We start from the raw sequence: 72,089 nt of genomic DNA, 5'->3' as shown, positions 1-72,089 counted from the left end.
AACATACATCGTCACTTCACCCTCAACTAGTCTATGTTTATTCTGTAACTCCTGTTTCGAGTTACTAGTTTTTAGCAACCGAACAAGTATCAAATACCCAGGGGCTACTATAAACACTAGTAAGGTACACATCAATAACCTGTATATCAAATATACCCTTGTTCACTTTGCCATCCTTCTTATCCACCAAATATTCAGGGCATTTTCGCTTCCAGTGACCATTTCCTTTGCAGTAGAAGCACTCAGTTTCAGGCTTTAGTCTAGCTTTGGGTTTCTTCACGAAAGTGACAACTTGCTTGCCATTATACATGAAGTTCCCTTTCTTTCCCTTTGCCCTTTTCTTTAAACTAGTGGTCTTGTTAATCGTCAACACTCGATGCTCTTTCTTGAGTTTTACCTTCATCGATTTCATCATCATGAAAAGCTCGGGAATCGTTTTCGTCATCCCTTGCATACTATAGTTCATCACGAAGTTCTACTAACTTGGTGATGCTAACTAGAGAATTCTGTCAATCACTATTTTATCTGGAAGATTAACTCCCACTTGATTCAAGTGATTGTAGTACCCAGACATTCTGAGCACATGCTCACTGCTTGAGCTATTCTCCTCCATCTTTTTAGCTATAGAACTTGTTGGAGACTTCATATCTCTCAACTCGGGTATTTGCTTGAAATATTAACTTCAACTCCTGGAACATCTCATATGGTCCATGATGTTCAAAACGCCTTTGAAGTCCCGATTCTAAGTCGTTATGCATGATGCACTAAACTATTAAGTAGTCATCATATTGAGCTAGCCAAACGTTCATAACGTCTACATCTGCTCCTGCAATAGGTTTGTCACCTAGCGGTGCATCAAGGACATAATTCTTCTATGCAGCAATGAGGATAAATCTCAAATTACGGACCTAGTCCGTATCATTGCTACTATCATCTTTCAACTTAGTTTTCTCTAGGAACATATATAAAACATAGGGAAGCAACAACGCGAGCTATTGATCTACAACATTATTTGCAAAATACTATCAGGACTAGGTTCATGATAAATTGAAGTTCAATTAATCATATTACTTAAGAACTCCCACTTAGTTAGACATCCCTCTGATCATCTAAGTGATCACGTGATCCAAATCAACTAAACCATGTCCGATCATCACGTGAGATGGAGTAATTTTCAATGGTGAACATCACTATGTTGATCATATCACTTATATGATTCACGCTCGACCTTTCGGTCTCAGTGTTCCGAGGCCATATATGCATATGCTAGGCTCGTCAAGTTTAACCTGAGTATTCTGCGTGTGCAAAACTGGCTTGCACCCGTTGTAGATGAACGTAGAGCTTATCACACCCGATCATCATGTGGTGTCTCGGCACGACGAACTTTGGCAACGGTGCATACTCAGGGAGAACACTTTTACCTTGAAATTTAGTGAGAGATCATCTTATAATGCTACCGTCAAATAAAGCAGAATAAGATGCATAAAGGATAAACATCACATGCAATCAATATAAGTAATATGATATGGCCATCATCATCTTGTGCTTGTGATCTCCATCTCCGAAGCACCGTCATGATCACCATTGTCACGGGCGCGACACCTTGATATCCATCGTAGCATCGTTGTCATCTCGCTAACTATTGCTTCTACGACTATCGCTACCGCTTAGTGATAAAGTAAAGCAATTACAGGGCGATTGCATTGCATACAATAAAGCGGCAACCATATGGCTCCTGCCAGTTGCCGATAACTCGGTTACAAAACATGATCATCTCATACAACAAAATATAGCATCATGTCTTGACCATATCACATCACAACATGCCCTGCAAAAACAAGTTAGACATCCTCTACTTTGTTGTTGCAAGTTTTACTTGGCTGCTACGGGCTGAGCAAGAACCGTTCTTACCTACGCATCAAAACCACAACGATAGTTCGTCAAGTTAGTGTTGTTTTAACCTTCGCAAGGACCGGGCGTAGCCACACTTGGTTCAACTAAAGTTGGAAAAACTGACACCCGCCAGCCACCTGTGTGCAAAGCACGTCGGTAGAACCAGTCTCGCGTAAGCGTACGCGTAATGTCGGTCCGGGCCGCTTCATCCAACAATACCGCTGAACCAAAGTATGACATGCTGGTAAGCAGTATGACTTCTATCGCCCACAGCTCACTTGTGTTCTACTCATGCATATAACATCTACGCATAAAACCAGGCTCAGATGCCACTATTGGGGAACGTAGTAATTTCAAAAATTTCCTACGCACACGCAAGATCATGGTGATGCATAGCAACGAGAGGGGGGAGTATGTCTACGTACCCTCGTAGACCGAAAGCGGAAGTGTTTATCAACGCGGTTGATGTAGTCGTACACCTTCATGATCCGTCCCGATCAAGTACCGAACGTACGGCACCTCCGCGTTCAGCACACGTTCAGCTCGATGACGTCCTCGCCTTCTTGATCCAGCAAGAGGGGCGAAGTAGTAGATGAGTTCCAGCAGCACGACGACGTGGTGACGGTGTTGGTGAAGAACAATCTTCGTAGGGCTTCGCCTAAGCACTACGAAAATTATGACGGAGGATAAACTAGAGGGGACGGGGTTGCCGGCACACCGCTTGGTGTTTCTTGATCTGTCTTGGGTGCTAGCCCTACCCCTCTATTTATATGTTGAGCCTTGGGGTCGAAACTTGGAGTAAAAGCCTCCACAAAGTTGCTTTCACCCGAAAGGCAAGAGTCCTTCTCGGACTCCAGGGCCAGATGCCAGGGTTCCCGGTGTCTGGACCCAGACGCCAGGGACCCTGGCGCCTGGCCCCTAGACTCCGCAAAACTTCCTTTTGTGTTTTCCAAAAACCTTGTGGGCTTCCCCTTTGGCCCAAATAAAGTGATCTCGTACCCAAACATTTTGGGAAACATCCGGAACCCTTCCGGAGACCAAACACTATTATCCCATATATCAAACTTTATCTCCGGACCATTCCAGAGTTCCTCGTCATGTCCGTGATCTTATCCGAAACTCCGAACAACATTCGGTTACCAACATACATAACTCATAAATTCTATATCGTCAACGAATGTTAAGCGTGCAGACCCTACGGGTTCGAGAACTATGTAGACATGACCGAGACACTTCTCTGGTAAATAACCAATAGCGGAACCTGGATGCCCATATTGGCTCCTACATATTCTACGAAGATCTTTATCGGTCGAACCGCATAACAACATACATTGTTCCCTTTGCCATTGGCATGTTACTTGGTCGAGATTCGATCGTTGGTATCTCAATACCTAGTTCAATCTCGTTACCGGCAAGTCTCTTTACTCGTTCCGTAATACATCATCCCGCAACTAACTCATTAGTTACAATGCTTGCAAGGCTTATAGTGATGTGCATTACCGAGTGGGCCCAGAGATACCTCTCCGACGATCGGAGTGACAAATCCTAATCTCGAAATACGCCAACTCAACAAGTACCTTCGTAGTCACCTGCAGAGCACCTTTATAATCACCCAGTTACGTTGTGACATTTGGTAGCACACAAAGTGTTCCTCCGGTAAACGGGAGTTGCATAATCTCATAGTCATAGGAACATGTATAAGTCATGAAGAAAGCAATAGCAACATACTAAACGATCAAGTGCTAAGCTAACGGAATGGGTCAAGTCAATTACATCATTCTCCTAATGATGTGATCCTGTTAATCAAATGACAAGTCATGTCTATGGTTAGGAAACTTAACCATCTTTTATTAATGAGCTAGTCAAGTATAGGCATACTAGTGACACTATGTTTGTCTATGTATTCACACATGTATTATGTTTCCGGTTAATACAATTCTAACATGAATAATAAACATTTATCATGAAATAAGGAAATAAATAATAACTTTACTATTGCCTCTAGCGCATATTTCCTTCATTTTTATGATATAGATTGAAAGTAAAGATTGCAAAATAAAATAGATTGGAAACTTGTATGATGGAAAATAGACCCGGGGGCCATAGGTTTCACTAGTGGCTTCTCTCAAGATAGCATAAGTATTACGGTGGGTGAACAAATTAATGTCAAGCAATTGATAAAAAAGCGAATAATTATGATAATATCTAGGCATGATCATATATATAGGCATCACGTCCGCGACAAGTAGACCGAAACAATTCTGCATCTACTACTATTACTCCACACATCGACCGCTATCCAGCATGCATCTAGAGTATTAAGTTCATAAGAACAGAGTAACGCCTTAAGCAAGATGACATGATGTAGAGGGATAAACTCATGCAATATGATATAAACCCCATCTTATTATCCTCGATGGCAACAATACAATACGTGTCGTTTCCCCTACTGTCACTGGCATCGAGCACCGCAAGATTGAACCCAAAACTAAGCACTTCTCCCATTGCAAGAAAGATCAATCTAGTAGGCCAAACCAAACTGATAATTTGAAGAGACTTGCAAAGATAAACCAATCATACATAAAAGAATTCAGAGAAGAATCAAATATTGTTCATAGATAATCTGGATCATAAACCCACAATTCATCGAATCTCGACAAACACACCACAAAAGAAGATTACATTGAATAGATCTCCAAGAGAATCGAGGAGAACTTTGTATTGAGATCCAAAGAGAGAGAAGAAGCCATCTAGCTACTAGCTATGGACCCGAAGGTCCGAAGTAAACTACTCACACATCACCGGAGAGGCCATGGAGTTGATGTAGAGGCCCTCCGTGATCAATGCCCCCTCCGGCGGAGCTCCGGAAAAGGCCCCAAGATGGGATCTCTCGGGTACATAAGGTTGCGGCGGTGGAATTAGGTTTTCGTGGTTCTCCTGGATGTTTGCGGGGTACGTGGACTTATATAGGAGGAAGAAGTAGGTCGGTGGAGCAATGAGGGGCCCACGAGGGTGGAGGGCGTGCCCCCCTGCCTCGTGGCCTCCTTGATTGTTTCTTGACGCCCACTCCAAGTCTCCTGGATTATGTTTGTTGAGAAAATAACGTTCCCGAAGGTTTCATTCCGTTTGGACTTCGTTTGATATTCCTTTTCTGCGAAATACTGAAATAGGCAAAAAAACAGCAATTTGGGCTGGGCCTCCGGTTAATAGGTTAGTCCCAAAAATGATATAAAAGTGTAAAATAAAGCCCATTAACATCCAAAACAGATAATATAATAGCATGGAGCAATGAAAACTTATAGATACGTTGGAGACGTATCAGGCCCGAACCTGGGTAAATCTCTGTGTTCATCTCTTTCCCCGCTCGCATGAACTCGACTAGGCCAAGCCATGAGGCAATGAGCTTGGGGTCGCGGCTAGGTTAGATCTTCGCACACGCCCTAGAGTTTTTGGGTCCGCAGAGCCCCGATTCTGACAGCCTCTCCACTCCGGTATGAGGAAACTGCAGCGTCACCCCAGAACGCACACCTGATATGCCCCATATCCGTGCCCACTATAACAGTTGATGACCCAATTTTCTGCAATATAGAGTCGGGCCTGCTATCTCCTACAACCTAGTCACCACCTCCAAGGCCAACAACAAGGCGCGAGACCTTGGCAAACAGAGATGGCATCTCGCCCAAGCGTGCCAGCATCAGACTCAACTCCAATCCAAAGGGAACGCCAATTGTCGTGTTGGCTGAGAAACTGCTCTATCGTCGCATGGGCATTGTGCAGTAGAGTGAGATGGTCATCGAGGCAGCGATCACTAAATTTGTGGATCTCTTTCAGGGGTAGCTGCCCACTATCACAACAAACACCTTACGTGCCCTCTTCTGGCCTAACTGCAACCTTGCAACAGCTATTGAGGACGCCCTTGTCAGCCACGGTGGAGGCGCTGCCATTGATCACTCCCAGGCGGGTTCATGCCAGGAGTAGTAGCTCGTGTGCACTTTCATGAAGATCGAAGCTCTTTTAGTTATCAATGTTAGAACAAATAAATTTGAAGCATTTCGTAGACTTTGTAAGGCCAACTGTACCCACTGGTATTGCAACGTACTCCAATTCATGCGTTCGCAAGATTCGGCTAGCTCATGTTACTTGTGTCTTTGGTGCATACAACACTACCTTTGCTCCTGTGTTTGTGATTGTGACTTCGCGATCTCCCGTCGCAATTTGATGTCTACTATGCAACCTTCTTCTTGTAGATTCGTGTTGGGCCTCCAAGCGCAGAGTTTTGTAGGACAGTAGCAATTTTCTCTCAAGTGGATGACCTATGGTTTATCAATCCATGGGAGGCGTAGGATGAAGATGGTCTCTCTCAAACAACCCTGCAACCAAATAACAAAGAGTTTCTTGTGTCCCCAACACACCCAATACAATGGTAAATTGTATAGGTGCACTAGTTCGGCGAAGAGATGGTGATACAAGTGTAATATGGATAGTAGATGTAGGTTTTCGTAATCTAAAAATATAAAAACAGCAAGGTAACTAGTAACAAAAGTGAGCGAAAACGGTATTGCAATGCTTAAAAACAAGGCCTAGGGTTCATACTTTCACTAGTGAAAGTTCTCTCAAGAAGGATAACATAATTAAATCATATGGCAATCCCTCAACGTGTGACAAAAGTCACTCCAAAGTTCCTATCACGGAGAACATAAGATGAAATTGCTTGTAGGGTACGAAACCGCCTCAAAGTTATTCTTTCCGATCAATCCATTGAGCTATTCCTATAAGTGTCACAAACAGCCCTAGTGTTCGTAGTAAAATAACACCATATGGTACACATCAATCAGCCCTAATGTCACCTAGATACTCCAATGCCACCACAAGTATATGTGGCTCAATTATACGATATGCATCAAACAACTTCAGATTCATAATATTCAATCCAACACAAAAAAACCTCAAAGAGTGCCCCAAGATTCCTATCAGAGAAACAAGGACGAAAACGTGCATCAACCCCTATGCATAGATTACCCCAATGTCACCTCGGGAATCTGCGAGTTGAGTACCGAAACATACAACAAGTGAATCAATAGAACACCCCATTGTCACCACGGGTATCCCATGCAAGACATACATCAAGTGTTCTCAAATCCATAATAGTATTCAATCCGATAATAATGAAACCTCAAAGGTAAAACTCAATTCATCACAAGAAGGTAGAGGGGGGGGGACACCATATGATCCAACTATAGTAACAAAGCTCGCGGTACATCAAAATCGTGCCAAATCAAGAACACGAGAGAGAGAGAGAGATCAAACACATAGCTACTGGTACATACCCTCAGCCCCAAGGGTGAACTACTCCCTCCTCGTCATGGAGACCGTTGGGCTGATGAAGATGGCAACCGGTGATGGTTTCCCCCTCCGATAGGGTGCCGGAACGGGCTCCCGGTTAGTTTTTCGTGGCTACAGAGGCTTGCGACGGTGGAACTTCCGATCTACTCCCTCTGTTCCTAAATATTTGTCTTTTTAGAGATTTCAACAAGTGACTACATACAGAGCAAAATGAGTGAATCTACACTTTAAAATATGTCTATATACATCCGTATGTGGTAACCATTTGAGATATCTAAAAAGACAAATATTTAGGAACGGAGGGAGTAGGTTTCTTTCTGGAGGTTTCTCTATTTATAGAAATTTTTGGCGTCGTTTCACATCAGGGGGGTTCCCGAGGGACCCACAAGCCAGGGGCGCCCCCTACCCTTGTGGTCGCCTCGGGACTCTTCTAGCCCAATCCGATGCATTGTAGGTCTCTTCTGGTCCATAAAAAATCACCGTAAATTTTCAGCTCGTTTGGAATCTGTTTGATATTCCTTTTGTGTATAACTCAAAAACAGGAAAAACAGAAACTAACACTGGGCTCTGGGTTAATAAGTTAGTCCCAAAAATAATATAAAATATCATATTAATTCATATAAAACATCCAAAATAGATAATATAATAGCATGAAACAATCAAAAGTTATAGATACGTTGGAGACGTATCACAATTATCAAGGATGCCTCCAGTAATACAACTGTTATTGTGCTTATGTTTGTACCCTTGCTGATTAGCTGCTTCAATGGGCAATGTCTGGTTTCAAAATGAATGCACACTCAAACACACTATGCTGGAACGTCCGAGGTTTAAATTCGCTTAACAGAATAACAACTCTCAATGCCACCGTCGCTGCAACATCCTGTGACATGGTCTGTCTTTAGGAATCCAAATTAGAGAACATTAATGATCTTTCTGTGGCTTACCTAGGAGGCCATAAGCTTTGCCCAGAGTCTGGCAAAATAGGATGTGTGGGGGCATTCTGATGTTGTGGAATGAGGAGGTTGTACAAGTTTCTCACATAACTTTTGTTGACTTCTTCCTATCGGCAATGGTCAATGTCCTAGAAGATGATAGTTCCTTCAAGATAACACCTGTTTATGGCCCGACCGGCTATGCCCGGAAGGACAATTTTTTCAATGAGCTCAAGGTCCAGAAACCACATCAGGGAGTGAAGTGGCTTGTAATCGGAGATTTTAACCAAATATATAGAGCCCGAGACAAGAACAGAGGCAACATCAATAGAAGTGGACTGATTCGTTTCAAAGAGGCCTTAAACGATTGTGAGCTTAAAGAGATCCACTTGCAAAACAGGCGGTTCACTTGGTCGAACGAGCGCCTAAACCCAACTTTGAGCAAGCTGGATGGCTTTTGGTGCAATGAAGACTAGGATATCCACTTGAGCAGCCAAATCCTTCATGCAGTATTATCCTCGCCCTCGGATCACTGTCCACTTCTGCTTGCCTCGGACCGAGGACCAAAGAGGGCGCCTTCTTACATGTTTGAAATTTTTTTGGTCAAGATGTCGGGATTCAAGGAAATAGTGCAAAAGTCCTGGAATGAGGAAATCACCCACTCCAAACCTTGTCAGATTTTATTCCTCAAGTTGCAAAGATTTGGATGCCACCTCAACTCTTGGGTAAAAGCATGTTCTCGACTGCTAACTTCCATCTTCACATGGCCCTTGAGGTGATCCTAAGCTTTGATTTGGCCATGGAGCATAGCACCCTGTCTCATGCTAAGGCTGACATTGATACAGACTAAAATAGAGGGTTGTTAGTCTGGCGGTGCTTGAGCGGACTAGGAAGAAACAATGCTCTAGACTTAACAACCTCATAAAAGGGTGGTGCTAATATTAAGTTCTTCCACCTACGGTTCAACGGAAGGCATCGGAAAAATCACATACATCACCTTAAGCACAACATTGGGAGGTTAACTAGGCATGATGAAAAGGAGGAAATCACACGCAACCACTTCGCCAACATGATGGGGAGACCGCTGCGCCAAAAAAATGACTTTAATTGGCCAGACCTTGACCTACCCAACTGTGACCTCACAGGTATAGATGCACCAATTACAAAGGAAGAGGTAAAGGCAACGGTCATGAGCATGCACAGTGGGAAGGCACCCGGCCCGGATGGCTTCACTGGGTTGTTTTCCAAAACTTGTTGGGACATTGTTGCTCTAGACATCTTGGCTATTGTGTGCGTGTTCTCGGATAGGCAAACATCCAATTTCCAGTGGCTCAATTCGGAGAACGGTGCTAAGGATATTGTTGACTATAGGCCCATTAGCCTCATCCACGCCGTTGCAAAAATCATTTCCAAAATCCTGGCTGCCCAACTAGCTCCCTTCATGAGCACCTTGGTCTCCATTGCACAAAGTGCGTTCATCAAGAAAAGAAGTATTCATGACAACTTCATGTTTGTGAGGAACTGCGCCACCAGGTAGCATAACTGCAAGAAGGCTACCCTACTAATGAAGGTGGATATCAAAAAGGTGTTTGCCACTATTTGATGGGACTACTTGCTTGATCTTTTGCAACATAGAGGGTTCCTCATGAAATTCAAAGATTGGATCACTGTGCTGCTTTCCATTGCCTCCACTAGGGTGGTGCTCAATGGAGTACCCGGAAGTGCCATATCTCATGGGACGGGGCTCCGACAGGGAGATCTGTTATCTCCGTTGCTATTCATCATTGCCATCGATCCCAGCTAGTGCATCCTTGATCTGGCCACCACTCAAGGCAGATTGCACTAGTTGCACGGTCGTGGGGTGCAATTCCGAATCTCGCTTTACGTGGATGATGCAGCGATATTTGTGGCGCCTATTAAAGAGGACATCACCGCCCTGTCTACCATTTTGAGGGGTTCTGGCCAAGTGACCGGTCTGGTTACCAACTTCCATAAGAGTCAAGTGGTGCCAATTAGATGTTGTGGCATCAACCTTCAGGACATCCTTAGTGACTTCCCTGCAATAGTTACTAGTTTTCCAGTGAAGTACCTAGGCTTTCCATTGTTCATCAAAAAGTTGAACCGGATCCACTATCAATACCTTGAGGACAAAGACATCGCAAAGTTAAACCCTTAGCAGGGCCGCCACTTCACGATGGTCAGGAGACGTGCCCTTGTGCAGTATGTGCTCACCTCGCAAGCAATTTATCACCTCACTTCCCTTGAGCTGGCCCCGGGCACAAAGATTGCCTTCGACAGGCTACGAAGGGCCTTCCTTTCGGCGGCTGCTAACAAAGTATCTGGTGGCAAGTGCAAGGTAAACTAGGAGTTGGTTTGCCGACCAACCAAGCTTGGTGGCCTTGGCATCTTACAAATCGACAATTTTGCGCTCTCTCTAAGGCTCCAATGCCCTTGCTTGGAATGGGTTGCTCCTGAAAAAACTTGGGTGGGCTTGGGAAACCCATGCACCACCGACGATATGGACCTATTTCATGCCATAACAAAGGCCGGAGTGGGCAATGGGAAGGCGGCTTCCTTTTGGGACTCCCCTTGGCTCGATGGAGAAAGATCAAAACAAATTGCCCCCAACATTTTTGAGCTCTCCAAAATGAATAAATGGAATGTGCAACAAGCTTTCGATCGTGATGCTTGGGTGGAAAAAATTGACTTATCTGATGGATTGTCCACGATACACATTGGGGGATTCATTGGTCTCTGGACACGGACAAGGGAGATCCAACTTAACAGCGAAGACGACACCATCATTTGGAAGCTCACATCTGATGCTTGATACTCCACCCCTTCGGCATATGACGCCCAATTTCTTGGATTGACATCATCTATTACCAAGCCATGCATTTGAAAAGCTTGGGCACCTCCAAAGTGCATTTTTTTGCTTGGCTCATAACTCAAAACCGGTTTGGACAAATGACAAATTGGAAAAAAAGAGGGTGGCCAAATGATGGCGTATGTCAACTTTGCAAATGCCACCCGGAGAAGGCAGCTCACCTCCTTTTCCAATGCGGATACACAAAAAGGATTTGGTCCGTGATCAAGGATTGGCTTGGCAGAAGACCTTGACCCCTCAAACTGACAACATTTCAACGATGTCCACACTTGGTGGACCGAAACAGTTAGCCCCAACACGCAACCAAACAAGGCCTTCGATTCACTTCTCATGCTCGTGTCTTTGGTGATATGGAATGAGAGAAATGCTAGAGTATTTCGTAAATTTGCTTCTTTGCCATTGTTTGTATTTGACAACATCAAGAGAGAGGCTAGGTTGTGGTGTATCGCTGGGGCAAAACATTTAGGAGCGAATATCCTGGGGGAGTAATCCGTTTGTGCTTTGGGCTTCGGCCTTGTATATACTTTTCTCCTTGCTTAATTAATGAAAAGGCAAAACTTTTGCCTTGTTTAGAAAAAAGAATGATAACATTTTCTTTTCATCAAGGAAATTGTAGGGTTTTCTTTGTCCTGCCAGATTTTTGTCACAAAAAAGTGGTTTTAGCCGTTATAACATGTCCAAACCATGTGATCGTCAATATTCGCCGCAAACGAAGAATAATCTACATATTTCTCCAACAAAGAAGAATAGACATGTACGAGGCTCATGCCACACGAGTGTAGCAGCAAATAGAGTGGTTGATCAAATGATTGAAGGAAAAGAATATGTGATATTTATGGTCTAAAACTACACATGAAGGACGAATGGTAAAGCATTGACTCACAATTTTTTTTATTGTTACACTGATGCACAAAATAAAGCGCTACACATCTACTTAAACCATTTTGAGGTTGACTCGTTACACAGAAATATGTACTTGCCATGGTTGACAAGCGATGTTTATATCCAAACTCAACTACTAGTTGTACTACTCCATGAATAATGGAACTCCTTACAAAATGGTTGATACCGAATCGGCGAAGAAGAACACACACTGTTGATGCATTTTCCAAATGAACAAATCCCAACCGCTGCTTAATGATCACCAGCGGGCAGCAGCATGGCTCGGCATCACCGTGCAGGAGCATTTACGTACAATGCCACACCTTGTAACTCCTCCATGTGCACCGGCAATTACTACTATTACGATTGGTGTCACTGGATGTTTAGCTCTTAGCTTTTCACCACGGACCACAGGCGTTCTAGTTTAGTGGCTGGGACCAGTTGGTGCTACCGACGCAGCCACACACGAGGAAGCACGATGAGCACGTGCGGCGGCTGGGAGTGGAGGTCACGTCGGACGGCCATAGATGGATCGACCTTCTTTGGCTACGTGTACGGCCCTGATCTGTGTCGGCCATTCCAGGGCCAGTATATTCCCTCGCATCGCATCGACAGGTGGGCACCAGCGGCTGAGCTGTTCTCTTCCATTTCTTCCGATCTTTGGACGGAACGAGCAAGCATCGAGAGAAATTCGGCACGGGTTGGATCCAGTTTGAAACTAAATACAAATATATGAGCCCCCTTATTCGTGGTGGCCATTTGTGTCCTGAAGTAGTAGTGGTACCAGGATCATAATTCGCACACACTGAGTACGTACTAGTGCCTGATCGCAGCCTAGCCTGGTGTGTCTTTCAGCAGAGGCCGAAGGGAAGTGGAAATTTCGTTGACAAACATCCAAACAGCCTGTGTGTGCGGTTGCAGGAAAAAGGCCGTGCTACTGCTGTCAATGAGTCCAGGAGACGACGACTCTACTCCACTAGTAAGATATAGATAAAGCCAACGAAACAGTAAACGTAATTAATTTGTCATTGCTCGTGAGCAGCTGTCCATGTCTGTTCATGAGCAGGACGATTAAAGACTAGTAACTGCCCCGCAAAAAAAAAGACTAGTAACTGAACTGAAAAGGAAACGTGTGCATGATGGGGTAAAAAGCGGGAGGGGGTAAAAGAAGAAAAAAAATCTGCGGCGATTGCAAAGAAAGAAAGAAAGCGCTTCTGTTCTGTTCTGGCGGTGTGAAAACGGCAGCGCGTCCTTTTGCGCGAGGTGAGCGTGCGTGCGTGAGAAGCTACACTACACAGCTTGGGGATGTGGGGCACCACGCGTGGGCCCCGCCCATAAGGCAGCACGTGGTCGTGCTTCAAGCTCCGCTCCGCCTACGCTGCGGCGGCGGCTACGGATTTCAAGGCCGTCAAAGTTAACCAGATTTGATGATGATGAGAAAATGGCTCCATGCCCATTTTGCCCCGCGGGGCACAAAGCAGCCTGGTACCGCTGGAGCTGATCCTATGCATACTATTTCGCTATAGCCATCTTTATCCAAGGGCCACATGCATACGCTCAAAGGCGCAAGGTCACACAAATTAAGATTTTTTCCCCAAGGACCAGATAATTGTCCGTGCCTTACAACGGGTGTAAATAGTTTACAGTATTATGTTAGCCTCATGATTACCTTCTATATTAGTGTGATTGTCAAAATTATAATTTATCAAATAATGCCGGTGATTTACCTACCTAAATAAAATTTAGGATTTTATTTGGTGAATAATTATTGTCTTGTCAATGAAAAAACATAATTTTATTTGGTAAGTCAACAAAAGACGAGAGGGAAGGGGGACACGATGAATGACAAAACTTTACGTTATTTTTAAGTAGGAGGGATGATATCCGTGATTTATGTTAGCCCATGATTACCTTCCATATTGTGTGATTGTCTAAACAATTGTTTATTAAATAATGCATGTGATTTACCTCCTAAATAAATTTTAGGATTTTATTTGGTAAAAACTTATTGTCTTGCCAAAGAAAACATAATTTTATTTGGTAAGTCAACACAAGACGAGACATAATGGGGTTTGTTCAACCAAGGACGAGATGACCTACAAATTTTTACGTTTTTTAAGTAGGAAAGATAATGTTTATGATTTATGTTAGCCCATGATTACCTTCCATATTTAGTGTGATTGTCTAAACAATTGATTATTAAATAATGCATGTGATTTACCTATCTAAATAAATTTTAGGATTTTATTTGGTAAAAACTTATTGTCTTGCCAAAGAAATCATAATTTTATTTGGTAAGTCAACACAAGGCGAGACATAATGGGGAATGTTCAACCAAGGACGAGATGAACTACAAAATTTTACGTTTTTTAAGTAGGAAAGATAATGTCTATGATTTATGTTAGCCCATGATTACCTTCCATATTTAGTGTGATTGTCTAAACAATTGTTTATTAAATAATGCATGTGATTTACCTATCTAAATAAATTTTAGTATTTTATTTGGTAAAACATACTGTCTTGCCAAAGAAAACATAATTTTATATGATAAGTCAACACAAGACGAGAGGGAAGGAGGAATGTTTGACCAAGGACGAGATGAATGACAAAACTTTACATTTTTTAAGTAGGAGAGATAATGTCCATGTTTATGTTGGCCCATGATAACCTTCCATATTAGTGTGATTGTCTAAACAATTGTTTATTAAATAATGCATGTGATTTACTACTAAATAAATTTTATGATTTTATTTGGTAAAAACTTACTGTCTTGCCAAAGTAAACATAATTTTATTTGGTAAGTCAACACAAGACGAGACAGAAGGGGGAATGTTCAACCAAGGACGAGATGAACTACAAAACTTTATGTTTTTTAAGTAGGAAAGATAAATTCTATGATTTATGTTAGCTCATGATTACCTTCCATATTTAGTGTGATTGTCTAAACAATTGTTTATTAAATAATGCATGTGATTTACCTATCTAAATAATTTTTAGAATTTTATTTGGTAAAAACTTATTGTCTTCCAAAGAAAACATAATTTTATTTGGTAAGTCAACACAAGAGGAGAGGGAGGGAGGAATGTTCGACTAAGGACGAGATGAATGACAAAACTTTACGTTTTTTTAGTAGGAGAGATAATGTCCATGATTTATGTTGGCCCGTGATTACCTTCCATATTGGTGTGATTGTCTAAACAATTGTTTATTCAATAATGCATGTGATTTACGTCCTAAATAAATTTTAGGATTTTATTTGGTAAAACCTTACTGTCTTGCCAAAGAATACATACATTTATTTGGTAAGTCAACACAAGGCGAGACAGAAGGGGGAATGTTCAACCAACGACGAGATGAACTACAAAACTTTACGTTTTTTAAGTAGGAAAGATAATGTCTATGATTTATGTTAGCCCATGATTACCTTCCATATTAGTGTAATTGTCTAAACAATTGTTTATTAAATAATGCATGTGATTTACCTATCTAAATAAAATTTAGGATTTTATTTGGTAAAAACTTACTGTTTTGCCAAAGAAAACATAATTTTATTTGGTAAGTCAACACAAGACGAGAGGGAAGGTGGAATGTTCGACAAAGGACGAGATGAATGACAAAACTGTACGTATTTTAAGTAGGAGAGATAATGTCCATGGTTTATGTTGGCCCATGATTACCTTCCATATTAGTGTGATTGTCTAAACAATTATTTATTAAATAATGCATGTGATTTACCTACCTCAATAAATTTTATGATTTTATTTGGCAAAAACTTATTGTCTTTCCTAATAAAACATTATTTTATTTCATAAGTGAACACAAGACAAGAGGGAAGGGGAGTGTTCGACCAAGGACGAGATGAATGACGAAACTTTACGTTTTTTTAGTAGGAGAGATAATGTCCGTGATATATGTTAGCCCATAATTACATTTCATATTAGTGTCGTTACCTAAATAATTTTTCGAAATATATATGTGGCAACTGTGTGGCAGATTGCAAAAACTACCACACGCATCCAGCATCGTCAGATCCGATCGCGCGCACCTGCCCCGCCATTTCGATTTCCTTCCTTCTGTAGCTTTCCCGCACGTCCTCCCGATTTTATCGCGCATCCGCACCCGCATGTACCTCCCTAATTTTCGCGCCTCCCGATTTTTAGGAGATCCGATCGCGCGCGCCCGCCTCGCCCTTCCGATTTCCTTCCTTCTTTAGTTTTTGATTTTTAGGCAAAAATAGTGTTTGCAATGGGATTTGATCTCTGGTCTGCAGGTAATCAATGAGGGGAGCTGACCATCTCACCTACAACTCATTGTTGAACAAGCTAAGAAAAATACGGTTTTGACATGTTTTGCCTTTAATATGTTAGCACAGAAAATCTTTTCGTTTCACCTATCAAACCCGACACATAAACTTTTCCCATGGTAAATTCTCCATTACATTATGTGTAACTAACGCACCACCAACATGATAACTTTTGTATACCACACATTACATTATGTGTAAGAGCATGGTCATATAAGCACCGGAGGCGTGATAACTTTGGTGAAAGCATCGTGGTAACTTTGATCATTGGGGAAGAAATTTGTTGAACACCCCCCCCCCCCCAACCCTTCGGTAATTTCAGTAAATAGCATGATAACTTTCACGCCATAGACCTGATAATTTAGATACAAACATCATCGTACCTTTAAACATTGGGGAAGAAAAACGTGAAAATATACCCGATAATTTCTGTGTAAATAGATGATAATATACGTAGCGCACATCTGATAACTGAGATAGAAACACCATGGTAACTTCGACCATAGGAAAGAAAATTATTGAAAAGATACTCCGATAACTTATATGTAAATAGCACGGTAGTATACCTCCCTCCCCTGGTATTTTTCTATGTAATAGCATGAAAACATATGCACTGCGATAACTAAACACCATGATAAATTTTGACCCATGGGGGAAATTTTTGCTGAAATATACCCCTGATAAATTTTGTTTAAATAGCATGATTTTTAAGCATGGCGGGTTTGATAGGTTACCTAGAATCACCATGATAACTTTTTGACCCGGGGAAAAGTTGTTCAAAACATTCCCGATAAATATTTTTGTGTAAATAACATGATAATACAAGCACCCATAACCAATAACTTACATATAAGCATCATGGTAACATTTTACCAAAGGAAAAGAAAGTTGTTAAAAACATACACTCGCCTCGCGGGGGCTCTTGGATGAACACAACACATGGTGTGCCACGAGAAAGTCACATAATGTTTAGTGTCATGAGGGGCACACGTGCTTGTGAGTTGGCCGGAAAAAAAAAAGGTCCACTTTGACCCGCTATAGGCATGATAAGTTAAGTTACGCAAAAATTTCGTTGTAATTTTTTACGTATGGAAAAAGCTAATGAAACACACCCGGGTTTTTAGGTATAAGTACCATGATAATATACGAACCGTAGAATCACTAACTCATGTACAATCCCCCATGGTAACTTTGACCGGAGGAGGTTGATGTAAACATACCTTGATAATTTATGTGTTAGTACCACGGTATATTACGCATCGAGGAGCTGAATAACTTGTGTATAAAACACAGTGGTAACTTTGAAAGAGGGTGTAGTTGTTGAAACATAGTACCTGATAAGTTCTATGTAAATAACATGATAAGTTACGCAACATAGGCCTGATAACTTGCATACGAATACCATGATAACTTTGACCCGAGGGAAAATCGTGGTAATTTTCTGTAATAACACAATTGTAAAAAAGCGTCAAAAGGAATAGTTTTCTTTAGTTGAGTAACAAATCCCTAAGGGTGAGTTGGTTGTGATGGTGCGCTTTGGTGCCTGAGGGTTGTGGGTTCGAATCCCACATGCTCAATTTTTTTTATCACGTGGGAGACGAGAAGAAGTGACAGTTTTCCTGGGGGTGGGCGCGCGAGATGTGCGGGAAAAGTAGGTTTCTCGGGCGAGCCTGCGGGGTTGTTCGGGAGGAGGAGGGACCGAAGAGAGGGGAAGTTGTTTTGTACTTAGAGGGAAATGGATAAGGTGTGTGTGGTAGTTTTAGCTATGTGGCACACGTGTGCCAAATATCACAGTCCATAATTTTTATCAAATAATGCCTATGATTTACCTATCTAAATAAATTTTAGGATTTTATTTGGTAAAAACTTATTGTCTTGCTAAAGAAAAGATAATTTATGCGGTAAGTCAACACAAGATGAGAGGGAAAGGGGAATGTTCGACCAAGGACGAGATGAACGACAAAACTTCACGTTTTTTAAGTAGGAGAGATAATGTTCGTGATTTATGTTAGCTCATGTTTTCCTTCCAAATTAGTGTGATTATCTATATATATTTTTATCAAATAATGCCTGTGATTACCTACCTAAATAAATTTTAGGATTTTTATGATAAAAACTTATTGTCTTGTCAAAGAAAACATTTTTTGGTAAGTCAACAAAAGACGAGAGGGAGGGGCAATGTTGGACGAATGACGAGATGGACGACAAAACCTTACGTTCATTTTAAGTATGACGAGAGAAGAGAAGATACACCGTGTAGAGGTGTACCAGTTAAGTTAACCTAGACAAATTGTGCAAGCAATATTTCATTTTGTTTGAAAGGAGGCAAAAATCTTTGCATCATCATTAGCATTTTTAGAGTAAAAATTTACATATTGAGAAATGCCGCAAATGGACTACTCTTTCGACATAGTGCAACTCAAAACACACCGTGACACACCAATTTGTTGCGTCTTCCTTAATCTTGGCGGGGATAGCTCTTGGCATGGTGGATATGTTGTGGACCACTCGATTGTTGCATTCACCATTGTTCTTCGAAACGGTGAGCATGAAAAGGAAAGAAACCACCTTTTCCTATGCCCATGCAGGAAGACGACAGAAATTCACCACTCCTTGACCGATATATCGTACTTCAAGCGAGCATATCCAAGATGAATGGAGACAGGATTTAATCATGATCTACACCCGCACCGAGAACCGACATTTGAATAGGATATGTAAGCGACAATATGCCTCTCTCTTGCTTAATTGGAAAAGACCACAGTTTGGCCACCTTGCGCCATTGAAGCCAGTTCGATTATCATACCCAGTCTTGAATGACAAGGCAAGTGAATAATTTGCACTTGGGCGCACAACTCTTCCAAATCACTAGAATTAGGATGGTGGTGGGAGGGGTCACTCGAAATGCACCTTATATGCTGACTTGATTTGATACACGCTGGATGCATGAGATCCCAAAGGGTCACAAAGTTGAGGCAGTGTCGCGCCGTGGATATTTTGGATGTTTCAATCTTTTATGAACCCATATGTTGTCCTCATCTGAACCACAACATTGGTGGTCGTGGAAATGGGGAAAGTGGAAGGAGCAACATCGTAGTCGCTCCCCCTGTCTGGTAGCCTCCTAGAAAAGGTCATGCATGTTGTCTCATCATATGGTGTTCTTCCAAGACCGACCCATGCCATAGTCTGGTAATTCCACCCCCACCATTTTGATAGCCTCCAAGTACAGAAAAATGTTGTGGTACTTTCCAATGGGGATGTGAAAGTATGGAGTGCCAATACCCTGTAGGAGCTAAAGGTAGGAACCATCTTCTCTCAAGCTCTATCTGCGAGTCATACAATCTTCTGTGCACTTTAATGTTTACTGGACATATATTCTCTAACAAAATACAATTTACAAGTGTGACATATGAAGTGTACGAGGTTATAAAGTGCAAATAAATAAATGTTAGGCACTGAAATTTGAAGTTGTAAGTAAAAAAGAACGCGCACACACACACCTGTAGTAGTAGTAGTTATGGTTGTGAAATGATCCCTATGTAATTGACTACGATAATATTGATAGATATACATGTGGTTGATGTGTGGGAGAAGCCTATGCTAACATGCTACAAAATCCACCGACTCACATTTTCTTATGATCGAAATCTTAGCAAACATCCACATGTACTAAGTTATTAATGTAAAGTAAACCCAACCATAACATTAAGTTCTATGGGCTTTCTTTATCCCACATGCTATGCCTCCTCTACATCATGATAAAAAAGAAAGTCAAAATTGTCATTTGTGTTCTAGCCTGACCAAGTTAAAGGAAGATTCAGGTCCACCCGATTGACACCTCTAAGACGACGGAGATCAAAGTTGACATGGATCTGAAAAGAGAAAGCGCGCTTAGTGACTCCATGAGAAATGGAAAATCTTTGCGTGACAACCATCTGATGTGCCTGAAGTTCCAGTGGAGCTCGCTGAGCACACCCTCAATATCTGAACAAGTACCCAACCAAAAAAGCAAACCATCTGCCGGTTTTCGGAGCTGAAGAGGTAGTCGATGGGCGGGAAGATAGCTAAACTGCTTGAGGCCGGCTTCATAAAAAAAGTCAAACATCTGGACTAATTGGCTAATCCAGTTATGGCACACAAGAAGGATAAAACCTTGCGCATGTGCATGAGGGGGGGGGGGGGCGTTTTGGCTCCCGGGAGCACATGCTCCCAAGTGAACAATAATGCGAAAAATAATAGTAAATATTTTCAAAAAAATATTATTATTTTGTGTATATTTGTGTTAGTGTCGCAAGCATGCTTGACAATTTTCATGTGAATCGGAGCAACAGTGTTTCGTTGGTGAAAAAAATTGGATGACATTTGGGGGTAACAATCGGGGTTCAATTTGGTTTTTTTACACAAGCCAAAATGCTTAACCTTTTTGCCTCAACATTTGCATGTAGCATTTGAATGTGACTAAGAACACATAAAAAACTGTCTTGATTTTTTTGACATTTCGAAAATTATTTTTGGGCCCGGGAGCACACGCTCCCGAGAGCCGAATTGAATTTCCGCATGTGCGTTGATTACAAAAATCTCAACAAAGTGTGCCCGAAGGATCTGCTTCCTTTGCCTCGCATTGATCAGGTGATCAACTCCATCACGGGTTGTGAGCTACTGTTTTTTTCTGGACGCGTACTCCGAGTACCACTAGATCTGTATGAGGGAGTCCACTATAGGTTGCTAGCGGAGATTGCTAGATCTACATACTACCGGTGAATGGAACACAATACTCATACCCGCATACCCGCATACCCATATGCTCATTCATTCTGACAGGTAGACCTTCTATGTCATTCACTAAAAATGTGAAAACCCTAGGGTCGCTTTACCCAACCCAGCCTCAACCTCACAAATCTCTCCCCATAGCCCTCCCCCCCCCCCCCCCCCCCCGCCGTCACTCCCACACCACACCACAGAAACCCCCTCGCCCCCATCTCTTTCTCGCCACAAACCCTAGAGGGGAGGGGCCATCACCGCCGGCATTGTCTGCAGCGACATGACCATCAACCTCCCTGATCTCCTCGTCTGCTCTTTCCACCTCATGTCCTTCATGCGACCAGCAGAGCAAGCTATCTCCTCCCTCCACCTCCTCCTCTCCACCCATCCCCTCCACACGAGCATGTCGGGCTGACGGAGTACCTCCTTCCGCCATGCCTCGAGCTTCAGTGGACAAGCGCATGGATCTTGGCCACGAGGATCGCGAGGAGGCGCATCACTCCATCGTAGATGAAATCGCGGTGGATGGGGAAGAATTTGGAGAAGATGGCACCAAGATTCGGCCTTGGGCGCCACGCCTTCGCCCTTGCCTATCCATGCTCCTGACTCTTCAACCACCTTTAATGGGGCAGGTTCCCGGGCGCAGTTCCTCTCTGCCCGATTACAAGGTGGAGCATGGTCGTGGCCGTGACAACGCTGCACATGCGACGGTGGTACCAAGCACCCGGCGGCGTCCGAGACCAACTCCGGCTGTTCCTACGAGGAACACTTCTACTGCGGCAGCAAATCTTCCAATTCGGTGAAGAGTTCATTACCTTTTTTAACGTGTTGATTTGATTTGTTAACGAATGATCGAGTGTGTTGAATAGTTAATTTATCTTTTGTAGATGTTCACACAGGAGAAACTAGCTTTTGGACTTGCCTTCAAGACATTCAAGAAGGGATGCAGGTTTGTACTTAGTGGTACTTAAGAATTGCAAATTAAACATAACTTATATACATAAAACTCCCTGCTAGCATCCACATAGACCCCAAATGAGCGACTTGCGTTCAAGACATTCAAGAAGGGATGCATATTAGTACTCCATACGTGTTCAAAATAAGTTAATTCACTTATTTTGGAACTGAGGGAGTAGTAGTTAAGAATTGCAAATCAAACATATCTTATACACATAAAACTCCTGGCTAGCATCACATAGACCCCAAATGAGTAAAATTGTGTAAGAAAACATCCTCTAGGAAAAAATATCTTATCGCGTGCTGTGCGCAGAAGATCATGGCCTTTGTGTCTTTGGACACGCCTACGCAGCCCCGCAGCCAACCAATTCTCGAGAGGGCAAAACAGTAAACTTGGCTCTCAACTTGTAGCGGCTTTGTCCGTAGCTCACGCGCCCCCCCGGTCCTCTCCAACCCCACGTTACGGAGCGCACCGACTGGGACCCCACGCGTCACAGGGAGAGAGGCCACCCGGCCTTTCTTTAACCTCGCCGAGGCCGGGCGGCGCGCTGTCGCGGCCGTGAATTTTTTTACTTAGCAGCGAGATTCACATCGCAGCGGCGGTTCGTGCGTGGGACTAGTACCATTTTTTCCCTTTCCCCATCATAATATAAGGGGGCGATTACAAGATGGAAGGGGTCCCTGTCGCTGTTGCGCCCGAGCGCCACCCACACCCACTTGCCTATTAGCTGCTGCTACTTTGTGCTCTTGCGCCGTAGTCTCCTCCCCCCTTCCCTTCGCCTGTTCTTATCTGATCTCCACCCCTCTCCCCTCCCCTCCCCTCCCCTCCCCTCCCTCGTGCCTTCTTCTCCCCACCTTTCCCCCACCCTCCCGCCGCTGTTTTTCTCTTCCTAGCTCTCCCAGGTCATGGCAAAGGTGAAAAGCGGATAAAACTAGCAAGTGGGAGATCGACGCAGGTGAGCTCATGCTGCCCTGCCATCTCCCTTTTCTGTTCATGCGTTCCTGCTGCGTACGCTTCTTCTTCCTCATCTATCCTTTTACCATGTGTTTTGTCCGTGCTCTTGATTGGCTAGGGCTAGAGGGCCTGAGGTAGGCTAGCTATGCGACCATGCCTTGTTCTTTTGGGTACTTTTTCTCTCTGGATAGATGGATATTTTCGGGGGTCCTATAGAGTTGCTTCTGCAGCAGTTATCAATTCCAGTTTGTGCTTTCTTTGCTCTTCTTTTTCATTGCTCCAGGGAGATATTTTTGGATGAGTCCAATTCCCAGAGTTCCCTTCTTACTTTTGTTCTGGAAATCTGGAATACATAGCACCTAGCGTTTTTGGAAGGATTTTTATTTTGTTTTGTCAGGGAGGAATGGAATGCTATTCCTGTTTTCTCTTATCAATCAGGAGATGGAAAATTTCCCGTCTCTTCTCCGTTTTGATGCCTGCTTCATCCATTTTCTCTATTGTTTTCTTCCCCTTTTGTGGGCTATACTACTACTTTGTTTCCTTTTGGGTGAGCACATGGGTACATGTTCTTGTTTCCAACTGTCGATACCTGTTTTACATAAAACATGGCTTTCTTCCCTTGAGAAGGGTTCCCACTGCTTTCTCATCATTTTGGCCAACCCCTGCGAGTGATTGGATCAAAGCAATCCTTCATGAGGACGCTTAGACATGATTCAATTATTCTCGTAGGATTATATGGAAACAGTTCTAGTATTTGGTAAAACCCTGTGTGGGCGGACAGATGTGTTCAACTTTCTGCCTTATTCTTCCATTAGTGTATTACTCCTATATTTTTTTAGTGGTCATGCATAACACACCCATTTCCGTTAGTTATGCCGTCCGATATGATCATGTCACAGAGAAAAACAAGATAAGGCTTCTGTTAGATCAGTTGCCTCTGCTAGTTGCGTGCGCTGCCTTCTTGACTTGATGATCTATAATTGTGAAGGAGAGGATCATAGCAGAGGTGTGTGTGGTGTGCGTTAGATAAGATCGACTGCGTTTTGATTAGCCAGACACATGCAGGCCGGGCCTTCCGGTGCTTGCTTCAATTGCCAAACTTGCTTTTATGCCACATGATTGTCTCGGCTCCGGGTTAATAGATCTGGGATGTTTTGTGAACTAATACAGCTGTTTTCTTTAAGGAGAAGATAGGAACTGGAGCACATATGTGTTATGTCACCGTCTAATTACCTGATTAAGTTCCCTCAAAGAAAACTAGTACCTCATTAAGATAACTACTACTAATAGTATTATGGCTATTTTAAGCTTTATTGCTCTTAACTGTAATTGCCTCTTTAACACTAATCTTGTTGCACATGTTGCCTAGTTATTGCGTTTAGACTCAGCAAGCAATAAGCCTTGTAATTAACCTGGCCTCTTTGCTTGCTTCTGTGCAGGTGAACACCACCACAGCTACAAGTAGTAGTGGAAGGAAGTGGAATTTCTTGTGTGGAGAAAAAGAGCTGCTTGAGTGACCATGATGGGAGGTGGGCTGCTGATGGATCAGGGCATGGCGTTCTCCGGCGTGCACAACTTCGTGGATCTGCTCCAGCAGAACGGCGCCGACAAGAACCTCGGCTTCGGCTCCCTTATGCCGCAGACATCCTCCGGCGACCAGTGCGTCATGGGCGAGGGCGACCTCGTGGACCCCCCCACGGACAACTTCCCGGACGCCGGGGAGGACGACAGCGACGACGATGTGGATGACATCGAGGAGCTGGAGCGCCGCATGTGGCGCGACCGCATGAAGCTCAAGCGCCTCAAGGAGCTGCAGCAGAGCCGCGGCAAGGAGCAGGCCGCCGGCGGCGGCGGGGCTGGCGACGGACTGAAGCCGCGGCAGTCGCAGGAGCAGGCGCGCCGCAAGAAGATGTCGCGCGCGCAGGACGGCATCCTCAAGTACATGCTCAAGATGATGGAGGTGTGCCGCGCCCAGGGGTTCGTCTACGGCATCATTCCGGAGAAGGGCAAGCCCGTGAGCGGCGCCTCTGACAACCTCCGTGCCTGGTGGAAGGAGAAGGTCCGCTTCGACCGGAACGGCCCGGCCGCCATCGCCAAGTACCAGGCCGACAACGCCGTGCCGGGCTCCGAGAGCGAGCTGGCTTCCGGCACCGCCAGCCCGCACTCGCTGCAGGAGCTGCAGGACACCACGCTGGGCTCGCTGCTCTCGGCGCTCATGCAGCACTGCGATCCACCGCAGCGAAGGTTCCCGCTCGAGAAGGGCATCTCTCCTCCATGGTGGCCGTCCGGCGACGAGGAGTGGTGGCCGGAGCTTGGCATCCCCAAGGACCAGGGCCCGCCCCCGTACAAGAAGCCCCATGACCTGAAGAAGGCCTGGAAGGTCAGCGTGCTCACCGCTGTCATCAAGCACATGTCGCCGGACATCGAGAAGATCCGGCGCCTCGTTCGCCAGTCCAAATGCCTCCAGGACAAGATGACCGCCAAGGAGATCTCCACCTGGCTGGCCGTGGTGAAGCAGGAAGAGGAGCTGTTCATGAGGCTGCACCCGGGCGTTCGCCCTCCAGCGTCTGCCGGCGGCATCGCCAGTGCCATATCATTCAACGCCAGCTCGAGTGAGTACGACGTCGACCTCGCCGACGACTGCAAGGGCGATGAGGCCGGCACCCACAAGATGGCCATGGACGATCCAACCGCCTTCAACCTCGGCGCGGCCATCCTGAATGACAAGTTCCTCATGCAAGCGCCCATGAAAGAGGAGACCGGCGATATGGAGTATGTCCAGAAGAGGAGCGCGGTGGCCACCGAGCCGGAGCTGATGCTGAACAACCGCGTCTACACCTGCAACAACGTCCAGTGCCCACACAGCGACTACGGGTACGGCTTCCTTGACCGGAATGCGCGCAACAGCCACCGGTACACCTGCAAGTACAATGATCCCCTCCCGCCAAGCGCGGAGAACAAGGCAACGCCACCTGCGCCGCCGCAAGTCTTCCCGGCAGCCTACAACCAGCAGAACCATGGGCTCAACAACCTGGATTTCGGCCTCCCCATGGACGGCCAGAGGTCCATCGCCGAGCTGATGAACATGTACGACACCACCTTCCCGGCCACCAACAAGAACATGGGCAACGACGACGTCACCATTATAGAGAGGCCCAATGCCATCACCCCAGTAATGGACGAGGGTTTCTTTGGACAGGGCAATGGAATTGGAGGCAATGGCGACAGTATGTTCAGTGATGTGAGTAACATGATGCAGCAGCAGCAAGCACAACAGCCACAGCAGCAGCAGCAGCAGCAGCAGCAGGCCCCGGCGCAGCAGCAGTTCTTCATCCGTGACGACGCGCAGGCGCAGTTCGGCAACCAGATGGGCAGCATCTCCGGCGCATCGGATTTCAGGTTCGGCTCTGGCTTCAACATGTCTGGCACCGTCGACTACCCGCAGAAGAACGACGGCCCCAACTGGTACTACTGAATGAAGAATAAACTCCTAGGGTCATAAGCTTTCTTCGTGGCAAAACCAACCTTGTGTTTCCATGGGGAAGTGTCGTCGTCGTCCTCCTAAGAAGTGGGTAATTCTATAGGTCTTCTCTTAATTTTCATATAGGTTTTGCAGTAGTTGCAAATAGGCTGGAACTTGGAACTGGTTATATACATGTATGTCCATCCAGCTGGTGAACCTCTTCTCTTATGGAAAACTTAATTTTATTCCTAGTTGAACTTGTTAGTTAAAATGCTGTTCATATGACTGGCTGGCTGTCAAATTGCTTGTGTATTTGTTGATTCCGTTCCTTGTGATTGGTGAATGTATGAACTGGTGCTCTCTTATGTGATCTCTCTCTGGTGATGACTTTCAGTTGGATTTTTTTTGTGTGCAAAACTTCCAATTTTCAATTGGATTTTTTTTTGTTTGCAAAACTTCCATGCCGGGGAATTTTGTTAAATAGTTAGCCAGCTACGTTTGTTTGCCAGGCTGGTGGAAATTTTGCCTGAATTAGGTTCACTTTGGATGTCGGTATAGAAACGGACCAACCGAGATCTTTTTCTTCCCCTGAACTTTTGCCGTAAAATAAATTCATCCTGTTGAGTTGCTTCTTTTTATGTGGTGTGAGAGATCTAGTGACTTTCACATCAAGACGCTTAGAAAGCTGGTATTTGATCCTCACTTTGCCTAAAGCCAGGTGGGTCAATTCAAAGTGGCAAACCTAAGAAAAGTTAGGCAACGCTTTGAAGTGTTTTTTGGTGCTCGCCAGAAAATAGTCTTTGCTTGGTGATCTTAAAAAGAAAGAAACATGGATCGGGTTGGATTGGATGGTCCTCGCTTTGATAACCATCCCCTTTATTGCTTGGTGGCACCTATCATCCGTGGCCGTGCATCTTATCCCTTGGCCTGGCCTGTCAAGCCAAGGTAGTGGTGGGACTTGTGACCCCTCCTCACATGCTCTCAGTCTCACTCTCCGAGGTGCCCCTGTCGTGCTGATTTTCATGGAGGCAGCGGATCGGCGCGCTAACAACCATCCGATCGAGTGTTTGATGACTGAGGCTGAGGTGCGTATGTACGAGGAGTGACAGGTGACGAGTTTCTTCGCTTCGCTGGGCGATTAAGTCTCCGAGGGCATGTATAATGGTGGTATATGGATACATATGTCCTATGACAAAAAGTAATTTGAGGTATCTATATTTATTTGTTTTTCCCAATGCAAGCTACTACTAGTGGGCCTTATTAAAAAATAGAAAATAAGGACTTTAGTACACATGCATCTCTACTTTTCATTCAACCTTTTCAGCTTTTGTCACCGGACCACATTTTTTCTCTTCAAGCACCCGCCTTCTGAAGAGGATCCCGCTTTCCTATCCGAATCTACTTTACGTCATTATCCGAACCTATATGACATGCGAGGCATCACCTTGACACTATGCATTGTACATGCCCTGAATGACCCACTGTGTGTGAGAAATTGACAAGTTTCTGAATGACCCAGTGTGTTTCCAGTCGTAATCCTCGTTGAAGATCATGTGATGTATCGTACTACTATACCACGGAGAAAAACATCTCAAACTGGATAAAGATACATGTTGAAAAGGGCCACAGGCAAGTCTCTCTTACCAAGAGTTTTTGGCTGGGGGGGGCTACAATAAAATTAAACACCGAGGGAAAGGGTTAACGGTTGAGTTAGATGTAAGCCAAGGTTAAGCGTTTTATGAGGACGCCGAAATCCGGCGATCTGGGCTCAAAATCGTTCTCGAGATGTGCCTAATCTGCCCCTTAAAATAGGTTCCAGACAACGAGCAAGATAATATAAGAAAAACAAGTGGCTTATGTGACTCTAAATGGTCAATTTGTCCCTTGGATATTATTGTAGAACGCGGAAGCTGGCCTGTAGTTTCTTGACCAAGAATTGTCCGCAAAGCCTAAGCTAAAAAACCTGTAAACTATCTACTACTCTTTTGGTGCAGTGACGTGCAACGATGGTGAGAGGAAGGAGCAAACCACTCGTGAAATTAACTACTCCAGTAGAGCAAAGATGCACTTGAAACATATGCTCAAGAACCTTTTTTTGTTGTTGTTTTTGGGTCACCAATTTGTGAAGTTGGACTGGGTAAAGAGCATCCGTGCTAAAAGGAAAGGAGAAAGTAAACAACCCCCTAATTAACCATGGTTTGGTCTCAACTCGCAAGTGGCACTAATGAAATAAGCATAACAATACTATTAAGAGAATCATCATCGTCATCATCAGGTGATAAAAACGTGAGTTATGAATCGATTGGCTGTTGAAGAAGGGCCTTGATTGGGTGGGGAAACAAAGCGCACCTAACAAAAGCTAGCACCATCAACATCAACTGGACACAGCTTAGCGTCAGTGCAAAACCGAGAATTATTTGAATTTCCGGGAAGGTTTATATATAGTAATAACACATGAAACAGTAGGGTTTCTGGTGGAAATCCCAAATGATCCGCACCCTGGTCCCTACACGGCATGACATCTGATACAGAGACAGGGTGCCGCGCAGCACAGTGCGGTAGGACACCGAGGACGGAGATGGTTCCACGGGACCGGAGGAAGAAGATGATGAACAGGATGACAGAGAGTGGTGGCCGAATTGGGTGCATGCACCAAGTCCAAGTGGCATGGGTGGTGGGGGGTGGCGTGGCTGCCTGCCTTGCCTGAAAGCAACGGGTGAGGGGAGGAGGCCAGCGGCGTGGGCACCGGAGGGGAGGCCGGCCGCGCCGCGCGGAGGAGAGCCGCGATCCGCGTCGCCGTGTCCAGCCAGCCTGGCTCGATAACTCAGTACGACCCGACCCGACGGAGTCAGGACTGTGGACGCTGAAATCAATTCATTCATTGCGATCAGTGTGGCTCCGACATGGGCTCGTCAGTCATCAATCGGATGATGGGCGATTCCATCGTGGCCTGACAGGGATGTGCCAGTGTTGTACATGTACATCACTGGCTACTGACCAACTCTTAAGCTGCTCAGATCCGTGTAGCAGTATTTAGCTTTTCATTCTGTTAAAAATCTATTGATTTGAGTTGCAGAGCCGCCTACAATTTGTGCCACACGGCTTCCATGTACTGGCCAGTGGATGCGGTGTGGTTGGCCTTGCCCGATGATCCCAGATTTGAGGGCAAGGCTGGGACTGCCGAAACAGGGAAGGGAAGGGACGCCGGATGAACTGTTCGTGGGGGACTCGGATCAACTTGTGCGGGCCAGGATATTCTGTGATCATGATGCGTACGCGCAATGTCTGTCTATACGATACGATACGACAAGAGCATCTGGATTCCCCTGCCTGTGACATGACGGATGCCCAGTCCGCGCCTCTGCCTGTGCTGTAGATCTTCCTGTTTTGAGGAGCGTCTCAGTGTATGTGTGTAGGAGATGTCGCCAAAGCCTTGGGAAGCTTTGCCAGTATTAGGGGATTTTTTGTCTAAAGAGACCCTCTGCCCAGTGGATTTGCCAGAAAAGACTCCAATTGATAAAAAGAGCCCCCTCATTCGTGGCGGCAGGCGCGACAAGCAACACGTGGCACTTGCCGCCACGGCAGGAGGCGGCCGCGCGGGGCAGAACGGTTTTCCGTACCGGGACGGAACGGGCCTGGCGATGTGGGCCACACCGCCACTGGGCGAGGCGGCGAGCACTGCCACTGCCGCTCCCTGGCCGGCAGCCCCTGTTGCGCGTGGGCCGAGGCGTGGGCCAGGCCGCCACCGCAGGAGGCGGCACTGCTGTTCGTGCTGCACGCGCGACAAGGACTTAGACGGTGATGATTCCCGTGCAGCGCTGATTATCACGGGCGGGAATCTACGGATTTTGCCCCCTTGTGCCGACACTGGTTGCTTTTGCCATGCTAATGCCCTGGTGCTGCCCGGGAATCACTCCGGCTTTTGCTTCTTTTGCCTCAGCGAATGCGACGGCACCGCGGGAATTACTCACACGATGCGGGAACCTGTAGGCTGTACCTCTGTTGTCGCTGCATGCACGACAACGTCCCTGTTGCAGACTGCAGTGATTGTTTCTCACACGACTATTCCCACGCATGCGGCTCGACAACCTGTGCTATGGCAGACAGCAAGGATTCCCACGTGACGACACTCATTTCCACGGGCGGGAATCCAATGCTCGTGAGGCCAAGGCAGCAGAAGAAGCTGGCGATGGAAAAGAAAAATATCCACGCTGGACTCAGTAGATCCCTGTGGTAGTATATTAAATTTCGCAATCGTTTGTATCTTAATTTCTGCAGTTTAATGTAGCTTTATTTCAGTAGTTAAATGTAGCTTCATTTCAGTAGTACGACGTATCTTATTTTCAGTTGTACCGTGTCGTAATGAAAAAAAATATAGTTTTAGAACATGATTATCGAACATCATGCAACAACTACAAAATGAAATTAAGATAGAACATAATGCCCTACAATAAGAGAGTACAAACTAATAATGCAATTACATCTAAATTAAATGGTAGAACTGGAATATAGCTTAAAAACTACATGAAGACATCATCGTCATCCTCCGTCGATGCAGAACTCTCGCCCTTCGAGGATGCAGAACTCTTACCCTTGGACGATGCAGAACTCTTGCCCTTCGAGGATGCAGTACTCTTGCCCTTGGACGATACAGAACTCTTGCCCTTTGACGATGCAGAACCCGAAAGCGGCGACATGAAGATATCATCTTCGTCCTCGCTCTCCTTAGTCCGTAAAAATGGATGCTTTTCTATAGTCCTTCTGAAAGTTTCACTCTTCGGCTCCACTACCTTCTTCCACCTTGCATGCAACTTAAGAAGTTCTTTACGTACCTCCTCATAGGTCCTTTCAGGTCACCCAGACCTACGTAATTCGTGAGCCAACTCATTCATTATGGTGTCACTACCGGTGAGTTCGTCCCATGGAATTATCCTATTGTCCATCCTGAAATCGGTAGCTAGCCTCAAAAGAGTCCTGCTCATCCCTGGGTGAAAACTATGATCGAAAGGATAATGGGACATCTCGACTATACTACACTCGAATGCTTATCCACCTCCGTCTGAAGGGGGTTTTATAGGTAGAGAGGAGAAAATGGCGGGAAAGAACGACTGCGGTATGGCGGGAAGGGGTTGGCGGGAAACGGGTGGCGGGAAGATATGGCGGGAAGGGGTTGGCGGGAAACGGGTGGCGGGAACATATGGAGGGAAAGCGTTGGCGGGAAAGTATTGAGGAGAAAGGGTTGTGCGAAAATATTTTTTTTCAATGCCTAAGATGGGCAATGGTTGCACAATATTCATCAGCCAAAATTAAAAAAAAATCATTTTGGCCTAACATAAGCCGAAGAGTGAAGCGGAATAGTATGGCGGAAGATATAGGCGGGAAAAATTGTCCCTGAATGGTGCATTTTTATTTCAGCATACATAGATGTTTAAATCGGAAAGTCTGATAGTGACATATGTAGATAAAATGGGCCGCGCGCGTGGATAGATGAATCACCCCAGTTTACGACGACCACCTGGCCTTTCCTTACGACCGGAAAGTGACAAGCGATTAAGTGGCCGAGTTACACGAAGACCGCGACCGTATTCCAATTCAGCTTCATGTGTCTGTGACTCCTGCGTAGGTGGTGGAGTCGGGAATCCTTGTTGCGAACCTGAAGTGTAATTGTAGGCGTATGGTTGTGACTCCGCCGGGATAAAATATGGGCCAATAACGTCCCCTCCGAAGAACTCTGTAACTAATGATGTAACCGTGTCGCCATGATCATGTAATGCTCCTCGGACGCCTGTGTTGAGGCCACGTTGGGTGTCCTCATCGCCCCAATTAACATCAGGTATGTCCTGCACATAGAAACATTGTAAACAAACTATTAGAAGATAATATATGATATCATTTTAAATGCATTAAAATCTAAACATGACTACCTGATAAGACCCCTCGCCTGTACTGTCTGGCCCTTGTACGTGGTACTGGTTTAAATCTGGTACACGAGTCTCCTCGGGCATGGAGATCCCTCGCGTGGAGAGATATGACTGAGATCCCTCACCTTGGGTGTATGCATCATATCCTATGTACGCATATGGGTTAGGGGAAAGAGTCTGCTCGGGCATCGAATCCAAGCCCGTGCCCTGGTCCTGAGATGTCTGCCCCTGACGAAGCTGCACCAAAGAAGAGTGATGTAGTGGCAGAGATGAGTCATGTCGTGGCAATGTCATTCTAATACTCGGACCCTCCCCCACTGCCCATGGCTCGGACGCGCCTCGCTCGGTCTGGCTGACCTCGCTACCGGCATGTTGTACGCTCCAGTGACAACATCGTCGCCTCTATCGCATCTGAACTTTGTTGCCATGTATTCTTGAAAACGTTTCTGGAATGACTTGTGAGCTGGGCCCTGGGCCGGCATGCTTTCCTCAGCCATCTGCCCTACTTCGTTGCAACTTTCAAGCTGAACAATATTTGGATGTTATTTGGTTCAAATGATTATGAAATGATGAACCTAAAAAAGTTACAAGTGATTACCATCTGGTCACGATAGTAAGCTGCATGCAGTTCAATATGTCTCTGCGCCTGCTCCTCCTGTGTGAGATGTGTTGGTATAGTAGCTGGCTGACTGGCCAAGCTAGTACGCGTGTTGATGCAGTACCACTGCTTGTACGCTTGATCTGTACTTCCATCGTACGGTCTGCAAAATTAGATAATTACATAAACCATTGTGATGAAAGCAAAGCATCTTCATGCATCGTATGATCATCGTAATAAAATAATGTAAATAAAATACACCTCAGTTGATGCACTGTATCTGCTAGCGCTTCATTTTCCCACTTGTGCCCCCATTGAATGTTGTGTTCCCTCCAATCGTATAAACTCCAACCCCTGCCCATATTGGTTAGCCTGCAAATTATGTAACAAAGTGTGAGTTTAGTAAATTAAAAAAAGACACTAACTATTTAGGGAGGTCACATCTTACTTATGGGATTCCTCATCGATACATCTTGGAAAAGGTGGTGGAATCTCTTGATAGAGACCGAACTGTCTCATTACACGCTCTGGGTTGTAAGGATCAACACACCACAGGAACAATAAGTTGCAGCGAGTCAGCCAGAATGCACTATCACTCAAGATGCATGCTGTGATGGGTCGAATATCAAAGACCATTTGTATCAGGTCCTGAGTCCACGAGTTCCATGTGACTTCTGCCTCATCAAGTATCTCAAACTGCTGGTGGTACACAGGGTAACAATTTTTCACAATATCTGGAGACCAACGTTCCCGTGCCTTTGTCCACCTGGTGGCCATAGTTGCACTGCTGCCCTCGCTAAAGTCGTATGGGTGTACGGGATTTACTATATGAGGTCATCTTACAGGGAGGTATTCGCAGGACCACAACTGTAGAAACTCGTAGGCGACACAATGTAATGGAGCTTTTTGTGCGAAAGAGGTTTTTTGTGTGGCATCACACAAGCCTCTATATGTATGACTTAGCATGGCAGAACCGAAGCTATATTTTGGCTGCTCGGGTAAAGGTTCATCTACCATATTCTCTGCAATGTAGATGAGACCAGGGAGAACTACGTCCCCGTGTGAATTTGGAAACAGAGTCCCGAGGAGCCACAACAAATACGCAAACATATGTCTTTTTCTCGTCTCCGCATTGGCGAAGCTAGATAAAATACGAAAGTTATCATGAAGCCAGACGAGTGGGATGCCCCGAGGGCCACCTGAACGTTGTGATTCTGGCATTGCCATCCCAAGACGGGCTGCTATATCTAATGCCCAAGATGGAGACACTCGTGGAGAGACTAACGGCTCACCTCTAATTGGTAGAGCAGTGATCATAGAAACATCTTTCAGTGTAGGTGCAAGCTCCCCAAAACGAGAGTGAAAGGTGTGGGTTTCAGGTCTCCACCGGTCAACGAGGGATGTCAAAAGGGTGTTGGAAATATGCCCTAGAGGCAATAATAAATAAGTTATTATTATATTTCCTTGTTCATGATAATCGTTTATTATCCATGCTAGAATTGTACTGATAGGAAACTCAGATACATGTGTGGATACATAGACAACACCATGTCCCTAGTAAGCCTCTAGTTGACTAGCTCGTTGATCAATAGATGGTTACGGTTTCCTGACCATGGACATTGGATATCGTTGATAACGGGATCACATCATTAGGAGAATGATGTGATGGACAAGACCCAATCCTAAGCATAGCACTAGATCGTGTAGTTCGTATGCTAAAGCTTTTCTAATGTCAAGTATCATTTCCTTAGACCATGAGATTGTGCAACTCCCGGATACCGTAGGAGTGCTTTGGGTGTGCCAAACGTCACAACGTAACTGGGTGACTATAAAGGTGCACTACGGGTATCTCCGAAAGTGTCTGTTGGGTTGGCACGAATCGAGACTGGGATTTGTCACTCCGTGTGACGGAGAGGTATCTCTAGGCCCACTCGGTAGGACATCATCATAATGTGCACAATGTGATCAAGGAGTTGATCACGGGATGATGTGTTACGGAACGAGTAAAGAGACTTGCCGGTAACGAGATTGAACAAGGTATCAGGATACCGACGATCGAATCTCGGGCAAGTATCGTACCGCTAGACAAAGGGAATTGTATACGGGATTGATTAAGTCCTTGACATCATGGTTCATCCGATGATATCATCGTGGAACATGTGGGAGCCAACATGGGTATCCAGATCCCGCTGTTGGTTATTGACCGAAGAGTCATCTCGGTCATGTCTGCATGTCTCCCGAACCCGTAGGGTCTACACACTTAAGGTTCGGTGACGCTAGGGTTATAGAGATATTAGTACGCGGTAACCCGAAAGTTGTTTGGAGTCCCGGATGAGATCCCGGATGTCACTAGGAGTTCCGGAATGGTCCGGAGGTAAATAATTATATATAGGAAGTGCTATTTCGGCCATCGGGACAAGTTTCGGGGTCACCGGTATTGTACCGGGACCACCGGAAGGGTCCCGGGGGTCCACCGGGTGGGGCCACCTGCCCCGGGGGGCCACATGGGCTGTAGGGGGTGCGCCTTGGCCTATATGGGCCAAGGGCACCAGCCCCAAGAGGCCCATGCGCCAAGAATCAAGGGAAAGGAAGAGTCCTAAAGGGGGAAGGCACCTCCGAGGTGCCTTGGGGAGGAGGGACTCCTCCCTGGCCGCACCCTTCCTTGGAGGAAGGGCCAAGGCTGCGCCTCCCCCCTCTCCCTTGGCCCTATATATAGTGGGGGGAAGGGAGGGCAACCATACCTGAGCCCTGGCGCCTCCCTCTCCCTCCCATGACACATCTCCCTCCTCCCGGAGCGCTTGGCGAAGCCCTGTTGGAATCCCGCTACTTCCACCACCACGCCGTCGTGTTGTTGGATCTCCATCAACCTCTCCTCCCCCCTTGCTGGATCAAGAAGGAGGAGACGTCGCTGCTCCGTACGTGTGTTGAACGCGGAGGTGCCGTCCGTTCGGCGCTAGGATCATCGGTGATTTGGATCACGACGAGTACGACTCCATCAACCCCGTTCTCTTGAATGCTTCCGCGCGCGATCTACAAGGGTATGTAGATCCACTCCTCCCTCGTTGCTAGATGACTCCATAGATTGATCTTGGTGACACGTAGGAAAATTTTGAATTTATGCTACGTTCCCCAACAGTGGCATCATGAGCTAGGTCTATGCGTAGTTTCTATGCACGAGTAGAACACAAAGTAGTTGTGGGCGTTGATTTTGTTCAATATGCTTGCCGTTACTAGTCTTATCTTGATTCGGCGGCATCGTGGGATGAAGCGGCCCGGACCGACCTTACACGTACTCTTACGTGAGACTGGTTCCACCGACTGACATGCACTTGTTGCATAAGGTGGCTAGCGGGTGTCTGTCTCTCCCACTTTAGTCGGATCGGGTTCGATGAAAAGGGTCCTTATGAAGGGTAAATAGCAATTGGCATATCACGTTGTGGTTTTTGCGCAGGTAAGAAACGTTCTTGCTAGAAACCCATAGCAGCCACGTAAAACATGCAAACAACAATTAGAGGACGTCTAACTTGTTTTTGCAGGGTATGCTATGTGATGTGATATGGCCAAAAGGATGTGATGAATGATATATGTGATGTATGAGATTGATCATGTTCTTGTAATAGGAATCACGACTTGCATGTCGATGAGTATGACAACCGGCAGGAGCCATAGGAGTTGTCTTAATTTATTTATGACCTGCGTGTCAACATAAACGTCATGTAATTACTTTACTTTATTGCTAACCGTTAGCTATAGTAGTAGAAGTAATAGTTGACGAGACAACTTCATGAAGACACGATGATAGAGATCATGATGATGGAGATCATGGTGTCATGCCGGTGACAAGATGATCATGGAGCCCCAAGATGGAGATCAAAGGAGCTATATGATATTGGCCATATCATGTCACTATTATTTGATTGCATGTGATGTTTATCATGTTTTTTTTGCATCTTGTTTACTTAGAACGACGGTAGTAAATAAGATGATCCCTCATAATAATTTCAAGAAAGTGTTCCCCCTAACTGTGCACCGTTGCGACAGTTCATTGTTTCGAAGCACCACGTGATGATCGGGTGTGATAGATTCTAACGTTCACATACAACGGGTGTAAGACAGATTTACACACGCGAAACACTTAGGTTGACTTGACGAGCCTAGCATGTGTACAGACATGGCCTCGGAACACAGAAGACCGAAAGGTCGAGCATGAGTCGTATAGAAGATACGATCAACATGAAGATGTTCACCGACGTTGACTAGTCCGTCTCACGTGATGATCGGACACGGCCTAGTTGACTCGGATCATGTAATCACTTAGATGACTAGAGGGATGTCTATCTGAGTGGGAGTTCATAAGATGAACTTAATTATCCTGAACATAGTCAAAAGGTCTTCGCAAATTATGTCGTAGCTCGCGCTTCAGTTCTACTGTTTAGATATGTTCCTAGAGAAAATTTAGTTGAAAGTTGATAGTAGCAATTATGCGGACTAGGTCCGTAAACTGAGGATTGTTCTCATTGCTTCATAGAAGGCTTATGTCCTTAATGCACCGCTCAGTGTGCTGAACCTCGAACGTTGTCTGAGGATGTTGCGAACATCTGACATACACATTTTGATAACTATGTGATAGTTCAGTTAAACGGTTTAGAGTTGAGGCACCGAAGACGTTTTGAAACATCGTGAAACATATGAGATGTTTCGAGGGCTGAAATTGGGATTTCAGGCTCGTGCCCACGTCAAGGGGTATAAGACCTCCGACAATTTTCTTAGCCTGCAAACTAAGGAGAAAAGCTCAATTGTTGTGCTTGTGCTCAGATTGTCTGAGTACAACAATCGCTTGAATCGAGTGGGAGTTGATCTTCCAGATGAAATAGTGATGGTTCTCCAAAGTCATTACCACCAAGCTTCTTGAGCTTCGTGATGAACTATAATATATCAGGGACATATATGATGATCCTTGAGATATTCGCGATGTTTGACACCACTAAAGTAGAGATCAAGAAGGAGCATCAATTGTTGATGGTTGGTGAAACCACTAGTTTCAAGAAGGGCAAGGGCACGAAGGGATACTTCATGAAACGGCAATTCAGCTGCTGCTCTAGTGAAGAAACCCAAGGTTGAACCCAAACCCGAGACTAAGTGCTTCTGTAATAAAGGGAACAGCCACTGGAGCAGAATTACCCTAGATACTTGGTAGATGAGAAGGCTGGCAAGGTCGATAGAAGTATATTGGATATACATTGTGTTAATGTGTACTTTACTAGTACTCCTAGTAGCACCAGGGTATTAGATACCGATTTGGTTGCTACGTGTTGGTAACTCGAAATAAAAGGCTATGGAATAAACGGAGACTAGCTAAAGGTGAGATGACGATATGTGTTGGAAGTGTTTCCAAGGTTGATGTGATCAAGCATCGCATGCTCCCTCTACCATTGAGATTGGTGTTAAACCTAAATAATTGTTATTTGGTTTTTGCGTTGAGCATAGACATGATTGGATTATGTTTATCGCAATACAGTTATTCTTTAAGGAGAATAATGGTTACTCTTTTTATTTGAATAATACCTTCAATGGTCTTGCACCTAAAATGAATGGTTTATTGAATCTCGACCGTAGTAATACACATTTTCATGCCAAAAGATATAAGATAGTAATGATAGTACCACCTACTTGTGGCACTGCCACGTAAGTCATATCGGTATAAAACGCATGAAGAAGCTCCATGTTGATGGATCTTTGGGCTCACTCGTTTTTGAAAAGTTTGAGGCATGCGAACCATGTCTATCGGTGTATATGCATGAAGAAACTCCATGCAAATGGAGCGTTTGGACTCACTTGATTTTGAATCACTTGAGACATGCAAATCATACCACATGGGCAAGATGACTGAAAGCCTCGTTTTCAGTAAAATGGAACTAGAAAGCAACTTGTTGGAAGTAATACATTTTGATGTGTGCAATCCAATGAGTGCTGAGGCATGTAGTGGATATCGTTATGTTCTTACTTCACAGATGATTTGAGTAGATGTTGAGTATATTTACTTGATGAATCACGAGTCTGAATTATTGAAAGGTTCAAGTAATTTCAGGGTGAAGTTCAAAGATCGTCGTGACAAGAGGATAAAATATCTATGATATGATCATATAGATGAATATCTGAATTACGAGTTTGGCACATAATTAAGACATTGTGGAAATTGTTTCACAACTGATACAGCCTGGAACACCATAGTGTGATGGTGTGTCCGAACATCATAACTGCACCCTATTGGATATGATGCATACCATGATGTCTCTTATCGAATTACCACAATAGTTTATGGGTTAGGCATTAGAGACAACCGCATTCACTTTAAATAGGGCACCACGTAATTCTGATGATATGACACCGTATGAACTATGGTTTAGAGAAACCTAAGCTGTCATTTCTTAAAAGTTTGGGGCTGCGGCACTTATGTGAAAAAGTTTCAGGCTGATAAGCTCGAACCCAAAGCGGATAAATGAATCTTCATAGGACACCCAAAAACAGTTGGGTATACCTCCTGTCTCAGATCCGAAAGCAATAAGGAATTGTTTCTAGAATCGGGTCCTTTCTCGAGGAAAAGTTTCTCTCGAAAGAATTGAGTGGGAGGATGGTGGAGACTTGATGAGGTTATTGAACCGTCTCTTCAACTAGTGTGTGACAGGGCACAAGGAGTTGTTCCTGTGGCACCTACACCAATTGAAGTGGAAGCTTATGATAGTGATCATGAAACTTCAGATCAAGTCACTACCAAACCTCGTGGGATGACAAGGATGCGTACTACTTCAGAGTGGTACGTAATCCTGTGTTGGAAGTCATGTTGCTAGACAACAATGAACCTACGAGCCATGGAGAAGCGATGGTGGGCCCGGATTCCGATAAATGGCCCGAGGCCGTAAAATCCGAGAGAGGATCCATGTATGGAAACAAAGTGTAGACTTTGACAGAACAGCTCGATGGTCGTGAGGCTGTTGAGTACAGATGGATTTTAAAAGGAAGACGGACAATGATGGTAAATGTCACCATTAAGAAAGCTCGACTTGTCGTTAAGATGTTTTCCGACAAGTTCAAGGAGTTGACTACAATGAGACTTTCTCACTCGTAGCGATGCTAAGAGTCTGTTGGAATTATATTAGCGATTACTGCATTATTTATGAAATCTTGCAGATAGGATGTCAAAACATTGTTTCCTCGACGTTTTTGAGGAAAGGTTGTATGTGATACAAACCGGAAGGTTTTGTCAATCCTGAAAGATGCTAATAAGTATGCAAAGCTCCAGCAATCCTTCTAGGGACTGGAGTAAGCATCTCGGAGTTGGAATGTATGCTTTGATGAGATGATCAAAGATTTTGGGTGTATACAAAGTTTATGAGAAACTTGTATTTCCAAAGAAGTGAGTGGGAGCACTATAGAATTTCTGATGAATATATGTTGTTGACATGTTGTTAATCAGAAATGACATAGAATTTCTGGAAAGCATATAGGGTTATTTGGAAAGTGTTTTTCAATGGAAAGCCTGGATTAAGCTACTTTAACATTGAGCATCAAGATCTATAAGGATAGATCAAAACGCTTAATGGTACTTTCAAATGAGCACATACCTTGACATGATCTTGAAGGTGTTCAAGATGGATCAGTCAAAGAAGGAGTTCTTGCCTGAGTTGTAAGGTATGAAGTTAAGACTTAAAGCTCGACCGCGGCAGAGTAGAGAGAAAGGACGAAGGTCGTCCCCTATGCTTTAGACGTAGGCTCTACAGTATGCTATGCTGTGTACCGCACCTGAAATGTGCCTTGCCATGAGTCAGTCAAGGGGTACAAGAGTGATCTAAGAATGGATCACAGGACAGCGGTCAAAGTTATCCTTAGTAACTAATGGACTAAGGAATTTTCTCGATTATGGAGGTGATAAAGAGTTCGACGTAAAGAGTTACGTCGATGCAAGCTTAACACCTATCCAGATAGCTCTGAGTAGAGATACCAGATACGTATAATGGAGCAACAATTTAGAATAGCTCCATGTAGAACAGTTATTTGAAATGGCTCCAAATATAGCGTTGTAGCAGTTGCATCTACAAGATGACATAAGAAATTTGCGAAGTACATACGGATCTGAATGTTGCAGACCCGTTGACTAAAACCTCTCTCACAAGCAAAACATGATCAAACCCAGAACTCATTGAGTCTTAATCACATGATGAAGTGAACTAGTTTAGTGACACTAGTAAACTCTTTGGATGTTGGTCACATGGCGATGTGACTTGTGAGTGTTAATCACATGACGATGTGAACTGGATTATTGACTCTAGTGCAAGTGGGAGACTGTTGGAAATATGCCCTAGAGGCAATAATAAATAAGTTATTATTATATTTCCTTGTTCATGATAATCGTTTATTATCCATGCTAGAATTGTACTGATAGGAAACTCAGATACATGTGTGGATACATAGACAACACCATGTCCCTAGTAAGCCTCTAGTTGACTAGCTCGTTGATCAATAGATGGTTACGGTTTCCTGACCATGGACATTGGATGTCGTTGATAACGGGATCACATCATTAGGAGAATGATGTGATGGACAAGACCCAATCCTAAGCATAGCACTAGATCGTGTAGTTCGTATGCTAAAGCTTTTCTAATGTCAAGTATCATTTCCTTAGACCATGAGATTGTGCAACTCCCGGATACCGTAGGAGTGCTTTGGGTGTGCCAAACGTCACAACGTAACTGGGTGACTATAAAGGTGCACTACGGATATCTCCGAAAATGTCTGTTGGGTTGGCATGAATCGAGATTGGGATTTGTCACTCCGTGTGACGGAGAGGTATCTCTGGGCCCACTCGGTAGGACATCATCATAATGTGCACAATTTGATCAAGGAGTTGATCACGGGATGATGTGTTACGGAACGAGTAAAGAGACTTGCCGGTAACGAGATTGAACAAGGTATCAGGATACCGACGATCAAATCTCGGGCAAGTATCGTACCGCTAGACAAAGGGAATTGTATACGGGATTGATTAAGTCCTTGACATCGTGGTTCATCCGATGAGATCATCGTGGAACATGTGGGAGCCAACATGGGTATCCAGATCCCGCTGTTGGTTATTGACCGAAGAGTCATCTTGGTCATGTCTGCATGTCTCCCGAACCCGTAGGGTCTACACACTTAAGGTTCGGTGACGCTAGGGTTATAGAGATATTAGTATGCGGTAACCCGAAAGTTGTTCGAAGTCCCGGATGAGATCCCAGACGTCACGAGGAGTTCCGGAATGGTCCGGAGGTAAATAATTATATATAGGAAGTGCTATTTCGGCCATCGGGACAAGTTTCGGGGTCACCGGTATTGTACCGGGACCACCGGAAGGGTCCCGGGGGTCCACCGGGTGGGGCCACCTGCCCCGGGGGGCCACATGGGCTGTAGGGGGTGCACCTTGGCCTATATGGGCCAAGGGCACCAGCCCCAAGAGGCCCATGCGCCAAGAATCAAGGGAAAGGAAGAGTCCTAAAGGGGGAAGGCACCTCCGAGGTGCCTTGGGGAGGAGGGACTCCTCCCTGGCCGCACCCTTCCTTGGAGGAAGGGCCAAGGCTGCGCCTCCCCCATCTCCCTTGGCCCTATATATAGTGGGGGGAAGGGAGGGCAACCATACCTGAGCCCTGGCGCCTCCCTCTCCCTCCCATGACACATCTCCCTCCTCCCGCAGCGCTTGGCGAAGCCCTGTTGGAATCCCGCTACTTCCACCACCATGCCGTCGTGTTGTTGGATCTCCATCAACCTCTCCTCCCCCCTTGCTGGATCAAGAAGGAGGAGACGTCGCTGCTCCGTACGTGTGTTGAACGTGGAGGTGTCGTCTATTCGGCGCTAGGATCATCGGTGATTTGGATCACGACGAGTACGACTCCATCAACCCCGTTCTCTTGAATGCTTCCGCGCGCGATCTACAAGGGTATGTAGATCCACTCCTCCCTCGTTGCTAGATGACTCCATAGATTGATCTTGGTGACACGAGGAAAATTTTGAATTTATGCTACGTTCCCCAACAAAGGGATGGGTCCGAACGTACTTGGTCGTCGCATGATGTGAGCCTAGCAAAACCTTGTAGTCCATAAGCGTCAAGGTGAGCAAGGAAAGAATTGTGTATTGGCCATGTTTTCTTTATGGTTCGAAGTCTGAAAGGCCGATAATCATTCTTAGTATTTGGGTTCAAAAATAGGTGGCAACGGTGGCCGGCGTCATGGGGCCCCTGCAAAAGGACTGGCATTTCAGCCATAACCTGCACACAAACATACATATATAAATTATGAGGAAGACACAAATACAAATGCAAATCAAAATTAACTTAAAAAAATACAAAGAGATATAATTTACATTAATTATTTGAAGTTAACATCACGAGTACAATAATACAAAGAGATTCAATTTAAATTTAATATAAGTACACATAACGAGTAGAAATATAAATAGACATAGTGAGTACAGATATATCAACATCATGCAGTGTTGTTGGCTTGATACGAGCATTCTCTGCGTGAATGTCCAAGACACCTGCAAACGCGGCATCACCTTGGTTCTCCCATATGGCTATGGTCCATGTCATTGCGATGATGCCTAGACTGACATCATCCCTTTGCGGTTCTCATCAAGTCGGCGTTCGGAACCCATTTCGGCCCATCTGGCCACAACATTTTGTAGTTCATATCAATGCCCCAAGCCCAGAACTCATCGTTCCAAGTGTTGTACAGATTGTACATGTTGAAGTACGGCGATATGTATGGCTCGACACTGATATTTTAATCAGCAGTCGCCCGGAGCACATGACTGCAAGGGTAGCCCACAAGCTTGGGCTTGTTACAAGTGCACTCACAGGACGTTGGGCCAAGGGTGATAGCTTGCATTTTTGATCCTCTATGGTGACCCTTAATGTACTTGGCTCGCACATTGCCCTCCCACTTATTCCTAAGTGCGTCCACTTTCCTGCAGCCATGACTTTGGGACTTCTTTGCTTTCTCGTCTAGATGTCTTTGCATCTTCTCGGACGATGGCTTGCTCAATTCAACTTGTGCTTTGGCGACGGTGACCCTGTCTGCAAAGTATGACAGGGTCCGGTTCCAAGTTTCTTCAATTAGGGCTGTGATAGGCAGTGCTCGCACCCCTTTAAGAACACCATTGTACACCTCTGACATGTTGCTGGTCATTATTCCATACCGAGCCCCGGTGTCGTGAGCCTGCACCCACTTGTCCAAATGAGGGCAATTCTCGCGGATCCACTGGCTCAAATTTATGGGCATCCTACGACCCCTCCGGTCTTCTCTCTGCGGCAAGGCCGCGCGGTCGATCTCACCATTGATACCTGCCCATATCGCATTCATTTTGGCTTTAGTTTTTTGCATGCACCACCTTCCCTCTAGATCGGGCCATCCCCACTCTTGTTCCGACGCCTTAATTATGTCAAGAGCACTTAATAATCCAGTGTTGCGATCAGAGATGATGCAAACACCTTCACGCTCTTTCATGACACCCATCTTCACGCAGCTCAGGAACCACAACCAGCTATCTTTGTTCTCGCTCTCGACAAGTGCATATGCAATAGGAAGAAGCTGATTATTTGCATCCGCTACAATCGCCACCAATAGTGTGTCCTTGTACTTTCCAGTGAGAAAGGTACCATCAACTGATAATATCGGGCGACAGTGCCTGAAGGCTTGTATAGTCTGGGCGAATGCCCAGAATAAGCGGTCCAGGATTAGCTCACCCGGGTTCATTGGGTTTGGACATTCTCTCCGCCAAACTTGAGTCCCCCTATTAGCACTTGAAGCATTCTGGGGGCATAAGAATAGGCCTCCTCATAGGTACCATACAAGTTCTTGAATATATTTTCCTTCGCATGCCTAGCCTTGCTGTAGCTGACAGGGAAGCCAATTTGATCTTCTGAATATTTTTGCAGAGCCCTAACACTAATGTTGAGACTTCCCTGCACAATCGTTTCCATCGTCTGTGCCACATATCTTGCTGTCACATTGCAGTGATTTGAAAGAGTTCCAGTTTGCTCACAGCTATGCTCCACTATTTTTGTGATATGCCATGACTGACGTACCCCAGGCTTCAGTCTAGCAAGAACTCTTCCGCGGCAACCTTTTGCGGTGTGGGTGCATATGACCTTCAACTCTGTTTTATCAGACTGCTTCACTCTATGCTGGTGTTGGATGGCGATTGCATAGCTACTCATTGCCTGGTAAGCAGACTTTTTGTCTGGGAAAACTTGCCCAACCTCCAGGCTCCCCGCTCCTAGGCCAGAAACAGAGTGAAATTCATTGGTGATGCTCATATCCTGTAAAAACCCAGGTTGCAGTGCCGCCGCGACCACCCTCTGAGGAGGAACATCTTCTTCTTTGCTCGACTCCGAAGACACAGAAGAATGATCATCATCATCTAGCGCCTCCGGCAATCCCTCCATTGTCATTTCCCCCCTCCATCCCTGGGCCAAACACCGCTCGAATGCACCTTCTGACTGCTGTGTAACCCACGTTGACCATGTCTCTCACTACAACTGTAGTCGACTCACACAAGGACACATCCACCCCGAAAGGACCGTCGCGTAAGACGTTCCCATAGTACACTACTAAATTTTCCATAGTACCTAACCAACATACACGTTTACATTTCAAACAATTAGTAACTGAACATTTAGTAGTAGTACGATGAAAACATTTACATATCATACGACTAAAATAATAACCATATTTTCGTTACAAATATTTGGTTTGTTTTTAGAATCATTTGCTTAGACTTTCTGGGGTTGTTTGGTTAACGGGTATTTAGAGATCTATTTTTTCTCAAACTTGTCTACGAGCGTCACAAACTAAAACTCTGTTTGCTTTTCTCTAACTACCCCAAAAATATCCTAAACTGGTTCTCGTAACATGCAAAAACTGAGCTTTTGGAAACACGACTATTAGTAAAAACTTATTTTCTTACAACAGGTTATGACAAAACCGATGGTAATTACTCGCTATCCAAACAACCACTAAACATAATAGTATGATAACAATATTTTAATATCATATGAGTAAAACATTTAAATATAATTTTTTCATATCATACGATAACAATCATTTATTTATAAATAATAATATTTGCAACAGCATGCACATTATTCACAACAGTACATCAATATAAAAAATATTAACAAAATTACAACGTCATTTTATACCTTAGCTCCAATATGGATGTGCTTGCAAATGCAATTAAGCGTCAAAATAATTCGAATAAATATCCGTCACCAGTACTATATGAACGGAGTCAACCTATTATCACATGAACATCAATATTACACACAGATTTTTCTTTCTGCTATCAAAAGTATGAAAATAGCACATGCATGTATGTGGTCATCACCTCAAAAGGGACAACGAAGATGGATACACAATTTCTTCAATCACGTCATCTCCTCCTTGTTTGTTACTAAGATGAATTGTTTTACCTAATTACATACATCATCAAGTACATTAGCACCTAATATTAACATATAAAATTTAGATTATTGCGACATAACAAAGTAGTCCTACGGTTTCCTAACTATAGACTTATTAATAAACATACCACATGCAATGAACAATTACAGTACAAGTTTTTCTTAATTACCGTATTAAGACTTCCCGCATGTCAATACTAATGGACGCACCTAACATTGATACAACATCTTCAACCTACTCTTCTAAAAAAATGGTATATATGCTACATCTGTTGTCTGAAATTATTTCTAACCTCTAAGCACTAACATTGCATAGCTAATGACGAGCTAAAAGACTAACTAATTACCACCCTGCATGCACAAAAAAATCAATGTATTGCAAAGCTCATACCTTGCTCTTCAACTTTGTAGTTCACTTCGCTAGGCAAATCGTACTTCTGAAGCTCTAAATGACTCCAAAAAGTGATGAAATAATGCCTAACAAAACAGATAACACATAGTTATGAACTAAACAAAAAGAGTAAAAAAATCATGCATGCAAACGAAACAAAAAAAAATGGATAGATCTTACCTTTGTCTATCTTTTCTTCAACTTCAACATATTCAAAATCCTACTCTAAATCGCCCTAAATCACGAGTGAAAGTGCCTAGTGAGTTTTTTTTCTCTCTGTTCTTACACACTCAGAGGGTAGAAGAGGAGGCCAGTGTGCTTGCGCACGGAGCAGAAGCATACTATATAAAAGGAAGAGGATCCCTGTAGTGTCGGCACAACAGGTTCCCGCAGCCCCAGATTCCCGCAGCGAGTGAGTCATTCCCGCAGTGCCATCGCATCCGCTGAAGCAATAGCCAGAGCAATTCCCGCAGTGCCGTCGCATCCGCTGAGGCAAAAGATGCAAAAGCCGGAGTGATTCCCGGGCAGCAGCAGGACATCAATGTTTCCACTCATTATATTCCCGCCCGTGAAATTCGTCGTCCTCCGCGCGTGGGAATCAGCCTAGTCTGCAATAGCCGGCCCGTGAAATTCGTCGTCGTCGCGCGCACGGGAATCATCCACAGGCTGCCGGGCCGCATGCAGCACAAACAGTGCGGCCGCCTGCTGCGGTGGCGTCATGGCCCGTAGTCTCGTCGCCCGTGCAGCTGTACCCGTCGGCCTAGGCGCGGCATGGGCAGTTGAGTCCGCCTCACCCGGTGGCGGCAGGGCCCACCTGGCCTCGCCCGTTCCGTCCTGGCTCAGGGAACTGTACGAGAAACGTTTTACCCGGGCGGCCTCCTCCTAGCGTGGCGGCGGGTCTGGCCGCCTCCAGGCGTGGCGGCAGGTGCCATGTGTCGCCTGCCGCGCCTGCCGCCACTAGTTAGGGGGTCCTTTTTGTTAATGTTTTCGATGAGTGGTCCTTTTTGGCAATTCTGTTGGCTAGGGGTCCTTTTGGACAAAAAATCGTATTAGGGCCACTCTAACAAATTTCGTCTATTCATGGCAGAAAAAGGACACGTCCATTAGCTTGCGGTCGTGCGGCTGTCGCTGCGCCCAACCGGCCCGCCGCATCCCAAACAATCTTTTTTTTGACTTGAAATTTTATCCAAAATGAACCCAAATAAACATTGCAAGTTATATAAAAACATTAATATAAACATTAACACAACATTAATATAAACGAAAACTTAAAAAACATTGAAATAAAACTAGATAAAGGCCCGTAATTTCACCGTAAGAAGGGTGAAATTGTACCGGATTTAATTTTCACTTTAAGAGCATAATTTCACCGTAATTTAATTGCTGCTATTTTAAATTGTACCGGATTTGAATTTGAATGTATGCTATAGCTTTATTCATATCCATCAGGTTCAAACAACCAATGCATTATTTGATTCATAGGTACATATGTTCAAGAATTACATAAGAACCAAATAAAGAATGATGAACCACCGTTGTATACTTGTACTATTACAGACGGTAAAGAAAGAGGCGAAATACATTCTAGTTGCTGAACAAGGTGAAGCGGAATGCCCATATTGTGCCCTCCTCCATGAAGATGGCACACATGACGCTATGAAAGTGCAACTAATCCCCGGGTGGTTTTGGTAATTCATAACAACATATAGCTCATTGAACTAATATCCATTCAAGTTAAATATTTCAGAAAGTTCAATAATTGGCATATCATGGACTAGAGATGTGGACCCCTAAAAATGTGTCGTGGTGGGCGCACGACAGATGCCAAGGGATGGCTAAAGAGAGGAGGAGACTCGAGGGCACTGGTGGGCTCCAGAGGCGAGGTTGCATGAGTGAGCGCGGGACGCAAGACATACCCAGGTTCGGGGCTCTCGGGAGAGATAATACCCTAGTCCTGCCGAGTGTGGTTTATGTGTGATAGTGCAGAGTTGCTCCTTGAGCTGTATCGGGGAGGAAGGAAGGCAGGCCAAGGCTTAGGCTGCTCCCTCTCCGTGTGTGTGTGTTCTACTGATCGGATCTCTTCACCCCCGTGCATGGAGGCCTCCTAGGGGGTTTTATAGGTCAACCCCCAGGGGTACAATGGTAATGTTACAAGTCCATGGGGCTGGGTTGTCATCATCCGGGAAGCCGGTGCTGGGACCCGCAAGGTGACAGGGCTCGCCGGGTTCTCCGGGCATGGTACCCGCCGGGTGTAGGGGCACTGTTTGCCGTCTTGTCGATCGTCAGGGAGTGGCCGGGTTGAGTCCGCTGCAATGGCGCTCCATCAGGTCGCCGCTTGCTGGCGTCAGCAGTGAAGACGGGCGCACTGTAGCCACACTGGCCCTCATCAGCGGGTAGGTGAGCCACTGTTGCCACGCACCGGCCGACCAGAGGCATGGGAGGGGCACTGTTGCCTTGCTCATCTCTTGATTGAGGACTCGTCCCATCTACGGCCTGGATGGGATGGGAGCTGACCCGTGGCCGGGTTGGGGAGCACGCCAAGGGGAAGCTGGCTTGTTGGGAAGTCTTGGTGCACCGGGTTCGGCTGCCTTGCGCCGGCCGTCGGGGCCGGGTCGAGCGACCCGGACAAGCGTGAGCCGACTTGAGGGGCATTGCTAGCTTCGTTGTTTTTGAAAAGGATCCGTGTTCCGTTGCATGCCTGCGGTTCATCCCCCCGACAGTAGTCCCCGAAGCTGTGAAGGTCTGCCCTCTTCGAGCGGGAGGGCCTTCGCTGTTTCCCCCCTGAGGAGGAGAATTTTGTGACCGCTGGGTTTGGCAACACCCACTGTGTGCGGGCTTCCGGAAGCCGGATCATGGCACCCCGGTAGGGGCGGGAAACCGAAGAGTCCATTGAATCTTGGGGCAATCTTTGGGCTTCGCGCGGTCGCCACATGGCGCCCGAGAGCCGGAGGGGCCTGACAGGCCACGCGCGCGATAGGACGGGGCGGCGCGCTAGGGCCTGCCACTGCGTGCCCTCGGCCCACGTGCGCGGATTTATTATGGCATCCACGGGCCGGTTGCCATTCTCGATGCAGTTACTGCACGCGTACGTGCGCAATTATTGCGGGGAAGTGGGAGGGGCGAGCGCAAACGATCCCACTTCCCCACGTTTTGAATCATGGGTTATAAATTGGGGGAGACTGGCAGCGGAAATCATTCTCGCCCGCACTCCCCTGCCTCCTCATCCTTCCTCTGCCCTTAGCGTCCGCCGCGTGCTGCGACGCCCGCTACTTCGAGCAGAGCTTCACCGCCGTTCTTCCTTCTTTCCTTTCTTCGTCTTCGTCGATGGCTCTTCCGTCGGGCTCGTGGATGGGCTCGACTGTCACCTTAGACGACATTGCCTACCTCCGCACCACCAGGCGCTTGCCAGGGGATACGGAGGTCGCCATGCGCCTGCCGCAGGGGGGCGGGAGCCGCGGCTCGAGGGCACGGAATGTGTGGTCTTCTTTTCGCACTTCAAGCGCGGGTTCGGTCTTCCAGTGAGCGCTTTCTTCCGCGGCTTCCTGGAGTTCTTCGGGCTCCAGCCGCATCACCTTGGCACGGGTGCTATCATGCAGCTTTCGGGCTTCGTCACCCTTTGTGAGGGGTACCTGGGGGTCGAGCCCTCCATCGATCTCTGGGTGCACTTCTTCTCCTTGAAGCAGTAGGGGCTGAGGGCCGGGGAGATGTCCGACCCTGGGCCGGCGTCATATCCAAGCGGTCGGGCGCAGACTGCCCCAAGATGCCGCTGGAGGATTCTGCCAAGAAGTGGTAGAATTCTTTCTTCTACGTCTGCAACCTCGGCGCGGACCGCATCAATCTGCCGCCCTTCGCCGACGCGCCGCCGTGGGCGAAGTAGAACTGGGGTTACTACCCCAAGCACCCGTCGCAGGAGGTGCTGAACCTGTGCGCGCGAGTGTCGCAGATGAGGGAGCGGGAGGGGCTCACTGGCACCGACATCATCACCGCCTTCATCAGGCTCCGCGTGCTGTCTCTGCATGATAACCCACAAGTATAGGGGATCGCAACAGTTTTCGAGGTTAGAGTATTCAACCCAAATTTATTGATTCGACACAAGGGGAGCCAAAGAATATTCTCAAGTATTAGCTGCTAAGTTGTCAATGGGACCACACCTGGAAAACTTAATATCTGCAGCAAAGTATTTAGTAGCAAAGTAATATGATAGTAGCGACAACGGTAGCAAAAGTAACAGTAGCAGTTTTATAGTGATTGTAACAATGGCAACGGAAAAGTAACTAAGCAAAGATCAATATGTGAAAAGCTCGTAGGCAATGGATCACTGATGGATAATTATGTCGGATGCGATTCCTCATGCAACAGTTATAACATAGGGTGACACAGAACTAGCTCCAGTTCATCAATGTAATGTAGGCATGTATTCCGAATATAGTCATACGTGCTTATGGAAAAGAACTTGCATGACATCTTTTGTCCTACCCTCCCGTGGCAATGTGGTCCTATTGGAAACTAAGGGATATTAAGGCCTCCTTTTAATAGAGTACCGGACCAAAGCATTAACACTAAGTGAATACATGAACTCCTCAAACTACGGTCATCACCGGTAAGTATCCCGATTATTGTCACTTCGGGGTTATCGGATCATAACACATAATAAGGTGACTATAGACTTGCAAGATAGGATCAAGAACTCACATATATTCATGAAAACATAATAGGTTCAGATCTGAAATCATGGCACTCAGGCCCTAGTGACAAGCATTAAGCATAGCAAAGTCATAGGAACATCAATCTCAGAACATAATGGATACTGGGGATCAAACCCTAACAAAGCTAACTCGATTACATGATAAATCTCATCCAACCCATCACCGTCCAGCAAGCCTACGATGGAATTACTCACGCACGGCGGTGAGCATCATGAAATTGGTGATGGAGGAAGGTTGATGATGACGATGGTGACAGATTCCCCTCTCCGGAGCCCCGAGGGGACTCCAGATCAACCCTCCCGAGAGAGATTAGGGCTTGGCGGCGGCTCTGTATCGTAAAACACGATGAATCCTTCTCTTTGATTTTTTTCTCCCCGAACGTGAATATATAGAGTTAGAGTTGAGGTCGGTGGAGCACCAGGGGGGCCCACGAGGTAGGGGCGCGCCCCCACCCTCGTGGACAGGGTGTGCCCCCTGGCATTGCTTCTTTCGCCAGTATTTTTATATATTCCAAAAATATTCTTCGTTGATTTTCAGGTCATTCCGAGAACTCTTATTTCTGCACAAAAATAACACCATGGCAATTCTGCTGAAAACAGCGTTAGTTCGGGTTAGTTCCATTCAAATCATGCAAGTTAGAGTCCAAAACAAGGGCAAACGTGTTTGGAAAAGTAGATACGTTGGAGACGTATCACTGTAGCAGCGCAGCCACCTCATCGGCCAGATGACCAGGCTTCATGACCCCGACCACATGTCGAACTTGCGGTTGGCGGCGGACCAGGTCGCGCGCCGGGTCAATGACATCTCCAAGGCTGGGCTACAGGGCGACTGGGAGTTTGGCAAGCCTCCGTATAGCCAGGCGAACCCGGCACCCGTGGTGAGTCCTCGGTCTTCGTACTTTGCCGCTGCTCATCTTCTTGTTCGCCCCGACGCGACGCGGGAAGTGCTTCTAAAGGCCATCCGGCATCCTTACAACCGGGCGCCAACGCAGGTGGTGCGGGCCGTCTCAGAAGAACCCGCGGCCCACGGCAGAGGGGTGGAGGCGGCCGACGACGTCGGTGCCGGACGCCGTGCGGGTAAGTTTTGTCTTGTTTCTTGAGCCGCCGGTTGCGAGGCGGCACTAGGAGTGCTGATGTGAATCGTTGATGTAGCAGCGCCAGGCGGAGGAGGCGGCGCGGCAGGAGCCGGGTCGTCTCGAGGAGTGCTGGCAGCCAGTCGGCCGCACGGGAAGGACAATGTCGCACCGCGGGCTCTGACCGTGAAGCGCGCGGCGAACCCGATCGGGGGCGCGAAACCTCTAGCCAAGAGGAGGCGAGGCGCTTCGCAGGAGAGCCTGTCGAGGCCCGTCATGCCGGTGGTACCTGGGTAAGTTCCTCCCTTTTCTTTTGTTGACTTTGATCGATCGAGCGGCTTCTGCTCGGTTCTTGTATGTTTACTTCTCTATGCCTTAGGTCACCGATTTCGCTGGCGCTGGCGGCGGCGGACACCGTGTCCTCTGAGGGCACCACGTTCCGGAGGACCCGGACTAGCGCCGACGAGGAAGAGGAGGCGGAGGCGGTGGATCCGGACCTCGGCCCAGACCCGACCGACACCAAAGGCTAGGCCTGGCGGGACCGAAACAGGGCCGGTGGCGGAGCTGGAGGCGGCATCGACCCAGGCCTGGGTCAACGCCGTGACGACGTGGGCGCAAGCCGGCGAGGAGCCGGCGTGGCCGGAGATGCCGGCAGGGACGGTGGCGGCAGGGAAGGTCTTTGTGCCGGCGTCAGGGGGAGAGCACGACTGAGGCGGCCGCGCGAACATGATGGACCTTGATCAGGAGGTCGTGGTAGTTGAGGACAGCACCCCGCTGCGGACCGACGTGGTTGAGCGGGCGAGGGCTGACGGACGTGGCGGTGATGCCGTCTTGGAGGATGCACCATGGACGGCGCCGGAGGGGGCGCCTCAGGTGCCGATGAGCGAGGCACCGCTGGTGGTTGAGCCGCAGGCCACCCCGGCTACCGAACCGGCGACGGTGCCGGAAAGAGTGCCGGAGAAGGCGCTGGCCGCCGGGGAGGCGTCCAGCGGAGAGCACGCCCTGGTGCTCAGGCCAGGGGGTCACCGGGCCGTCGGGTCGCATCCGGCGCGGAGCGGGACCAGCGAAGTCTTCTTCAGGCCTCTGACCCAGGAGGAGGCGGCGATGGCCGCGGTGACCCGGCGTCTGTGAGGGCGGACGGACCGGATCCAGGCCTTCGCCCAGGCCGAGGTGGAGCAGACATGGGAGCTGGAGCACGCCGTGTTCGTAAGTTTTTTCCTTGCCTTCTATTTTTCTCTTTCATTGCTTCTTTCGTGTGGGGGCGCGCCAGCGCACCCACTGGGTGTAGCCCCTGAGATTCGGGCCAACTGCATAGCAGTTGGGTCGAATCTTAAACTATTGCCTTTGTGTTGATCGTTGCTTCCTGCAGCAACTGGACTCCTACCGGGTCGACGTCTTCAACCGGCTTCTGGAGAAGCACCAGCGGCTCAAGGAGTAGCTCGTGCCAAGGAGGAGGAGCTCCGTGGTGCCGCAAGTATTTTTCTTGCATGCTCTTTTTAGTGGGGGCGCGCTAGCGCACCCACTGGGTGTAGCCCATGAGATTCGGGCCAACTGCGTAGCAGTTGGGTCGAATCTTAAAATGGTACTTTGTTTCTAATTCTTTCTTCTGCAGCCGAGGTGCTGTCTTGGAGGACCCGACTGATCCGAGCTGGCTTCCATTATGACCGGCTCGTTGCTGACATCGGTCGGCTCGGGGCCGAGGTGGCGGAGGTGAGGGCAGAGGCGACTGGAGCCCTGCAGGCGCTCGATGAAGCTGGCAGGCTGCAGGAGCGGCTGGTGGGCGACAAGACCCGCCCGGAGGCCGAGGTGGAGTGCCTCAAGGCAGAGACCGCCAAGGTCGTGGATGCGCAGCGGGCACTTGCCCAGGCTAACCAGCAATGTGACAAGCTGGCTGACGACAAGGGCCAGCTCCAGGCCGAGGTGGAGCGCCTGAAGACGCTGGTGGCCGTGGCGGAGGAGACCCGTCAGGGGGAAACCCGCCGCCGTGAGGAGGCCGAGAAGGCAGCCAGGCCAAGGACACCGAGCTGAAGGCGGCCCTTACCAAGGTCGCTGACCTGGAAAAGGCACTCTAGGAGCGCGATCGCACCATCGCCCGGGAGCGGCGCGGTACGTTGCTCGAAGCACAGCACCTGGAAGAGTCCTTCTGCAGTAAGTGCTTTTCTTGGATTTTGCCGGGCTGGGATCCCGGCTTCTTGCCCTCGGTGATTTTTTCTGACTTTCTCTGCTTCTTGACAGGGGGCCTTCTCGGAGATGCGCTAGCTGGCGGAGGAGGCCGTCCGCTTTCTGCGAGACCCGCAAGGAGTCGTCGACTCCAGGACTGACCCGTAGGGGTGGGCATAAAAATCGAGGAACCGAAGACTGTACCGAAGCCGAAACTGAAAAAACCAAATTTTTAGTTTTTAATACTGGTAATGAAAAATTCATTTTTTACTTTTGTTAACCGAACTCACTTTGATCGGTTCGGTATATGATTGGTAACCGAACAGAGAAACCAAACATGCAAGCACTACAACGCTAAGAAAGTCTCTCCCATGCGCACATCACTAAAAGGATGCGCCAGGTTTTTTTTGAGACAAAGGACGCGCCAGGTAACGACCACCACTGTGCTTGCGACAGGGATATTACTCCCATGGACCTAGCCTGTTTCTGTATGCACACACCTCTTCTTGGGCTTTTTGTGTAGTACTACGCGGCCCATGTAGTCTTCATGCACGCATGCAAACCAGCAGGATGCGGTGCCGCCATGAGTTTAGTCCCACCTCGACTGGCTACATGAAGGGGCACAACAACTAGTCTATTTAACAGGGTAAGTTGCAAGGGGTAGCTCATGTGCACGACACTGAACTAATTTCTTGGCATATACGGGCCCGAATACTGAACCAAATTATCAGTTAACCGAATTTTCGGTTTCCTAATTTTTCGAACCAATTAGCATTCTCAAAAACTGAATTTTAAAAAATATCAAAATGTGTTAACTGAAATTTCGGTTTATACCGAATGCCCAGGCCTACTGACCCGCAGGTAGCCTGGACCTTCTCGGAGATCGTGACTGCCGCCGAGGCTCGCCTGCGAGTCTTGGGCGAGTGGATGGGGTGGCTCTCTGAGGCCGGCGTGGCGATGACGGCGGCCATTTGGCCGAGCTCCGTTGCACCGAACAGCTTCTCGCGCTTGGCGCGATGGATTTTGTCGGGGCCGAACCGGCTCCACGAGTGGCGCGTTTCCGCCGCTCATGCCGGTGCTGAGATGGCGCTCAGGTTCGCGATGTCTTGGCATCCAGATCTGTCGCTTGACGCGCTGATGGGCCAGCGAGCCAGCGCGGAGAACCAGCTACGGGCGGAGGCCGGACGGATCGCAGCCCGGCCCAGCTATATTGCCGAGTTCGCTATCCACGATGAGTTCTAGCTGGAGCGGACAGAAGACGGCAGAGCCATGCCTGCTGATGACTACGGCCTGCTTCTGAAGGACCCGGAGGGCAGCTCCAAGGAGACAGGCGTCTATGGTGACGACGATGCCGGAGAGGAGGACGTCGGCACCTCGGCGAACCCGGAGGCCACCGAGGAGGAGCCGGCAGCTGCGCGACCCGGTGCTAGGGATGCCTGAGGCTATCGTGTTTTTAACTTGTAAACATTTCGGTTAGGTAGCAGGTCCACCCACCCACCGAGGGTACTTGGTTGTAATGAATTCTGGCCTTGGGCCTATTTAAATTTGAACTTGTGATGTATATATTTCGTGGGTGTTCGCGCTCTTGCCTTTTGTCTTTTGAGCCGTTTTCTTGCGATTTTCCCCTCTCGGGCCTCCCCCCGCGAGTCTGATGGTCGAGGCTCCGGTCCGTGACAAGGAGTTTGGCCTTTGAGAGGAGTGCGGGATACTTAGGCCTTAGAAACATTGAGCGCGAGCGAAACACCCACTGGGTCGGCTGGCGGCAATCCGGCGAAGCCGGTTGGCGAGCAACCGGTCATGCGGCATTTTATGGGTGGAGGGACCGGGTTGGGTAACCCCGCGGTCCTTAACTTAGTATTTGCAGCGTGTTGGTGCTTTGGTACATTGTGCTTGCTAGCCGACAGCCGAAGCCGGTTCTGTGGCCTAGGGCGAAGTGGGGGACCGTGACGACTGTCGGATTTCGGGTTCCGGCAAAACCCTTGAGGTTCGAACACTGGGGTGCGCACAAAGATCTCTCCCCCTCTCTAGCTCGCACTCAACACGATCTCACGGCCTAGCTCGATGAACCCAAAGAACAAGAGACACAAGATTTATACTGGTTCGGGCCACCATTGTGGTGTAATACGCTACTCCAGTGTGGTGTGTTGGATTGGCTTTTGGGCTGAGGATGGACAGTTACAAGGGAAGAACAACCTCCTAAGGAGAGGTATTCTTGTGTTTGGCAAACTTGTGTGGTTCGGGATGATCTGGATGAGCTGATCCCCTCTCTATGGTGGTGGCTAGTCCTATATATAGAGGCCCTGGTCCTCTTCCCAAATACCGAGCGGGAAGGGATCCCACAACAGCCAAATTCGAAGGTAGACAACTAGTACAAGTTATCCTGACAAAAGTAGTCTTTGACTGGCAAAGGCTCTAGTCGTGACGCCGTCTTGGGCTCCACGGTGACCTCCGCCCCGCTGTCCTACTGGTCTTGGTCTTGTTGCACCGATGTGGAAACCTTTGCCTGATGCCTCAGAACTCCTCGCCCGCGCTTGCCTCTTTAGCACCAAAGAGGAAACGATGAAATTTCGCGTGCTGGCGCCCGCCTGGCTCTGGTCATCATGGGTTGCGTCACACAAACCTTGCGAGGTGTCGCTTGCCTTGATATCTCCGCCCCTCGCGAGCCAGCCTGGTGGGGCTGCCCCTGAGGAGGTCTTGCATCGTCCGCATCATGAGGCTTGGCCCCTCGCGAGGGTCTTGAGTGTTTGCTGGTGAAGATGGGCTGTACAGGGCCGCTGGTGGAGTCGCGTTGTGGGCCACAGGTAGGCAAATCTGGGGACCCCCGTTCCCAGAACGCCGACAGTAGCCCCCGGGCCCAAGGCGCGCTTGGGCTTGGCTTCAAGGCGAAGCCAAAGGGCAATTGCGGAGCGTCGCGGGCCCCAACAGCCGCGGCCCCGCTTGACACATGGCGATTGATTGGACGTGGGCAGCCCTGCTTCCCCACGCAGCCTTGGTATCCGCCTGGCTAGGCGGCCACGTCGTCCTACACAGTAATTTGCCCCTTGCTGGCAACACACTCCCCGACTCCTCCTGTTCTTACCTCAGCCTCCTCTCCATCCGACCTGAGCTCAATTCTCTCCATCGCCAAGGCGCCGAACCGGACGGAGAAAGGAAAGAAGCCCTTGTCCTCAACCAGCCCGCCTTTGGCCGTCGAGCCCGCCGTCGGCCGATCGCGGGTGCTCAATGAGGAAGCCATGGACAAGGTCCGCCTTGAACTCGCCACCAGCTTCAACGAATGGGGACGGACGGCGTCTGGCCTGCATCCTGAGCTTCTGTCGATAGGGAAGCCACCGAGGTCCAATTGTTCATCGACGCCCTGTGGGCCGGTCTGGTCCCCCTTCTCTGCCTTCTTCAACGCCGTGCTCTCCCATTACCAGATTCATCTGCTGCACCTAGATCCCCAATCTGTCGCTCTTCTTGCCGTCTTTGCCTTTGTCTGTGAGGCCATGGTGGGTGAGGGAGTCCTGGATTAGGGGGTGTTCGGGTAGCCGAACTATACCTTCAGCCGGACTCCTAGACTATGAAGATACAAGATTGAAGACTTTGTCCCGTGTCTGGATGGGACTTTCCTTGGCGTGGAAGGCAAGCTTGGCGATGTGGATATTCAAGATCTCCTACCATTGTAACCGAGTCTATGTAACCCTAACCCTATCCGGTGTCTATATAAACCGGAGGGTTGTAGTCCGTAGGCAATCAACTCCATACACAACAATCATACCATAGGCTAGCTTCTAGGGTTTAGCCTCCTTGATCTCGTGGTAGATCTACTCTTGTACTACCCATATCATCAATATTAATCAAGCAGGACGTAGGGTTTTACCTCCATCAAGAGGGCCTGAACCTGGGTAAAACATCGTGTTCCCTGCCTCCTGTTACCATCCGGCCTAGACGCACAGTTCGGGACCCACTACCCGAGATCCACCGGTTTTGACACCGACATTGGTGCTTTCATTTGAGAGTTCCTCTGTGTCGTCGCCTTTAGGCCCGATGGCTCCTTTGATCATCAACAACGATGCGGTCCAGGGTGAGACTTTTCTCCCCGGACAGATCTTCGTCTTCGGCGGCTTCGCTCTGCGGGCCAATTCGCTCGGCCACCTGGAGCAGATCGAAAGCTACGCCCCTGGCCATCAAGTCAGGTTTGGAAGCTTAAACTACACGACTGACATCCGCGGAGACTTGATCTTCGACGGGTTCGAGCCACGGCCAAGCGCGCCGCACTACCTTGAGGGGCATGATCTAGCTCTGCCCCCGGACAGTGTCCTGGAGGCCGCACACGCATTGGTTCCGACCCCTAACTCGGAGCCTATTACGCCAATCGAGGATGAGCGGTTGGACGTCACCTCGGGGGCTGCGATCCCAAAAGCGATCGAGCCGAACGCTAGCCCCGCACTCTGCACGACCCGTCACTCCGAGGATCCGGACTCCTCCCCGGACTCCGAACCCCCCGCGCCCCTGCCAATCGAATCCGATTGGGCGCCGATAATGGAGTTCACCGCCGCAGACATCTTTTAGCATTCGCCTTTTGGCGACATCCTGAATTCTCTTAAGTCTCTTTCTTCATCAGGAGAGCCCTGGCCGGACTACGGTCAGCGAGGGTGGGATATGGACGATGAGGAAATTCAAAGCCCACCCACCACCCACTTTGTAGCCACTGTCGATGATCTAACCGACATGCTTGACTTCGGCTCCGAAGACATCGACGGCATGGACGACGATGTAGGAGACGAACAGGAACCAGCACCTATAGGGCGCTGGAAGGCCACCTCGTCATATGACATATATATGGTGGATACTCCAAAAGATGGAGATGGCGATGGAACAGTGGGGGATGACGCCCCCAAGAAACAGCCAAAGCGCCGGCGTCAGCGGCGCCGCTCTAAATCCCACCAAAGCAAAAACGGTGATTCCGGCACGGGAGATAATACTACCCCGGATAGCGCCGAAGAACACCCACCTCAGCAAGATTCGGCACAGGAAGATGGAGAAGCCAGCCCTCATGAGAGAACGGCAGACCGAGAGGTCGAGGATGATAACTATACGCCTCCCTCCGAAGACGAGGCAAGCCTCGATGACGACGAATTCGTCATACCATCAGACCTCGCCGAACAAGAGCATTTTAAACGCAGGCTTTTAGCCACGGCAAGCAGCCTCAAGAAAAAGCAGCAACAGCTTAGAGCTGCCCAAGATTTGCTAGCTGACAGATGGACTGAAGTCCTTGCGGCCGAAGAGTATGAACTCGAACGCCCCTCCAAGAGTTACCCGAAGCGCAGGCCGCTACCCCGATCAGAGGAGGAAGCACCTACATCACTAGCGCATGACATGGCAGACCGGCCACCTCGCGGCCGCGACAGAGAGGCCTCTCGGCCCTCCACCCAAGCCATGCCCCGATGCCGCTCAACTAAGGCACGAGAAAATGTGCCCGACCTGCGAGACATACTGGAGGATAAGGCAAGACAAACAAGATCGATCTACGGATCGCGCAGGCGCCCTACGGCATGTGACAATGATCTTCACTCCGGATACAACAAATCCGGCCGGGCTGAACACAACAGACATAGCTCTTCCGAGCTGCGTCGTGATATAGCCCAGTACAGAGGCGCCACACACCCGCTATGCTTCACGAATGAAGTAATGGATCATAAAACCCCAGAGGGTTTCAAACCCGTAAACATCGAATCATATGATGGCACAACAGATCCGGCGGTATGGATCGAGGATTATCTCCTTCACATCCACATGGCACGCGGCGATGATCTACACGCCATCAAATACCTCCTGCTCAAACTTAAAGGACCGGCCCGACATTGGCTCAACAGCTTGCCAGCAGACTCAATCGGTTCTTGGGAGGACCTGGAAGCCGCATTCCTCGACAACTTCTAGGGCACTTACGTGCGACCACCGGATGCCGACGACTTAAGCCACATAATTCAGCAGCCAGAGGAATCGGCCAGACAATTCTGGACATGGTTCCTAACAAAGAAAAACCAGATAGTCGACTGTCCGGACGCAGAGGCCCTAGCAACCTTCAAGCATAACATCCGCGGCGAGTGGCTTGCCCGGCACCTGGGACAGGAAAAGCTGAAATCCATGGCAGCCCTCATGACCCGCTTTTGCGCGGGAGAAGACAGCTGGCTAGCTCGCAGTAACAACTTATCAAAAAACCCTGGTAATTCGGATACCAAGGACAAAAGTGGCAGGACACGTTGGAATAAGCAAAAACGCCGCGTTAGCAGCGACAGCAATGAAGACACGATAGTCAATTCCGGATTCAAAGGCTATAAATCCGGTCAGCGGAAAAAGCCATTCAAAAAGAATACTCAGGGCCCGTCCAGTTTGGACCAAATACTCGATCGCTTGTGCCAGATACATGGCACCCCCGAAAGGCCAGCCAATCACACTAACAGGGATTGTTGGGTGTTCAAGCAGGCAGGCAAGTTAAGGGCCGAAAACAGAGACAAGGGGCTGCACAGCGACGACGAGGAGCCCAATCCGCCGAACAACAATGGACAGAAGGGCTTTCCCCCACAAGTGCGGACGGTGAACATGATATACGCAACCCACATTCCCAAGCGGGAGCGGAAGCGTGCGCTACGGGACGTATACCTGATGGAGCCAGTCGCCCCAAAGTTCAACCCATGGTCCTCCTGCCCGATCACTTTTGATCGAAGGGACCATCCCACTAGCATCCGTCATGGCGGCTTCGCCGCATTGGTTCTCGACCCAATCATCGACGGATTTCATCTCACAAGAGTCCTCATGGACGACGGCAGTAGCCTGAACCTGCTTTATCAGGATACTGTGCGGAAAATGGGCATAGATCCCTCAAGGATTAAGCCCACAAGAACGACCTTTAAAGGCGTTATACCAGGTGTAGAAGCCAACTGTATAGGCTCAGTAACACTTGACGTGGTCTTCGGATCCCCGGACAATTTTCGAAGCGAAGAGTTAATCTTCGATATAGTCCCGTTTCACAGTGGCTATCACGCCCTGCTCGGACGAACCGCATTCGCAAAGTTCAATGCGGTGCTGCACTACGCATATCTCAAGCTCAAGATGCCAGGCCCTCGAGGAGTAATTACGGTCAACGGAAACACCGAACACTCCCTCCGTATGGAGGAGCATATGGCGGCTCTTGCAGCGGAGGTACAAAGCAGCCTTCTCAGGCAATTCTCCAGTCCGGCCATTAAAAAGCCAGACACTGCCAAGCGCGCCCGGAGTAACCCACAGCAGGACCGCCTGGCACACTCTGAGCAAGCGTAGCAATGCGGCCCCAACCCCAGCTTTCGCGACATAGCGAAACCAGTACCTCGCGTACATAACTACGCCCTTGAAATACCATGGGCACAGGGGAAGGGGCACAATAACGGCACGCCCAAAATACGGCTTAAAACGTACTAGGGGCTGCCGGATTCTTTTTTTAATTTTTTCTTACTTTCAGGACTCCATACTTCGGATGACCTGTTCGGCAATTCGACTGCCGCACAAACGATGCAAGATCCAGGGAGGCAGACAAGCCATGCCGCATTATGGAACTCCCAGGTGGTCTCTGTTACGAGCGGTATACCTGTTTTAAATACAATTCCGCGGCCTGCCCCTGGTCAGGACATACTGAATAGTCCAATATCTTTTGCTTACCGCACTATTTGTATCGTTCGGCTTTGATAAATAGCCTCTCTATAAACAATGCTTAGCTTCTTGTCTATTTTTTGCATTATCTTCTTTTCACATTTATGTTTATTAAATGACATGATTGCACCCATACACCATGGTACGGCAAACACGCCAGGGGCTTCAGTACCCCTCATAATGGTGTGAGAAGTCCGTACACTTTCACAAGTGCGGCACCCCGAACTTATAGCACTATATGCATCGGCTCCGAATCATGATTTGGGTCAATAGTTGGGTTTGCCCGGCTCCTATGTTTTGGTGCCTTACGTTCCGCTCTATCAGCTAAGGTAGCACTAGGAGAACCACTGCGATTGTGCCCCGGTTCAGTAGGGTTAAGCACCTCAGTGGAGAAAGCTAAAACTGACTGTCATGATGTGGCGAGAGACTGGTCGCTGTTCGAGAGGTTTTTCGAGTCCCTAAAGGCTTATGCCGCTTCGAGCGAGGAGCTGACTTTGTCTGGCCAAGGCGTGGATAGCGCCCCGAACTCGGTCTTCCGAACTAGGGGCTTCGCTGAAATTTAAAATTATAGAGTTCTATGGCTAAGTGAGAGTGTTCAAGCATTATAGTCCGATTGCCTGGTTTGTTGGGCTGAGCGCCTCCCTCGAAGGACCCAACTATGGGAAAAAGAGCACTCAGGTTTATCCCGAACACCCCAGCACTAGTGGCACGGGGGCAGAAGCCGACGACTGGCCATCTCTCAATTTTTGATAAACGGCCGCACAGAAAGTAATATTTTAAATTCAATAAGCATTGCTTAGCGCATATGAACAACTTTTCAGCGCACAGGATAAACACGAGCGAGTTCATTCAAATATCACATCCTTGGTACATTCATCCGCCACAAGGCGGGCACCTGCAAGAACATCCTTGTAGTAGTTCTCGGGCTTGCGATGCTCCTTCCCTGGCGGCGGCCCGTCCTTCACAAGCTTCTCACCGTCCAGCTTACCCCAGTGCACCTTTGCACGGGCAAGGGCCCGACGGGCACCTTCGATGCAGACGGAGCGCTTGATGACCTCAAGCCTCGGACAGGCCTCCACCAGCCGCCGCACCAGCCCAAAATAGCTCCCAGGCAGGGCCTCTCTGGGCCACAGCCGAACTATGAAGCCCTTCATGGCCTGCTCGGCCGCCTTGTGGAGCTTGACCAGCTGTTTCAGCTGGTCGCTCAAGGGCACAAGGTGTCCGGCCTCAGAATACTGAGACCAGAACACCTTCTCCATCGAGCTACCCTCTTCAGCTCGGTAGAATGCGGCGGCGTCGGATACGCTGCGGGGAAGATCTGCGAATGCCCCTGGAGAGCTCCGGATTCGGGTAAGTAACAGGTAGTTCACTTTTATATTTCTGCTTTGCATAAAGAATGCCTTACCCGCTGCTATCTTCCTCATCTCCTCCAACTCTTGGAGGGCCTTTTGGGCTTCGTCCTTGGCAGACTTGGCAGCCTCTAGGGCCATTGCAAGCTCGGATGCTTGCGCCTTCGACTCCAGCTCCAAACTCTCATGTTTTTTCATGAGAGCCTGAAGCTCTTGCTGCACCTCGCCGACCTGAGCCCCAAGTCTGTCTCGCTCGGTGCGCTCCGCGGCCGTTTTCTTTTCGGCCTCAGACAGCGCCTGCTTAAGGGTCGCCACCTCAGTCGTGGCCCCTACAATAAGCAGTACAATCCTGTTACTCTTTTTGCAATCAAGCCTTTTTATAGGCACTTTTCCTGTAAGGTATTTCTTACCTTCTTCCTCCTCGAGCCGCCGCTTGGCAAGGCCGAGCTCTTGCTCGGTCCGCTCGAGGTCCTGCTTCAGGACACCCACCTCCGCAGTCAGTGCGGCGGTGGATAGCAGCGAAGCCTGCATACGCATATTGACTCTTTTTTTAGACTCCTGCGAAATTTAATAGATCGTCTATTCGGCTTTTCTTTCCGAACGCCAAACAGAGCATCAGGGGCTACTGTCTATGTGGTAATATTTTTACATATTTTTACTTACCTCGAAGCCTGTTAGAAGGTGCAAGCTTCAGTCAGTCCGCTCTTGGCGGACTGAACCTTCTGGATCACCGTACTCATAATAGTACAATGCCCCTCGTCGATGGAGGCGTCGTCAAGCACCTCCAGCAGATTGTCCGGCACCTCCGATTGGACGGAGGCCGCCGGCTCAGAAGGCTTGCTCCTCTTGGAAGGAGTTCGCCTACCGCGGTCCGAAACTGTGGAAGATTCCGGCGCGGTGTCCGGCGCAAAGCCGGACTGAGAGCCCTGGGGAGCCTTATCCCCTTCACTCCCGGAGTCCGGGAGGTTGCCTTGCGGCTCCTCCGGGACCACCTCCTCCTGCCCCGGAGCTTGTCGCGACGCCACTTCGGCGTCGTCTGCAGTGCGAGGGGAGACAGTGGGAGGAACTGAGTTCACGTCCGATGAGTCCAGGGAGCCGCCCGACGATTCATCAAATTCGGCCCGGGGCGGACTGCATAATTACATTCGACATCAGGGAAAGCTGTGCAACAAAGGAACATCATGAGTTACTCTGATATCCGAACTTACGATTTCGCCGGATGCTTGGCCCTGTTTGGCCGCTCCTCTTTGCCCTCTTCGGCGTTGGGGGCGTAGTCCGGCGGAGGGGTCTTCCTTTTCCTAGACCCCTCGGCCTCCCCCGTTGGGGCGGCCTTCCTCTTCTCTCCTCCCTCCGCTGGGGGGGGGGGAGAGTTTTCTTCTTCCTCCTCCTTGTTTTCGCGGGAGGAGGGCGTCTCGGACTCGTCAGATGACGAGTCCGACACCACCACGTTGCGGGCACTCTTTCGAGTCCCCGTGGTCTTCTTCTTCTTGGCCTTCTTCTCCGGCACCACATAAGGCGCCGGAACCAGCAGCTTTGCTAGTAGAGCCGGGGCTGGGTCTTCGGGCAGCGGAGCCGAATAGTTAATCGGTCCGGATATCGCCCGCCAAGCCTATCAAAGGTAAGGGAGTTTAGATCCTGCATAGAGTCATCTATGAAAAAAGCTTAACATCCTGTAAAAGGTGTAGATGGCATACCTCGCTACCGTGACGCTGCGAGTTGTATCCGCGGTCCTCGGAAGCGGATGCGGGAGCCTCGGCGCCCTTGAATAGCATCTTCCAGGCGTCTTCGTACGTCGTGTCGAAGAGCCTGCTGAGGGTTTGATGCTGCGCCGGGTCAAACTCCCACAGATTAAAATCCCATTGTTGGCACGGGAGGATCCGCCGGACGAGCATAACCTGGATTACATTAACAAGCCGGACTGGCTTGTTCACCAGGGACTGGATGCATGTTTGCAATCCGGTCACCTCTTTTTCGTCCCCCCACGACAGGCCCATCTCTTTCCAGGACATAAGCCGCGTGGGGGGTCCGGATCGGAACTCGGGGGCTGCGGTCCATTTCGGATCGTGCGGCTCGGTGATATAAAACCACCTGGATTGCCATCCCTTTAGGGTCTCCATGAAAGAGCCCTCGAACCATAGGACGTTGGCCATCTTGCCCGCCATGGCGCCTCCGCACTCCGCCTGGCTGTCACGCACCACCTTGGGCTTGACGTTGAAGGTCTTGAGCCAGAGGCCGAAATGAGGGCGGACTCGGAGAAAAGCCTCACACACGACGATAAACGTCGAGATGTTGAGGATGAAGTTCGGAGCCAGATCGTGGAAATCCAGGCCGTAGTAGAACATGAGCCCCCGAACAAATGGGTGGAGTGGAAAACCCAGTCCGCGGAGGAAGTGGGGGAGAAATACTACCCTCTCATGGGGCCTTGGGGTGGGGAGAAGCTGCCCCTTTTCGGGAAGCCGGTGCGCGATGTCCTTGGACAGGTATCCGGCCTTCCTTAGCTTCTTGACTTTGCCCTCCATGGCGGAGGAGACCATCCACTTGCCTCCCGCTCCGGACATTGCTGGAGAAGGTTGAGGTGGGAAGTGCGGGCTTGGGCGCTGGAGCTCGGGTGCGCAGGAGATGGATAGGCAAAGGAGGAAGAAGGCGTAGGTAAAAAGGTGGATCCTTGTCCCCTTATATGGGCGGACGCGGTTGTGCATCCCCATCTGCCTAGTAAAACTCGCTTGCCTCCCAAGCGCCGTGATAAGTGGCGCGGTTGGGTTACCCACGTCCGTATTGATGAGAATTCCGTAAAAGGGGGGTACATGATCTCTGCTTTGACAAGACGTGCCAAGGAAACCGCTTCGCAAAACACGCTGAGGTGGAAAAGAGAAAACGATTCGAGTGAAGGACTTGGCTGTAGTGTGATGACGCACTGCAGAATACGTCAGCTGATTTGATTTGTGTTAATATTATTCTCTCTACGACAATATGTGGAAGCTTATTTTGCAGAGCCGGACACTACTCTTGGTGTTTACAATCTTCTATGAAGGACTTGGAGGAGGAACCCGCCTTGCAATGCCGAAGACAATTTGCACGTCGGACTCGTCGTCATTGAAGCCTGGTTCAGGGGCTACTGAGGGAGTCCTGGATTAGGGGGTGTTCGGGTAGCCGGACTATACCTTGAGCCGGACTCCTGGACTATGAAGATACAAGATTGAAGACTTCGTCCCGTGTCTGGATGGGACTTTCCTTGGCGTGGAAGGCAAGCTTGGCGATGCGGATATTCAAGATCTCCTACCATTGTAACCGACTCTATGTAACCCTAACCCTATCCGGTGTCTATATAAACCGGAGGGTTGTAGTTCGTAGGAAATCAACTCCATACACAACAATCATACCATAGGCTAGCTTCTAGGGTTTAGCCTGCTTGATCTCGTGGTAGATCTACTCTTTTACTACCCATATCATCAATATTAATCAAGCAGGACGTAGGGTTTTACCTCCATCAAGAGGGCCCGAACCTGGGTAAAACATCGTGTTCCCTGCCTCCTGTTACCATCCGGTCTAGACGCACAGTTCGGGACCCACTACCTGAGATCCGCCGGTTTTGACACCGACAGTGGGCATTGCCCCCTCCGTGGCCCTTCTATGCCACTTCATCTCGCTGCACCTGACCGACCCCCGGCAATGCTCGGGGTGCCTAAGCTTCCAGGCCGTGGCGGCGACGGCTGGCTGGCTCGGGGACTGACTTTGAACTCCCGTCGTCTGCGAGCGGGTTCCAGACGCGGTGGGTGTATGTGGATGTCGGAGTGCTCAGCCCTTTGCTCTTGTGTCCGTCTGCGCCCGCCGTCCCCAGCTCCGGCTAGGCTCACGAGAAGCTTACGAGCCCCCGCCTTGCCTTCGTCTAGCATCGGCTGAGGAGGTTGAAAGACCTTGGCTTGACCGCTCCCATGGTGATGAAGGAGTTCCTCCGACGCTGCGTCGCCCCGCTCCAGCGCCATTCTCAGCCGATGTGGGCCCTATCTGTTGGCCAGGATCGCATGAGGCTTTAGGAGTTAGAGTTTCCACTCGAGGCACGAAGAATGGTGCTCGAGGTCCTGGCGGACGAGCCCTCGCCAGCCGATATGCCACCAGAGGTATGTCTCTTGTACTGTTGCTCAAACAGGGTGGAGTTTGTGGGGAAGATGCTCCCCTTTGATGAATGGGGGCTGCGTTCGGTTGGCCTTGAGGGGTCCCGTGTGAACTCAGTCACCGTGGTTCCCCTCCTTGTCGCCGGTGCCGAACTTGCCCCAAGAGTGGATGCAGGGGGGCAAGCACCACCGGAGGCCGGAGAAGCGGGAGCCGAGGCATCGAAGCCGCCCGCGGTTCCTGAGGTGTCATCTTCGGGAGCCCGTAACCCTTGCTCCGGGGTGGCAGTTGAGGGGGCGACATAGTCCGCTGTTCCTAAGGTCGAAGCTCCTGAGGCCTCTAGAGGCTGTCGTGAGGAAAAACTTGATGGCTCTCCCATGCTTGGCGGTCCTGAGGTCGCCTCCTCGGGCGCTTCACCAGCCGCGCCCTGCGCTGGTCGCCACGTCCAACGCTTCGGTCGGCTCCATGTAGACTTCGGTGTGCTCCGCAGAAGGAAGGGGTCCCCAAGCTGCAATAGCGGCGCCTTCTGGCCATTGAAACAGAGGAAGTACATTGCCATAGATGAGTCTGTACCTTATCTTTGTAATCCCTCGAGTGCTGCTTCCCTTCCTGGCGATGGCTATTCATGATCCCATCTGCTAAGGCCGTGAAGTCTCCCAGGAAGCAACCTCCTCCTGCCTCGAGTCTCCCGCTGGCCTTGAGCGTCCCAGGCCGGTGTGCCGCCCCCAGCGCGAGGTCGGCTAGGGAGGCAGACGCGCTAGCCTGGCGCCTCGATCCTGCACTCCCACCATCTCTTCTTCGTGGCCTTGTCGGGGGTGCGACGAGCGTGCCAAGGGCTCCTCCTCTGGTTGTGGGCGGCGGCTGGATGGCTCCGATCTTGGCTTCTACTTCGAGCATTGGACCCTCCCCCGTCCAGGCCTCCACCATGGCCCAGCTGATGATCGGGGAAGTGCCAGCCCCAGCCCCCTGCTGGAAGGGAGCGAGCCGTTTCAGGCCCCTTCAGCGACCCCTGCTGCGGAGGACGGAATCGGCCGTGCACTTAAGTTTGCGCACATACAGGGTGTCGTTCGCCACGAGCTCTTCCAGGAGGCGATGGGCGCGATGAGCCCGCTCGGCGTAGAACTCATGGATGTAGACGCGCGCCTCGAGGCCGAGGGTCTTTGGCTGATGGAAGAGCGGCACAAACTGAAGGTGGCCATCAACCTCGGGCGCCACCAGCGCGAGCTTGACAAGGCGAAGGCCGAGGTGTCTCTTGCGGCCTCGCGTGAGGCCTGCGGTCGAGCCTTGGAAGAAGCCCGGGAAGTAGATCGTCGCCGCGAGATCGCAGACAAATGCGCGTGGGAGCTCTAGGCCTGGAGCGCCTCCTTGGAGCAGCAAGTGGAGGCACGCAAGGCCGCCCTAGCGTCGATGAAGGGGATGCCTGCCGAGGAGGAAGAGATCCTGAAGCGCGAGGAAGTGCTGGCGCTGGAAGCCACGGAGCACAGCCTTGAGGTTGAGCGGTTGGAGACGAGGGAGTGCCAAGTCGCCCAAGCGAAGGATGCTGTTGGTGCGCGCGAGGCCAGGGCTCAAGAGGAGGTCGACCGCCGTGTGGCCGAGGCTCACGCGGACCTTGAGGGCAGGTACAACCTGAAGCTGGAGTTGGTGGAAGCCGAAGCTGTGGGCAGGAATATGTCCTCAGGTCAGTGTTGGCTGAGGTGGAACGTCGCGAGAAAGCTGCCGCAGCCGCCCTGACCTCAGTGCAAGCTGAGTTGGCTTCCACCCATGCCGAGCTGCTTTCTCTTCAGCAGCAGGTCGCCAACGTCGAGTCCTCCATGCAGCAGAGCAGGGAGCAAGCGCTCCGACGGCGGACGCTGGAGCGCGGGCACGCCCCATGCTCCAAAGCCTCAGGATCAGAGCCAATGCGGCGCTGGGCGCCATTTGCGATGAAGATGCACCTCATCCCCACTCGAGCAACTACGCCAGTCACCTCCTTTTCTTCACCGTTGTGGTGACACGCCTAGAGAATCGATCCGAGAGGGCTCGCGTGCTTGTTGAGCAGAGGAGCCGCGGCTTGCTCAAGCGTGCGTTCTCCCGTGTCTTTAGCCACCTCCAGAACACCTACCCCAACTTCGTCTTCGACGCCGCCATTGCCCTTGCGCCTGAGGCCATCCGGGGAGACCTGGCGCGCTGGGTAGAGGACAATGTGGATGCTCTAGTCAGGGCCTTCACCTCCGAGGATGACGTGGTGGTGGTCGCTGCAGATGAAGGCGACGTGGTGGACGATGGTGAGGGCGGCGCCGGCAATGGTGGCGATGACGCCGACGACGATGACGGTGATGCCAGCGATGGTGACGGCGACGCCAGCCACGTGTCTGACGGCAACCCGGAGGACGTGGCGAGCGATATGTCCGATTGAGCCCGTGCTTCCTTGTTGTTGACCCTGCATGTGAAAGCTCGGGCACAGCCTTGAAAGTTGTAAGAGCATTTTGGGAGGGGGAGCCCCTCATGTAAACAGATTATCGCTTCTATTTCTTTGGCCAAGCCAGAAATGTGTTTTTACGAGCCCACGAGTCCTGCCGCGAACTTACTGCTGCAGTTTACCTTAGTCAGGGTCAGTTCTCACACGGCTTGTGGGGTCATGAGCTTCTGAGGGGCCTGCCGATCCGCCCGAGAGGGCCTCACGAGAAGCGAGCGCTAGCCATGGAAGGGCGTGCGCGCAGCGTGTGTGTGTCGCGCCCAGCTCCCGCTCGCGAGGGGCTCGCAAGGGGGGAGGCAGCAGGTGCGAACTCCGAATCAAGGCAAGGAACCAGATTGCAAGACACGAACGAGAAAAGGCACCCCCACGCATACCAATGAAAATTCAACTTCAACTTAAATCCAAAGCCAGAAAACAGGGCTACAGAAAGGATATTGAAAGCAAATGGCCGCGTCCGGCACCTAATCTAGTCTTCTTGTCTTCTCACCAACGCGGAGCTAAGTGTTGCCACTAGGACGTGGGAGGGAGCCCCGAGGCCCAAGGGCGGCGCTCCTGAGACTCCGGGGCGTGTATAGCCCCATTTATTATTACGTGAGAGTGTCATGAGCGGAGATCTTCATAGGCGCGAGCCTTACTTCTTATCGCCAGACGAGGGCCCCGCCTTGCGTCACCCTCGACCACCATTGGGGGCGTCTGGAAACCAGGACGACACCAAGGGGAAAAGGGGACGCCAGCGGCGCCCTTGGCGACCATGGGTCCTCTGCCAGGGGAAGGCTCGTCGGCATCTACCCGGCAAAGGGCCTACCTCCGGGGGACGCCTTGCTCCGCGCGATGCGTGGAGGGGCCTTGCTCCTGGTTCCTCCCCAGCAGCCCCCAGTGCGCTTCCCCTGGCGGAAGGGAGGCCGTCGAGCTGGGGACGCCTTTCGCCACTGTGACCTGATCCTCCTGCAACCCATGGTTAGCGTAAGCTTGCTCCTGAGAGATTAGTGGTACCCTGTAGACGTTGTCGTCGACATGGTTGGTGAGGCTCCTGGGAGGCTCCTGGAAGGCCTCAACTTCTAGCTTCTCCTCCTCCTAGCCTGGCTCGAGGAACGAGCCAGGGTCGTCTTCCAACGCATACTCCTGGTCCATCATGCAGGGCAATTAGGCCTCCGAGGACGTCGCCCCGAAGACCTCGCCGAAGTGCCCCACGCTCCATGTTGCTTGGCCCAGCGCGCTGTCCTGAGGATGGTATGCCGGCACCCCGCTGGGTCCGCGAGTGGTGACGCTCGTGCCCGCGCTCATCGGAGGTGGCACGAGTGCGATTGGGCGTCCGGTGCTGCTGGTCGCGCCGATGTTGACGAAACCTCCTGGTGCTCCTGAGGGCGCGCGGGCGCGGCGAGGTCCGCCATGCGATCCGGCTGCAGCCTAGGGCGTGAGCAAGGAGCAGAAGGGTGGTGCTCCCGAGGCCGCGGCGTCCAGTAGCTCGGCGAAGCGCTCCAGTAGTGCATCACGGTCGTTCTCCATCAGCCGGCATCGCAGCAGCTCGCGAGCCATCGTGACCGCGGCCCTCATGTTTGCTTGTTCCCGTCGGGTGTGTGGCACCATGGCCGCAACGTAGCATGAGGCCCCTACGGCTTCCTGCGCTTGTCGTGGAGTGAGGGTGGATGGCGCTTGACCGCGCCTCCCGCACCCTGCAGCGTTCGGCGGTGCACGTGCCGCCTGGGGTGCAGGGTTGAGGTCTTCTTGGGCAGACGACGCCGCCCGGGCTGGCCAAGCTGCCCAGCGGTCGGCGTTGGTCCTCGGGTCGCC

The 72,089-nt window shown here is 48.8% G+C and overlaps 2 protein-coding genes across 4 annotated transcripts; one reads left to right on the top strand and one right to left on the bottom strand.

Moving 5' to 3' along the window:
- Positions 1 to 22,660: 22,660 nt before the first annotated feature.
- LOC125527742 (protein ETHYLENE-INSENSITIVE 3-like 1a) lies at positions 22,661 to 26,744 on the top strand. 3 transcript variants are annotated; one of them, XM_087518481.1, is made up of 2 exons: positions 22,661 to 22,917; positions 24,356 to 26,744. In XM_087518481.1, exon 2 carries the CDS (start codon positions 24,436 to 24,438, stop codon positions 26,389 to 26,391), a length of 1,956 nt encoding a protein of 651 aa, XP_087374607.1. In that variant the 5' UTR covers positions 22,661 to 22,917; positions 24,356 to 24,435; the 3' UTR covers positions 26,392 to 26,744. The 3 variants fall into 3 exon arrangements, with proteins under 3 accessions (XP_087374607.1, XP_087374608.1, XP_087374610.1); XM_087518482.1 differs by lacking the exon at positions 22,661 to 22,917 and adding an exon at positions 22,947 to 22,970; XM_087518484.1 differs by lacking the exon at positions 22,661 to 22,917 and adding an exon at positions 23,029 to 23,050.
- Positions 26,745 to 43,709: 16,965 nt separating this feature from the next.
- LOC147975988 (uncharacterized) lies at positions 43,710 to 45,373 on the bottom strand. Its single transcript, XM_087520674.1, has 2 exons — positions 44,729 to 45,373; positions 43,710 to 44,630 (listed from the first exon to the last, which is right to left on the bottom strand). Exons 1-2 carry the CDS (start codon positions 45,371 to 45,373, stop codon positions 43,710 to 43,712), a joined length of 1,566 nt encoding a protein of 521 aa, XP_087376800.1.
- Positions 45,374 to 72,089: the final 26,716 nt, after the last annotated feature.

The sequence above is a fragment of the Triticum urartu genome, chromosome 4A (genome assembly GCF_056163025.1).
Source record: "Triticum urartu cultivar PI428250 chromosome 4A, HENAU_Tu73, whole genome shotgun sequence".
Lineage (NCBI taxonomy): Eukaryota > Viridiplantae > Streptophyta > Magnoliopsida > Poales > Poaceae > Triticum > Triticum urartu.
Note: the sequence above shows the minus strand (reverse complement) of the source record. Positions and strands in the feature narration are given on the sequence as shown.

Excerpts from the sequence above, each read along its gene's own strand:
- LOC125527742 (XM_087518481.1), top strand. The coding sequence starts at position 24,436 with ATGATGGGAGGTGGGCTGCTGATGGATCAGGGCATGGCGTTCTCCGGC.
- LOC147975988 (XM_087520674.1), bottom strand. The coding sequence starts at position 45,373 with ATGGAGGGATTGCCGGAGGCGCTAGATGATGATGATCATTCTTCTGTG. Across the intron at positions 44,631-44,728 it reads ATGCCCCCAGAATGCTTCAA|ACTATACAAGCCTTCAGGCA; the intron begins GTGCTAATAGGG and ends GCATTCGCCCAG.